The sequence below is a fragment of the Doryrhamphus excisus genome, chromosome 19 (genome assembly GCF_030265055.1).
Source record: "Doryrhamphus excisus isolate RoL2022-K1 chromosome 19, RoL_Dexc_1.0, whole genome shotgun sequence".
Lineage (NCBI taxonomy): Eukaryota > Metazoa > Chordata > Actinopteri > Syngnathiformes > Syngnathidae > Doryrhamphus > Doryrhamphus excisus.
This window is the reverse complement of record NC_080484.1, coordinates 1,740,181-1,811,231: the sequence shown is the minus strand read 5'-3', so window position 1 is coordinate 1,811,231 and position 71,051 is coordinate 1,740,181. Positions and strand designations below refer to the sequence as shown.

The 71,051-nt window shown below is 40.7% G+C and overlaps 2 protein-coding genes across 4 annotated transcripts; both read left to right on the top strand.

Annotated features, from left to right (window-relative positions):
* The first annotated feature begins 15,270 nt into the window (after nt 1-15,270).
* On the top strand, nt 15,271-48,674 carry palm1b (paralemmin 1b). Its single transcript, XM_058056135.1, has 6 exons — nt 15,271-15,602; nt 33,339-33,381; nt 34,886-34,966; nt 44,171-44,286; nt 46,334-46,404; nt 46,566-48,674. Exons 2-6 carry the CDS (start codon nt 33,340-33,342, stop codon nt 46,931-46,933), a joined length of 678 nt encoding a protein of 225 aa, XP_057912118.1. The 5' UTR covers nt 15,271-15,602; nt 33,339; the 3' UTR covers nt 46,934-48,674.
* Nucleotides 48,675-54,829: 6,155 nt separating this feature from the next.
* Nucleotides 54,830-69,362, top strand: ptbp1a (polypyrimidine tract binding protein 1a). 3 transcript variants are annotated; one of them, XM_058056133.1, is made up of 16 exons: nt 54,830-55,225; nt 55,957-56,010; nt 56,197-56,227; nt 61,816-61,876; nt 62,065-62,237; nt 62,337-62,483; nt 62,577-62,747; nt 62,815-62,925; nt 63,058-63,238; nt 63,326-63,403; nt 63,479-63,636; nt 64,876-64,909; nt 66,534-66,626; nt 68,198-68,414; nt 68,490-68,567; nt 68,648-69,362. In XM_058056133.1, the coding sequence occupies exons 1-16, from the start codon at nt 55,059-55,061 to the stop codon at nt 68,778-68,780; spliced, it is 1,887 nt and encodes a 628-aa protein (XP_057912116.1). In that variant the 5' UTR covers nt 54,830-55,058; the 3' UTR covers nt 68,781-69,362. The 3 variants fall into 3 exon arrangements, with proteins under 3 accessions (XP_057912116.1, XP_057912115.1, XP_057912117.1); XM_058056132.1 differs by having other exon boundaries at nt 54,833-55,225; nt 63,323-63,403; XM_058056134.1 differs by lacking the exons at nt 63,326-63,403; nt 63,479-63,636; nt 64,876-64,909 and having other exon boundaries at nt 54,847-55,225.
* Nucleotides 69,363-71,051: the final 1,689 nt, after the last annotated feature.

The window sequence follows — 71,051 nt, the reverse complement described above, 5'->3', positions numbered from 1 at the left end:
GCCAGTCTTAGAGGGCCAGTCTTAGAGGGCCAGCTTTAGAGGGCCAGCCTTAAAGGGCCAGCCTTAGAGGGCCAGCCTTAGAGGGCCAGCCTTAGAGGGCAAGCCTTAAGGGGCCAGCTTAAAGGGCCAGCTTAAAGGGCCAGCCTTAGAGGGCCAGCCTTAGAGGGCCAGTCTTAGAGGGCCAGCATTAGAGGGCCAGCCTTAGATGGCCAGCCTTAGAGGGCCAGCGAGGGTCAGCCTTAAAGGGTTAGCTTAAAGTGCCAGCCTTTAAGGGCCAGCCTTAGAGGGCCAGTCTTAGAGGGCCAGCTTTAGAGGGCCAGCCTTAAAGGGCCAGCTTTAGTGGGCCAGCCTTAAAGGGCAAGCCTTAGAGGGCCAGTCTTAAAGGGCCAACCTTAGAGGGCCAGTCTTAAAGGGCCAGCCTTACAGGGCCAGCCTTAGAGGGCCAGCCTTAGAGGGCCAGTCTTAGAGGGCCAGCCTTAGAGGGCCAGCCTTAAAGGGCAAGCCTTAGAGGGCCAGCCTTAGAGGCCCAGCCTTAAAGGGCCAGCCTTAGATGGCCAGCCTTAGAGGCCCAGCCTTAAAGGGCCAGCCTTAAAGGGCCAGTCTTAGAAGGCCAGCCTTAAAGGGCCAGCCTTAGAGGGCCAGCCTTAAAGGGCCAGCCTTAGAGGGCCAGCCTTAGAAGGCCAGCCTTAAAGGGTCAGCTTAAAGGGCCAGCCTTAGAGGGCCAGCCTTAGAGGGCCAGTCTTATAGGGCCAGGTTTAGAGGGCCAGCCTTAAAGGGCCAGCTTTAGAGGGCCAGCTTTAGAGTGCCAGCCTTAAAGAGCCAGCCTTAGAGGGCCAGCCTTAGAAGGCCAGCTTTAGAGGGCCAGCCTTAAAGGGCAAGCCTTAGAGGGCCAGCCTTAGAGGGCCAGTCTTAAAGGGCCAGCCTTAGAGGGCCAGTCTTAGAGGGCCAGCCTTAGAGGGCCAGCCTTAGAGGGCCAGCCTTAAAGGGCCAGTCTTAGAGGGCCAGCCTTAAAGGGCCAGCCTTAGAGGGCCAGCCTTAAAGGGCTAGCCTTAATGGGCCAGCTTAAAGGGCCAGCCTTAGAGGGCCAGCCTTAGAGTGCCAGCCTGACAGGGCCAGCCTTAAAGGGTCAGCTTAAAGTGCCAGCCTTAGAGGGCCAGTCTTAGAGGGCCAGCGTTAGAGGGCCAGCTTTAGAGGGCCAGCCTTAGAGAGCCAGCCTTAGAAACCAGCCTTAAAGGGTCAGCTTAAAGGGCCAGCCTTAGAGGGCCAGCCTTAGAGGGCCAGCCTTAGAGGCCCAGCCTTAGAGGGCCAGCCTTAAAGGGCCAGCTTAAAGGGCCAGCCTTAGAGGGCCAGCCTGAGAGGGCCAGCCTTAAAGGGTCAGCTTAAAGGGCCAGCCTTAGAGGGCCAGCCTTAAAGGGCCAGCTTAAAGGGCCAGCCTTAGAGGGCCAGCCTTAGAGGGCCAGTCTTAGACGGCCAGCCTTAAAGGGCCAGCCTTAAAGGGCCAGCCTTAAAGGGCCAGCCTTAGAGGGCCAGTCTTAGAGGGCCAGCCTTAGAAGGCCAGCCTTAAAGGGCCAGCCTTAGAGGGCCAGCCTTAGAGGGCCAGCCTTAGAGGGCCAGCCTGAGAGGGCCAGCCTGAGAGGGCCAGCCTTAAAGGGTCGGCTTAAAGTGCGAGCCTTAGAGGGCCAGTCTTAGACAGCCAGTCTTAGAGGGCCAGTCTTAGAGGGCCAGCTTTAGAGGGCCAGCCTTAAAGGGCCAGCCTTAAAGGGCCAGCCTTAGAGGGCCAGTCTTAGAGGGCCAGCCTTAAAGGGCCAGCCTTAAAGGGCCAGCCTTAAAGGGCCAGCCTTAGAGGGCCAGCCTTAGAGGGCCAGCTTTAGAGGGCCAGCTTTAGAGGGCCAGCCTTAAAGGGCCAGCCTTAAAGAGCCAGCCTTAGAAAGCAGCCTTAAAGGGTCAGCTTAAAGGGCCAGCCTTAGAGGGCCAGCCTTAGAGGGCCAGCCTTAGAGGGCCAGTCTTATAGGGCCAGCTTTGGAGGGCCAGCCTTAAAGGGCCAGCCTTAGAGGGCCAGCTTTAGAGGGCCAGCCTTAAAGAGCCAGCCTTAGAAGGCCAGCTTTAGAGGGCCAGCCTTAAAGGGCAAGCCTTAGAGGGCCAGCCTTAAAGGGCCAGCCTTAGAGGGCCAGTCTTAAAGGGCCAGCCTTAGAGGGCCAGTCTTAGAGGGCCAGCCTTAGAGGGCCAGCCTTAAAGGGCCAGCCTTAGAGGGCCAACCTTAAAGGGCCAGCCTTAGAGGGCCAGTCTTAGAGGGCCAGTCTTAGAGGGCCAGCTTTAGAGGGCCAGCCTTAAAGGGCCAGCCTTAGAGGGCCAGCCTTAGAGGGCCAGCCTTAGAGGGCAAGCCTTAAGGGGCCAGCTTAAAGGGCCAGCTTAAAGGGCCAGCCTTAGAGGGCCAGCCTTAGAGGGCCAGTCTTAGAGGGCCAGCATTAGAGGGCCAGCCTTAGATGGCCAGCCTTAGAGGGCCAGCGAGGGTCAGCCTTAAAGGGTTAGCTTAAAGTGCCAGCCTTTAAGGGCCAACCTTAGAGGGCCAGCTTTAGAGGGCCAGCCTTAAAGGGCCAGCTTTAGTGGGCCAGCCTTAAAGGGCAAGCCTTAGAGAGCCAGTCTTAAAGGGCCAACCTTAGAGGGCCAGTCTTAAAGGGCCAGCCTTAGAGGGCCAGCCTTAGAGGGCCAGCCTTAGAGGGCCAGTCTTAGAGGGCCAGCCTTAGAGGGCCAGCCTTAAAGGGCCAGCCTTAGAGGGCAAGCCTTAGAGGGCCAGCCTTAGAAGGCCAGCCTTAAAGGGTCAGCTTAAAGGGCCAGCCTTAGAGGGCCAGCCTTAGAGGGCCAGTCTTATAGGGCCAGGTTTAGAGGGCCAGCCTTAAAGGGCCAGCTTTAGAGGGCCAGCTTTAGAGTGCCAGCCTTAAAGAGCCAGCCTTAGAGGGCCAGCCTTAGAAGGCCAGCTTTAGAGGGCCAGCCTTAAAGGGCAAGCCTTAGAGGGCCAGCCTTAGAGGGCCAGTCTTAAAGGGCCAGCCTTAGAGGGCCAGTCTTAGAGGGCCAGCCTTAGAGGGCCAGCCTTTGAGGGCCAGCCTTAAAGGGCCAGTCTTAGAGGGCCAGCCTTAAAGGGCCAGCCTTAGAGGGCCAGCCTTAAAGGGCTAGCCTTAATGGGCCAGCTTAAAGGGCCAGCCTTAGAGGGCCAGCCTTAGAGTGCCAGCCTGACAGGGCCAGCCTTAAAGGGTCAGCTTAAAGTGCCAGCCTTAGAGGGCCAGTCTTAGAGGGCCAGCGTTAGAGGGCCAGCTTTAGAGGGCCAGCCTTAGAGAGCCAGCCTTAGAAACCAGCCTTAAAGGGTCAGCTTAAAGGGCCAGCCTTAGAGGGCCAGCCTTAGAGGCCCAGCCTTAGAGGGCCAGCCTTAAAGGGCCAGCTTAAAGGGCCAGCCTTAGAGGGCCAGCCTGAGAGGGCCAGCCTTAAAGGGTCAGCTTAAAGTGCCAGCCTTAGAGGGCCAGTCTTAGAGGGACAGCTTTAGAGGGCCAGCCTTAAAGGGCCAGCCTTAGAGGGCCAGCCTTAGAGGGCCAGCCTTAGAAGGCCAGCCTTAGAGGGCCAGCCTTAGAGGGCCAGCCTTAAAGGGCCAGCCTTAGAGGGCCAGCCTTAGAAACCAGCCTTAAAGGGTCAGCTTAAAGGGCCAGCCTTAGAGGGCCAGCATTAGAGGGCCAGCCTTAGAGGGCCAGCCTTAGAGGGCCAGCCTTAGAGGGCCAGCCTTAAAGGGCCAGCCTTAGAGGGCCAGCCTTAGAGGGCCAGCCTTAAAGGGCCAGCCTTAGAGAGCCAGCCTTAGAGGGCCAGCCTTAAAGGGTCAGCTTAAAGGGCCAGCCTTAGAGGGCCAGCCTTAGAGGGCCAGTCTTAGAGGGCCAGCCTTAAAGGGCCAGCCTTAAAGGGCCAGCCTTAAAGGGCCAGCCTTAGAGGGCCAGTCATAGAGGGCCAGTCTTAAAGGGCCAGCCTTAAAGGGCCAGCCTTAAAGGGCCAGCCTTAGAGGGCCAGCTTTAGAGGGCCAGCCTGAAAGGGCCAGCCTTAGAGGGCCAGCCTTAGAGGGCCAGCCTTAGAGGGCCAGTCTTATAGGGCCAGCTTTGGAGGGCCAGCCTTAAAGGGCCAGTCTTATAGGGCCAGGTTTAGAGGGACAGCCTTAAAGGGCCAGCCTTAGAGGGCCAGCCTTAGAGGGCCAGCTTTAGAGGGCCAGCCTTAAAGAGCCAGCCTTAGAGGGCCAGCCTTAGAAGGCCAACTTTAGAGGGCCAGCCTTAAAGGGCAAGCCTTAGAGGGCCAGCCTTAAAGGGCCAGCCTTAGAGGGCCAGCCTTAGAAGGCCAGTCTTAGAGGGCCAGCCTTAGTGGGCCAGCCTTAAAGGGCCAGCCTTAAAGGGCCAGTCTTAGAGGGCCAGCCTTAAAGGGCCAGCCTTAAAGGGCCAGCCTTAGAGGGCCAGCCTTAAAGGGCCAGCCTTAAAGGGCCAGCTTAAAGGGCCAGCCTTAGAGGGCCAGCCTTAGAGGGCCAGCTTTAGAGGGCCAGCTTTAGAGGGCCAGCCTTAAAGGGCCAGCCTTAAAGAGCCAGCCTTAGAAAGCAGCCTTAAAGGGTCAGCTTAAAGGGCCAGCCTTAGAGGGCCAGCCTTAGAGGGCCAGCCTTAGAGGGCCAGCTTTGGAGGGCCAGCCTTAAAGGGCCAGCCTTAGAGGGCCAGCTTTAGAGGGCCAGCCTTAAAGAGCCAGCCTTAGAGGGCCAGCCTTAGAAGGCCAGCTTTAGAGGGCCAGCCTTAAAGGGCAAGCCTTAGAGGGCCAGCCTTAAAGGGCCAGCCTTAGAGGGCCAGTCTTAAAGGGCCAGCATTAGAGGGCCAGTCTTAGAGGGCCAGCCTTAGAGGGCCAACCTTAAAGGGCCAGCCTTAGAGGGCCAGTCTTAGAGGGCCAGTCTTAGAGGGCCAGCTTTAGAGGGCCAGCCTTAAAGGGCCAGCCTTAGAGGGCCAGCCTTAGAGGGCCAGCCTTAGAGGGCAAGCCTTAAGGGGCCAGCTTAAAGGGCCAGCTTAAAGGGCCAGCCTTAGAGGGCCAGCCTTAGAGGGCCAGCCTTAGATGGCCAGCCTTAGAGGGCCAGCTTTAGAGGGCCAGCCTTAAAGGGCCAGCCTTAAAGGGCCATCCTGAAAGGGCCATCCTGAAAGGGCCAGCCTTAGAGGGCCAGCCTTACATGGCCGACCTTAGAGGGCCAGCCTTAGAGGGCCAGCCTTAGAGGGCCAGCCTTAGAGGGCCAGCCTTAGAGGCCCAGCCTTAGAGGGCCAGCCTTAAAGGGCCAGCCTTAGAGGGCCAGCCTTAGAAGGCCAGCGAGGGTCAGCCTTAAAGGGTTAGCTTAAAGTGCCAGCCTTAAAGGGCCAGTCTTAGAGGGCCAGTCTTAGAGGGCAGCCTTAGAGGGCCAGCCTTAGAGGGCAAGCCTTAAAGGGCCAGCTTAAAGGGCCAGCTTAAAGGGCCAGCCTTAGAGGGCCAGCCTTAGAGGGCCAGTCTTAGAGGGCCAGCATTAGAGGGCCAGCATTAGAGGGCCAGCCTTAGAGGGCCAGCCTTAGAGGGCCAGCTTTAGAGGGCCAGCCTTAAAGGGCCAGCCTTAAAGGGCCATCCTGAAAGGGCCATCCTGAAAGGGCCATCCTGAAAGGGCCAGCCTTACATGCCGACCTTAGAGTGCCAGCCTTAAAGGGCCAGCCTTAAAGGGCCAGCCTTAAAGGGCCAGCCTTAGAGGGCCAGCCTTAGAGGGCCAGCTTTAGAGGGCCAGCTTTAGAGGGCCAGCCTTAAAGGGCCAGCCTTAAAGGGCCAGCCTTAAAGAGCCAGCCTTAGAAAGCAGCCTTAAACGGTCAGCTTAAAGGGCCAGCCTTAGAGGGCCAGCTTTAGAGGGCCAGCCTTAAAGGGCCAGCCTTAAAGGGCCAGCCTTAAAGAGCCAGCCTTAGAAAGCAGCCTTAAACGGTCAGCTTAAAGGGCCAGCCTTAGAGGGCCAGCCTTAGAGGGCCAGCCTTAGAGGGCCAGTCTTATAGGGCCAGCTTTGGAGGGCCAGCCTTAAAGGGCCAGCCTTAGAGGGCCAGCTTTAGAGGGCCAGCCTTAAAGAGCCAGCCTTAGAGGGCCAGCCTTAGAAGGCCAGCTTTAGAGGGCCAGCCTTAAAGGGCAAGCCTTAGAGGGCCAGCCTTAAAGGGCCAGCCTTAGAGGGCCAGCCTTAAAGGGCCAGCCTTAGAGGGCCAGTCTTAGAGGGCCAGCCTTAGAGGGCCAGTCTTAGAGGGCCAGTCTTAGAGGGCCAGCTTTAGAGTGCCAGCCTTAAAGGGCCAGCCTTAGAGGGCCAGCCTTAGAGGGCCAGCCTTAGAGGGCAAGCCTTAAGGGGCCAGCTTAAAGGGCCAGCTTAAAGGGCCAGCCTTAGAGGGCCAGTCTTAGAGGGCCAGCATTAGAGGGCCAGCCTTAGATGGCCAGCCTTAGAGGGCCAGCTTTAGAGGGCCAGCCTTAAAGGGCCAGCCTTAAAGGGCCATCCTGAAGGGGCCATCCTGAAAGGGCCAGCCTTAGAGGGCCAGCCTTACATGGCCGACCTTAGAGGGCCAGCCTTAGAGGGCCAGCCTTAGAGGGCCAGCCTTAGAGGCCCAGCCTTAGAGGGCCAGCCTTAAAGGGCCAGCCTTAGAGGGCCAGCCTTAGAAGGCCAGCGAAGGTCAGCCTTAAAGGGTTAGCTTAAAGTGCCAGCCTTAAAGGGCCAGTCTTAGAGGGCCAGCCTTAGAGGGCAGCCTTAAAGGGCCAGCTTTAGAGGGCCAGCCTTAAAGGGCCAGCCTTAAAGGGCCAGCCTTAAAGGGCCATCCTGAAAGGGCCATCCTGAAAGGGCCAGCCTTAAAGGGCCATCCTGAAAGGGCCATCCTGAAAGGGCCATCCTGAAAGGGCCAGCCTTACATGGCCGACCTTAGAGGGCCAGCCTTAGAGGGCCAGCCTTAGAGGGCCAGCCTTAAAGGGCCAGCCTTAGAGGGCCAGCCTTAGAAGGCCAGCCTTAGAAGGCCAGCGAGGGTCAGCCTTAAAGGGTTAGCTTAAAGTGCCAGCCTTAAAGGGCCAGTCTTAGAGGGCCAGCGAGGGTCAGCCTTAAAGGGTTAGCTTAAAGTGCCAGCCTTAAAGGGCCAGCCTTAAAAGGCCAGCCTTAAAGGGCCAGCCTTAATTGGCCAGTCTTAAAGGGCCAGCCTTAGAGGGCCAGCCTTAGAGGGCCAGCTTAAAGGGCCAGCCTTAGAGGGCCAGCCTTAGAGGGCCAGCCTTAAGGGGCCATCCTTAAAGGGCCAGCCTTAGAGGGCCAGCCTTAGAGGGCCAGCTTAAAGGGCCAGCTTAAAGGGCCAGCTTAAAGGGCCAGCCTTAAAGCTGTAGCCTTAAAGGGCCAGCCTTAGAGGGCCAGCCTTACAGGGCCCGCTTAAAGGGCCAGCCTTACAGGGCCCGCTTAAAGGGCCAGCTTAAAGGGCCAGCCTTAGAGGGCCAGCCTTAGAGGGCCAGCCTTAGAGGGCCAGCCTTAAAGGGCCAGCCTTAGAGGGCCAGCCTTAAAGGGCCAGCCTTAAAGGGCCATCCTGAAAGGGCCAGTTTTAAACGGCCAGCCTTAGAGGGCCAGCCTTAAAGTGCCAGCCTTAAAGGGCCAGCCTTAGAGGGCCAGCCTTAGAGGGCCAGCCTTAAAGGGCCATCCTTAAAGGGCCATCCTTAAAGGGCCATCCTTAAAGGGCCAGCCTTAGAGGGCAAGCCTTACAGGGACAGCCTAAAGGGCCAGCCTTACAGGGCCCGCTTAAAGGGCCAGTTTAAAGGGCCAGCCTTAGAGGGCCAGCCTTAGAGGGCCAGCCTTAGAGGGCCAGCCTTAGAGGGCCAGCCTTAAAGGGCCAGCCTTAAAGGGCCAGCCTTAGAGGGCCAGCCTTAAAGGGCCAGCCTTAGAGGGCCAGCCTTACAGGGCCAGCTTAAAGGGCCAGCTTAAAGGGCCAGCTTAAAGGGCCAGCCTTAAAGGGGCAGCCTTAAAGGGCCAGCCTTAGAGGGCCAGCCTTAAAGGGCCAGCTTAAAGGGCCAGCCTTAAAGCTGTACCTTTAGAAGGCCAGCCTTACAGGGCCAGCTTAAAGGGCCAGCTTAAAAGGCCCGCCTTAAAGGGCCAGCCTTAGAGGGCCAGCCTTAAAGGGCCAGCATTAGAGGGCCAGCTTTAGAGGGCCAGCCTTAAAGGGCCAGCCTTAAAGGGCCATCCTGAAAGGGCCAGTTTTAAACGGCCAGCCTTCGAGGGCCAGCCTTAAAGGGCCAGCCTTAGAGGGCCAGCCTTAGAGGGCCAGCCTTAAAGGGCCATCCTTAAAGGGCCATCCTTAAAGGGCCAGCCTTAGAGGGCAAGCCTTACAGGGACAGCTTAAAGGGCCGACCTTAAAGGGCCAGCCTTAGAGGGCCAGCCTTAGAGGGCCAGCCTTAGAGGGCCAGCCTTAGAGGGCCAGCCTTAAAGGGCCAGCCTTAGAGGGCCAGCCTTAGAAGGCCAGCCTTAGAAGGCCAGCTTAAAAGGCCAGCCTTAAAGGGCCAGCCTGAAAGGGCCATCCTGAAAGGGCCAGCCTTAAAGGGCCAGCCTTGAAGGGCCAGCCTTAGAGGGCCAGCCTTACAGGGCCAGCTTAAAGGGCCGACCTTAGAGGGCCAGCCTTAAAGGGCCAGCTTAAAGGGCCAGCTTAAAGGGCCAGCTTAAAGGGCCAGCCTTAGAGGGCCAGCCTTAGAGGGCCAGCCTTACAGGGCCCGCTTAAAGGGCCAGCCTTAAAGGGCCATCCTGAAAGGGCCAGCCTTAGAGGGCCAGCCTTAAAGGGCCAGCTTAAAGGGCCAGCCTCAGAGGGCCAGCCTTTGAGGGCCAGCCTTAGAGGGCAAGCCTTAGAGGGCAAGCCTTAAGGGGCCAGCTTAAAGGGCCAGCTTAAAGGGCCAGCCTTAGAGGGCCAGCCTTAGAGGGCCAGCATTAGAGGGCCAGCATTAGAGGGCCAGCCTTAGAGGGCCAGCCTTAGAGGGCCAGCCTTAGAGGGCCAGCCTTAGAGGCCCAGCCTTAGAGGGCCAGCCTTAAAGGGCCAGCCTTAGAGGGCCAGCCTTAGAAGGCCAGCCTTAGAAGGCCAGCGAGGGTCAGCCTTAAAGGGTTAGCTTAAAGTGCCAGCCTTAAAGGGCCAGTCTTAGAGGGCCAGCGAGGGTCAGCCTTAAAGGGTTAGCTTAAAGTGCCAGCCTTAAAAGGCCAGTCTTAGAGGGCCAGCCTTAAAGGGCCAGCTTAAAGGGCCAGCTTAAAAGGCCAGCCTTAGAGGGCCAGCCTTAGAGGGCCAGCCTTACAGGGCCCGCTTAAAGGGCCAGCCTTAAAGGGCCATCCTGAAAGGGCCAGCCTTAGAGGGCCAGCCTTAGAGGGCCAGCATTAGAGGGCCAGCATTAGAGGGCCAGCCTTAGAGGGCCAGCCTTAGAGGGCCAGCCTTAGAGGGCCAGCCTTAGAGGCCCAGCCTTAGAGGGCCAGCCTTAACGGGCCAGCCTTAGAGGGCCAGCCTTAACGGGCCAGCCTTAGAGGGCCAGCTTTAGAGGGCCAGCCTTAAAGGGCCAGCCTTAAAGGGCCATCCTGAAAGGGCCATCCTGAAAGGGCCAGCCTTAGAGGGCCAGCCTTACATGGCCGACCTTAGAGGGCCAGCCTTAGAGGGCCAGCCTTAGAGGGCCAGCCTTAGAGGGCCAGCCATAGAGGCCCAGCCTTAGAGGGCCAGCCTTAGAAGGCCAGCCTTAGAAGGCCAGCGAGGGTCAGCCTTAAAGGGTTAGCTTTAAGTGCCAGCCTTAAAGGGCCAGTCTTAGAGGGCCAGCGAGGGTCAGCCTTAAAGGGTTAGCTTAAAGTGCCAGCCTTAAAAGGCCAGTCTTAGAGGGCCAGCCTTAAAGGGCCAGTCTTAAAGGGCCAGCTTAAAGGGCCAGCTTAAAGGGCCAGCCTTAGAGGGCCAGCCTTAGAGGGCCAGCCTTACAGGGCCCGCTTAAAGGGCCAGCCTTAGAGGCCCAGCCTTAGAGGGCCAGCCTTAGAAGGCCAGCCTTAGAAGGCCAGCGAGGGTCAGCCTTAAAGGGTTAGCTTAAAGTGCCAGCCTTAAAGGGCCAGTCTTAGAGGGCCAGCGAGGGTCAGCCTTAAAGGGTTAGCTTAAAGTGCCAGCCTTAAAAGGCCAGTCTTAGAGGGCCAGCCTTAGAGGGCAGCCTTAAAGGGTCAGCTTAGAGGGCCAGCCTTGGAGGGCCAGCTTTAGAGGGCCGGCTTAAAAGGCCAGCCTTAATGCGCCAGCTTTAGAGGGCCAGTGTAACCCATGTCTTCCCACCAGCCTAATCATGAGCAGCCATATGACTTGGTCAGCTGACGGTAGGTCCCCTCCTGATTGGCTGTCTGTGCTGCAAGGAAGCAGTAAAAGGCCAGCAGGTGCAGGTCATCAGTGGCTCCTGCTGTGGTTGGTCAACAAGCTGCATGCTCACAACCCTCTTTGATATCCATACCTACAGAAAACAACTTTGCGGTAAGCCTTTCCATTTCACCGGCCATGTCTGTGGCCGCTACATCTGAATGGATATATTATGTATATATATTATATATTATTATCTGTGTGTATATATATATTTCAACTGCTAAACTCATTGCTCGACAGTAAAGTGGGATGAATGCCACAAGTGAACTTTTACTGTCATTATGAAGGATGGCCATCTTGAATTGGATGTATAAGTGTTGGATTATTTACCGGTACATTTTGTAAAGTGGACTGACATGTTAATACCTGTTTCTGGCATTAAAGGGCCAGCCTTGAAGGGCCGCCTTAAAGGGCCAGCCTTGAAGGGCCAGCTTAAAGGGCCGACCTTAGAGGGCCAGTCTTAGAGGGCCAGCCTTAAAGGGCCAGCCTTAAAGGGCAATCCTTAAAGGCCCATCCTTAAAGGACCATCCTTAAAGGGCCAGCCTTAGAGTGCCAGCTTAAAGGGCCGACCTTAGAGGGCCAGTCTTAGAGGGCCAGTCTTAGAGGGCCAGCCTTAAAGGGCCAGCCTTAAAGGGCCATCCTTAAAGGGCCATCCTTAAAGGACCATCCTTAGAGGGCCAGCTTAAAGGGCCGACCTTAGAGGGCCAGCCTTAGAGGGCCAGCTTAAAGGGCCAGCCTTACAGGGCCAGCCTTACAGGGCCAGCCTTAAAGCTCTAGCCTTAAAGGGCCAGCTTTAGAGGGCCAGCTTTAGAGGGCCAGCCTTAAAGGGCCAGCCTTAAAGGGCCAGCCTTAAAGGGCCAGCCTTAAAGGGCCAGCCTTAAAGGCCCATCCTTGAAGGGCCAGCCTTAAAGGGCCAGCCTTAAAGGGCCAGCGTTAAAGGGCCAGCGTTAAAGGGCCAGCCTTAAAGGGCCAGCCTTAAAGGGCCAGCCTTGAAGGGCCAGCCTTGAAGGGCCAGCCTTGAAGGGCCAGCGTTAAAGGGCCAGCGTTAAAGGGCCAGCGTTAAAGGGCCAGCGTTAAAGGGCCAGCCTTAAAGGGCCAGCCTTAAAGGGCCAGCCTTAAAGGGCCAGCCAGAGTTAGCCTTAGAGGGCCAGCGTTAGAGGGCCAGCCTTAGAGGGCCAGCCTTGGAGGGCCAGCCTTGGAGGGCCAGCCTTAGAGGGCCAGCCTCAGAGGGCCAGCCTCAGAGGGCCAGCCTCAGAGGGCCAGCCTCAGAGGGCCAGCCTCGGAGGGCCAGCCTTAGAGGGCCAGCCTTAGAGGGCCAGCCTTGGAGGGCCAGCCTTAGAGGGCCAGCCTTAAAGGGCCAGCCTTAAAGGGCCAGCCTTAAAGGGCCAGCCAGAGTTAGCCTTAGAGGGCCAGCCTCGGAGGGCCAGCCTTAGAGGGCCAGCCTTAGAGGGCCAGCCTTGGAGGGCCAGCCTTGGAGGGCCAGCGTTAGAGGGCCAGCCTTAAAGGGCCAGCCTTAAAGGGCCAGCCTTAGAGGGCCAGCCTTAAAGGGCCAGCCTTAAAGGGCCAGCCTTAGAGGGCCAGCCTTAAAGGGCCAGCGTTAAAGGGCCAGCCTTAAAGGGCCAGCCTTAAAGGGCCAGCCTTAAAGGGCCAGCGTTAAAGGGCCAGCCTTAAAGGGCCAGCCTTAAAGGGCCAGCCTTAAAGGGCCAGTGTTAAAAGGCCAGCCTTAAAGGGCCAGCCTAAAAAAGCCTATTAATATCAACTTCATTCATTTGTGTTGCTGTTTTTTTTAATTTTCCAAACATTTCAATCTTGTTAGCAAATAATCTTCATCAATGTTGTTTTTGTAATATTAGACAAAAATAAATAAAAACATAACTTTTTTCCAAAATCAGTATGCATGAACGAGTATGAGTTTGAATCCGAAATCAGGAAAAAGCCCAAACAAACAAACAAAAGGTTATTTATTCCCGAACCTAATATTCCAAAAATACAACTTTATAGTTTTGTTTCTCATATTATTATTATTATTATTGCTGTTTTTAATATTTCAACTCTCTGCTATGAAAATTGTACTCAAATTTTTTTGACTGAATTCTCATCAAATCTGTTTTATTCCATTTGTAGCGGTTGCTTTCATTTTAATTTTCCAACTATTTCAACTTTCTTCTCGTAATTATGACTTTATTGCCATCATATTTTATCTTCATTCTTGTAACATTACAATTTTTTTCTTCAACCTAATTTTCCAGAAATTACAACTCTCTGTTTTTTAGTCGGCAACTGAGATTTCCCTGGAATGTTTACATGTTTATATAACCATTAGGGCGGGGCTCTTAACCTCATACCCCGATATACCGTATATGGGGATAGACTCCAGCTCATCCGTGACCCCCCCCCCCCCCCCCCCCAAAAAAAAGAGATCAAGTTGTATAGAAAAGAATGGCTGAATATCCAATAAACGGCTTGGCTTCCAGTCACATAAATATATTGCGTATTAGCACCCTCTGCTGGATGTTTTATGCAGGTACATCACATTTTTTCTACAGTAGAAGAAATACCAAACTTTTTTTTTTACCAAACCTTTTCCAGTAAGGGCCATATAGTGAAAAATGAAGCGATGCAACTTTGATATTACATGTAGATATGCTAGTTAGATGTATTTCAAGAAAAAAATTGGTAATTATTATTGAAAGACTTTGAGCTTTTTACTGTATTCTCATAAAATTATAGCCTGTAAATGTTCTTCTATTAATTCTGATTTTATTGCCATAATATTTTCACATTATTCCCATAATAATATTATGGGAATAATGTGAAAATATTACACAATTTTTAGGTTGTAAATAATAATATTAAATAATAATATTATTTAATAATAATATTAAATAATAATATTATGGGAATAATGTGAAAATATTACACAATTTTTAGGTTGTAAATAATAATATTAAATAATAATATTATTTAATAATAATATTAAATAATAATATTATGGGAATAATGTGAAAATATTACACAATTATTAGGTTGTAAATAATAATATTAAATAATAATATTATTTAATAATAATATTAAATAATAATATTATTTATAATAATATTAAATAATAATATTATTTATAATAATATTAAATAATAATATTATGGGAATAATGTGAAAATATTACACAATTTTTAGGTTGTAAATAATAATATTAAATAATAATATTATTTAATAATAATATTAAATAATAATACTATGGGAATAATGTGAAAATATTACACAATTTTTAGGTTGTAAATAATAATATTAAATAATAATATTATTTAATAATAATATTAAATAATAATATTATGGGAATAATGTGAAAATATTACACAATTTTTAGGTTGTAAATAATAATATTAAATAATAATATTATTTAATAATAATATTAAATAATAATATTATTTATAATAATATTAAATAATAATATTATTTATAATAATATTAAATAATAATATTATGGGAATAATGTGAAAATATTACACAATTTTTAGGTTGTAAATAATAATATTAAATAATAATATTATTTAATAATAATATTAAATAATAATACTATGGGAATAATGTGAAAATATTACAAAAATTTTAGGTTGTAAATAATAATATTAAATAATAATATTATTTAATAATAATATTAAATAATAATATTATGGGAATAATGTGAAAATATTACACAATTTTTAGGTTGTAAATAATAATATTAAATTATATTATTTAATAATAATATTAAATAATAATATTATTTAATAATAATATTAAATAATAATATTATTTAATAATAATATTAAATAATAATATTATGGGAATAATGTGAAAATATTACACAATTTTTAGGTTGTAAATAATAATATTAAATCATAATATTATTTAATAATAATATTAAATAATAATATTATGGGAATAATGTGAAAATATTACACAATTTTTAGGTTGTAAATAATAATATTAAATCATAATATTATTTAATAATAATATTAAATAATAATATTATGGGAATAATGTGAAAATATTACACAATTTTTAGGTTGTAAATAATAATATTAAATTATAATATTATTTAATAATAATATTAAATAATAATATTATTTAATAATAATATTAAATAATAATATTATGGGAATAATGTGAAAATATTACACAATTTTTAGGTTGGAGAAAGTATAGTAAAGTAAATATTATGATAAAAGTTATCATATTATGATAACTATTACACTTTTGTTTTTTTTCTTTAATAGTTCAACGTTTGGCCTCTAAAATGACATTATTTTTCTTTTTCTCACCGGAATCGAACTTTTTCTCTTAATATTTGGAATTAATTCTTGTAACGTTAAAGCTAGTTTTCAACAATTTCAACTTCCTTCTTGCAATAAACTGTGCAATAAACCGTGCAACAAACCTGTGGCTTGATCCACATGCACACAGCTGTAAGTAGTGTTTTGTAATATTACGACTTGAAAAAAATAGCAAATTTATGCAAGTGAAACTATGTTGAATTGTACTTTTTCCTCATTAGATAACATTTAATTTGTATATTTTTGGACTTTATTCTTGTGAAATGACTTGAAAATTAAATAATAATTTGTAAATGATATTATTAAATGACATAAATAATGTAAATATGATAATATGATAGTTTAAATGTCATTTCTTCCAGGGCAAATTGGCTACAGTGGAGAGTGTTTGTGTTTGGGTTCATTCTAATGAAAAGATGTGCTTCACGCTTTTGGCCACCAGAGGGCGGAAAAGAGTAATAAAACGGAACGGTGGTTATTTTTGTTTGTTTCTTCGACGTCACAGAACAACACAAGCGAAGCAGGGGCGTATCTTATTTTCATTCCAACACCCCCACCACCACCCCCCACCAGACCCCCACCCCCCCCGCGTCTTCTCCATTTCACTCTCGCTCCCTCCCCAGTAACGACATTACAACCTGCCCGCGAATCGGACCGGACGCCGCCCCGCCGCCCATGAGAGCTCCGCCGCGCCGACGCAGAGCACATCAGCGTCGAGGAAGGCGCCAAGCCGCGGGGGTTGTCAGCGCCAGGGCACCAGCGCTCCAGCATCACCTCGGTGCAGAAGAGAAGCAAGGAAAAGGGGGGAGTCGGCGAGGAGCGGAGGGAGACGGAAGCCGCAAATAAGCACCCTTTTTCGGGGGGGGGAGCAGGAAGACGTCGTCGGGTAAGTCATTCATTCATGTTGCCGGACAGGTGGAACAGGACGACATGTTGGCTCCATGTTGGCTCCATGTTGGCTCCATCATGTCATATCGATCTGTTGTTGCTGCCTTGAGCGTATCTCAGCATCAGCATCATCTGTTAGCATAGCCACATTGTGTCCTACATCAGCTTGAGATGCGGGGATGCTGAGGAGTGATGCTGCGACGGTGTCCACATCCTCCATGCTGTTATGATGTGACAGTCTGCTCTTCCAATATGGCGCGCCTGAGCTGCCATAATACTGTCTGGAATTCTGTCCCATTGCTCCCGGTACCTCCCGGGAGTCGGATCCTTTCTTTTCCCCGGCGTCTATATGGATGTGTTGTTCGGAGCGTTATATAGCTAGCCTGTTTCGGTTTCCCTACGAAGCCGTTGTTTCTTTTGTTGACGGTAAACTTCACACCCCACGCCACAAAACTGTACCCCCCCACCCCCAGCCCCCAATTGGTGGCCCCACTTAAGTGGATCGTGTTGTATATCGGATGTGTGCTAGCTTCCATGCTGGATTTCGACCGTTACCGGGAAACATCTGTGTGTGTGTATACATATACAACGATGTTAGCCACGCTAGCATTGCTAAGTGATGCTAACAGCGCTAACGTAACGGTTCGTATTTGAACAACAACATCATGCTAGCTCAGCAGTTTGGCTAAAGAAAAAAAATAAATCATCAACATCTGTAGCAGAGCTCTGATTTATATTTTAAGACGTGTAGCGAAGCCTGGCTGTTTTTTTAAAAAAAAAAAACAGATTACAACTTAATTGACATGATTTGTTATCATATTACTGGTATTCTATTATTTTTGCAAAATGTTTATTGGAATATTTGGACTTTATTCGTGTAAAATCACTGCTGACTTTTCCATGTGCCCCGCCCCGCCCCGCTTTTAGCCTTGTTTTTAGCTCAGAATGAATGTATGGATATTGTATTTTAATGCATCCTTTACTGTTTTTACTCAACTCTATTTTTTTATTCCTTTTTCTTCACTGTAAAGCATCTTTGAGTACTCTGAAAGCGCTATACAAATAAAATATTTTAATTTTAATTTTAATTTTAATTTTAATTTTAATTTTAATTTTAATTTTAATTTTAATTTTAATTTTAATTTTAATTTTAATTTTAATTTTAATTTTAATTTTAATTTTAATTTTAATTTTAATTTTAATTTTAATTTTAATTAATTTTATGTTTATGTTTATGTTTATGTTTATGTTTTTATTTTTATTTTTATTTTTATTTTTATTTTTATTTTTATTTTTATTTTTATTTTTATTTTTATTTTTATTTTTATTTTTATTTTATTTTTATTTTATTTTTATTTTATTTATTTTTTAATTATTTTTATTTTTATATTATTAATTTATTAATTTATTAATTTATTAATTTATTAATTTATTAATTTATTAATTTATTAATTTTAATTTAAATTTACCTAAGTGAGTGGTAATTTTTTTTAAAAAAATTTTAATTTAAATTTAAAAATGTTTTTTAATTTTAATTTTAATTTTAATTTTAATTTTAATTTTAATTTTAATTTTAATTTTAATTTTAATTTTAATTTTAATTTTAATTTTAATTTTTTATTTTTTATTTTTTAATTGTAATTTTTTAATTTTAATGTTTATGTTTTTATTTTTTATTTATGTTTTAATTGTTTTAATTTTTATATTTATTTTAATTTTTAATTTTTTGCTGCTGTTGTTTATGGTAAATGTCCCTACAATGCGTAACCTTGTGCACGCTCACTTCCTCCATGAGAGGTTTTCAATGTTTTCAATGTCCCTGGGGGGGGGGGGGGGGGGGGCATGTCAGAAAGTAAAGTTAGCACCAAGCTAACAAGGTCCTAACATAGTGTCTCCATACAGTGTACATAGTATGGTGTACATAGTGTATACAGTATACAGTGTATGGCACAAAGTAGCCACAGCGTTTCCCATGTCCTGGTATTTTCCATTTCCTGTTCTATGGTTACCATCACATGTCTCTTGTTTGCCATTACTAGTACTCTTCATTTACCAAAAGCCCAATGCTGCTGATGTCACATATATGATTCTTGGAAGTACAAAGTTAACTCCAAACTGTACCACTTCCTGACTTCCTGGCGCCCTACGTATGTTTAGGCGGTCCCATATCATGGAACGTACTGGTACGTGTCACAAAAGCGCCAGAAAAGGCCTGCTACTCTCTGCTTTGCGTTTGCTCAGCAAAGCGGATCCGACAGCGCTCGTTTCGTCCACAATAAGCTGGCTCGTGGGACTCGAACACGGATCCGCTTTCCTTCCGATTGTAGGACTGTGGCTGAAAAAGGAGGTGATGTGTGAACGAGGAGCTGTGATTACTTTTAACGGGCACAGTCGGCCTCCTCGTCAAGCTTGGGGAAGCTTCTGGATGTTTTGTGGCCAGTTAGCATGCGCATGCTAACTGGCCACTTCCTGGTTTGACAGAGGATGATGTAAGACGGGGGCGGGGCCTCTAACACAAATAAGAACACCATATTTGTATCCGCCCATTTTTTTATTTACTTGATTCACGTCTGGTTGATGGAGAATGACCTGAGGCAGGGGGTGTCCAATGTGAAGTCCGGGGGCCATTTACGGCCAGAGGCTGTTTTTTCTTTTTTGCTGAATTTTTTTTTTTTGTTGCACGAATAAAGATGAAATATTAAGAGCGTAAGTCGATAATATTAAGTGAAAAAATATATATAATAAAATGTAACAAATAAAATGAAAAAGTGATTAAAATAAGAAACAAACAAGAAAAAAGACAATAATAATTTTAATATTATGGTACTAAAAAATTTTTTTGCTGAACTTTTTTTTGCACAAATAAAGATGAAATATTAAGAGCGTAAAGTCATAATATTATGAGAAAAAAATATATAAAAAATGTAACAAATAAAATGAAAAAGTGATCAAAAAAAGAAGCAAACAAGAAAAAAGACAATATATTTTTTAATATTATGGTACTAAAAAAAATTTTTGCTGAAATTTCTTTTGCACGAATAAAGATAAAATATTAAGAGCGTAAAGTCATAATATTAAGAGAAAAATCTATATATAATAAAATGTAACAAATAAAATGAAACAGTGATAAAAAAAAAGAAACAAACAAGAAAGAATTTTTTTTTAATATTATGGTACTAAAAAATTTTTTTGCAGAAATTATTTTTGCACGAATAAAGATGAAATATTTAGAGTGTAAAGTCATAATATTATGAGAAAAAATATATAAAAAATGTAACAAATAAAATGAAAAAGTGATTAAAATAAGAAACAAACAAGAAAAAAGACAATAATTTTTTTAATATTATGGTAATAAAAAATGTTTTGCTGAATTTTTTTTTGCACAAATAAAAATGAAATATTAAGAGCGTAAAGTCATAATATTAAGAGAAAAAAATAATAAAATGTAACAAATAAAATGAAAAAGTGATAAAAAAAAAGAAACAAAGAAAAAAGACAATAATTTTTTTCAATATTATGGTAATAAAAATATATAAAAAGTATATAACAAGAAAGCGTCCTTTGATTTTTCAGTATATGTATTCCCTTGCTGGACTTGAGGCAGAGGGTGGCAGGGGTAGGGGGTGTCCAATGTGAAGCCCGGGGGCCATTTACGGCCGGCGGCTGTTTTTTTTTTTTTGCTGAAAATGTTTTGCCTCCCAATTGGTCATCGTGGATCCGGTTGGTATCTCGGATTTGGATTCAGGCTTGGATATCTTGGATTCAGATATTTTTAGCCTAGCTTCTTAACAAGAAGCTGTCATTCTGATGTGTGATCAAAAAAAACGAGTATTTTTACGTGTCCCAGAACGGGATCGTGAGACGAGGTGTGGAAGGACGTGAGCATATGGAATGTGGAGAAGGAACATCTGGAAGCGTAGCGTAGTCGAGATGATGCAATGCAAGCTTACAAACGTTGCCCCGTTCCTACGTCAGACGTTTCTACTCATCTCCGCCTCCTCTTTTTCTCCTGGAGAAGTCACGCTCTCCACTCCCTCGTCAGGAAAGATCTGCTTTGGATCTCGCAGGAAAAAATGCGTGCTGTTCCTCACACGCAGTACACTCATATGATGATCATCATGTCGCTATCAAAAGCCTCATTGATACCACGCCGAGAGGGATTTGAACTACGCGTAACCCGAGCTTAAACACAAACATTTGCTTGTGCTTCCCGACACTCCGGGTAGTAAACCATTCCCGAGCCACTCGAGAGAACTTAAGTGGGGATTTTTGCCAAAGGAAGGCACCTAATGCTTCCTGTGTTAGCATCTTCTTTGTTAATGTACGTACGTAGCACCGGCTCAGCATGGAGGCTCCTGATTGGCTAAAAACTAAAAACACCCGCCTGGATAACATTTATTATGTAACAGTCGCCGGGGGTGTGGTCTACAAAAGCAAATAACCGCCAGGGTGTTATGTCAGGTCAAAAACATTCAGCATTCACGACTGTGGCTGTAGGCGACCTCCTGTGTCATGCAGAATTTTTAGGTTCATTGGTTCCAGGCCCAAACAAAGTAGTATTCCTGATTCATAAATAGAATATTATTGTACTTCAAGCATAGAAAGCTGTTTACTACCTTCTAGTTATGGGTTTGAACATGATTAGAGCCCTCTAGACATGAAATAACACCCCTATAGTTACCTTTACACTCCTATTACCCAACATAGGAGACACAATAAATAATATTTACAGGTTTTAACATGATTAGAGCCCTCTAGACATGAAATAACACCCCTATAGTTACTTTTACACTCCTGTTACCCAACATAGGAGACACAATAATAATATAATTATGGGTTTTAACGTGATTAGAGCCCTCTAGACATGAAATAACACCCCTATAGTTACCTTTACACTCCTGTTACCCAACATAGCAGACACATAAATAATATTTACAGGTTTTAACATGATTAGAGCCCTCTAAACGTGAAATAACACCCCCATAGTTACCTTTACACTCCTGTTACCCAACATAGGAGACACAGTAATAATATAATTATGGGTTTTAACATGATTAGAGCCCTCTAGACATGAAATAACAACCCTATAGTTACTTTTACACTCCTGTTACCCAACATAGGAGACACAATAATAATATAATTATGGGTTTTAACATTATTAGAGCCCTCCGGACATGAAATAACACCCCTATAGTTACTTTTACACTCCTGTTACCCAACATAGCAGACACATAAATAATATTTACAGGTTTTAACATGATTAGAGCCCTCTGGACATGAAATAACACCCCTATAGTTACCTTTACACTCCTGTTACCCAACATAGGAGACACAATAATAATATAATTATGGGTTTTAACATGATTAGAGCCCTCTAGACATGAAATAACACCCCTATAGTTACCTTTACACTCCTGTTACCCAACATAGGAGACACATAAATAATATTTACGTGTTTTAACATGATTAGAGTCCTCTAGACATGAAATAACACCCCTATAGTTACATTTACACTCCTGTTACCCAACATAGGAGACACAATAATAATATAATTATGGGTTTTAACATGATTAGAGCCCTCTAGACATGAAATAACACCCCTATAGTTACCTTTACACTCCTGTTACCCAACATAGGAGACATGTAAATAATATTTACAGGTTTTAACATGATTAGAGCCCTCTAGACATAAAATAACACCCCTATAGTTACTTTTACACTCCTGTTACTCAACATAGGAGACACATAAATAATATTTACGGGTTTTAACATGATTAGAGCCCTCTAGACGTGAAATAACACCCCTATAGTTACCTTTACACTTCTGTTACCCAACATAGGAGACACAGTAATAATATAATTATGGGTTTTAACACGATTAGAGCCCTCTAGACATGAAATAACACCCCTATAGTTACCTTTACACTCCTGTTACCCAACATAGGAGACACAATAATAATATAATTATGTGTTTTAACATGATTAGAGCCCTCTAGACATGAAATAACACCCCTATAGTTACCTTTACACTCCTGTTACCCAACATAGGAGTCACATAAATAATATTTACGGTTTTAAACATAATTAGAGCTCTCTAGACATGAAATAACACCCCTATAGTTACTGACTGATGAAATGTTTTATATTGTTTGTGATTGTGTTCTACATTGTTATTGTTTATTTGACTTAGCTTTTGACATTTGTTATGAAAATTGAAGTCGTGTTGCTGCTGGATGTTCATATTGTCCAGGTGATACTGTAAGAGTGTTTGTTTACATGACACTCACATTTTACCCGCGACATCATGCTAGCAACACTAGCATAGCCGAGTAATCCACGGCGCTAACGTCACAATCACGTTTTTACTAGCGACATCATGCTAGGTTAGCCTCATCCGTAGCTGACTGATGAATTGTTTTATATTGTTTTTTGATTGTGTTCTACATTGTTATTGTTTTTTTGACTTAGTCGTGTTGCTGCTGGATGTTCATATTGTCCAGGTGATACTGCAAATGTGTTTGTTTACTTGCCACTCACATTTTTTGACACTCACATTCTACCCGCGATATCATGCTAGCAACACTAGCATAGCCGAGTCATCCACGGCGCTAACATCACAATCACGTTTTACTAGCGACATCATGCTAGGTTAGCCTCAGCCGTAGCTGACTGATGAAATGTTTTATATTGTTTGTGATTGTGTTCTACATTGTTATTGTTTATTTGACTTAGATTTTCGTGTTGCTGCTGGATGTTCATATTGTCCAGATGATAGTATGAGTGTTTGTTTACATGCCACTCACATTTTTTGACACTCACATTCTACCCGCGACATCATGCTAGCAACACTAGCATAGCCGAGTCATCCACGGCGCTAACGTCACAATCACGTTTTTACTAGTGACATCATGCTAGGTTAGCCTCATCCGTAGCTGAAATGTTTTATATTGTTTGTGATTGTGTTCTACATTGTTATTGTTTATTTGACTTAGCTCTTGACATTTGCTATGAAAATTGAGGTCGTGTTGCTGCTGGATGTTCATATTGAGTGATACTGTAAAAGTGTTTGTTTACATGCCAGTTACATTTTTTGACACTCACATTTTACCCGCGATATCATGCTAGGTTAGTTTATTTTCTAGCTTAAGTTCTAGCTTAGTTTAAGACGTATAGTGAAGCCTGAGCACACCGTCAACAAGTGTAGTGTCGACTTGTTGATGAAAGCCTCCGAGGGAGGGGACAAAGTCGCGTCCTTTCACCCCTTGGAAATGCTAACATGCAACCTCAGCGGACTTCCCTGTGTTGTCATTGGCGGGATGGTGTTTATCCTCGGAACGTCGGATGTGGCGACCTGCATACAAACATGTACTGTGTGAGACCGGCTATTGTTGTCTTTGTGCTTCTTTGGCTCTAAAAAAGGAAGGAAGGAAGGAAGGAAGGAAGGACGTGGAAGTAGCTTCCTCTTCCAGACTCTTTGGTCTAATGCGGCGTTGAGGGTCGTTAAGGGTCGTTAAGCTCAAGAGTCATTTCACAGTCATCAGTTGGTGTGCCAGACACTTCTGCTAGACACTTGTGGGACTTGTGTATGTTAGCCTATTGAGCCTCCCTTGTATGCTATTTATGCTAATATGTAGTGGAATAACTTATCGTTCATTAATATTTGCTTAAATATGCCGCATTTTTATTCATTCAAAGTGAGCCCTGAAAGAAATTTGGCATGGCTCAAAAACGCTCGGTTTCAGAAGGCGTGGTTAAAACTGTTCATTTGTGATGTCACAGAGGGCAGAACTTCCTTATATGGGTCATAGTTAGGGAGCACTTTGGTTTCACTAAAATATAAAAATGTTTTTTTATTTAATTTAATTATAAAAATGTTAAGTATTAGTACTAGTTAAGTTTTAAGTATTAGTATTTGTTCACTTCCTGCTTTCCTAATATAATTTAAGTTTTTTATAATTGTATTTAATTTAATTATAAAAATGTTAAGTATTAGTACTAGTTAAGTTTTAAGTATTAGTATTTGTTCACTTCCTGCTTTCCTAATATAATTTAAGTTTTTTAAAATTTAATTTAATTTAATTATAAAAATGTTAAGTATTAATACTAGTTAAGTTTTAAGTATTAGTATTTGTTCACTTCCTGCTTTCCTAATATAATTTAAGTTTTTTAAAATTTTATTTAATTTAATTATAAAAATGTTAAGTATTAGTATTAGTTAAGTTTTAAGTATTACTATTTGTTCACTTCCTGCTTTCCTAATATAATTTACGTTTTTTAAAATTGTATTTAATTTAATTATAAAAATGTTAAGTATTAGTTAAGTTTTAAGTATTAGTATTTGTTCACTTCCTGCTTTCCTAATATAATTTAAGTTTTTTAAAATTGTATTTAATTTAATTATAAAAATGTTAAGTATTAGTACTAGTTAAGTTTTAAGTATTAGTATTTGTTCACTTCCTGCTTTCCTAATATAATTTAAGTTTTTTAAAATTGTATTTAATTTAATTATAAAAATGTTAAGTATTAGTATTAGTTAAGTTTTAAGTATTAGTATTTGTTCACTTCCTGCTTTCCTAATATAATTTAAGTTTTTTAAAATTGTATTTAATTTAATTATAAAAATGTTAAGTATTAGTACTAGTTAAGTTTGAAGTATTAGTATTTGTTCACTTCCTGCTTTCCTAATATAATTTACGTTTTTTAAAATTGTATTTAATTTAATTATAAAAATGTTAAGTATTAGTTAAGTTTTAAGTATTAGTATTTGTTCACTTCCTGCTTTCCTAATATAATTTAAGTTTTTTAAAATTTAATTTAATTTAATTATAAAAATGTTAAGTATTAGTATTTAAGTTTTAAGTATTGGTATTTGTTCACTTCCTGCTTTCCTAATATAATTTAAGTTTTTTAAAATTGTATTTAATTTAATTATAAAAATGTTAAGTATTAGTACTAGTTAAGTTTTAAGTATTAGTATTTGTTCACTTCCTGCTTTCCTAATATAATTTAAGTTTTTTAAAATTGTATTTAATTTAATTATAAAAATGTTAAGTATTAGTATTAGTTAAGTTTTAAGTATTAGTATTTGTTCACTTCCTGCTTTCCTAATATAATTTAAGTTTTTTAAAATTTAATTTAATTTAATTATAAAAATGTTAAGTATTAGTATTTAAGTTTTAAGTATTGGTATTTGTTCACTTCCTGCTTTCCTAATATAATTTAAGTTTTTTAAAATTTAATTTAATTTAATTATAAAAATGTTAAGTATTAGTATTTAAGTTTTAAGTATTGGTATTTGTTCACTTCCTGCTTTCCTAATATAATTTAAGTTTTTTAAAATTGTATTTAATTTAATTATAAAAATGTTAAGTATTAGTATTAGTTAAGTTTTAAGTATTAGTATTTGTTCACTTCCTGCTTTCCTAATATAATTTAAGTTTTTTAAAATTTAATTTAATTTAATTATAAAAATGTTAAGTATTAGTATTTAAGTTTTAAGTATTGGTATTTGTTCACTTCCTGCTTTCCTAATATAATTTAAGTTTTTTAAAATTTAATTTAATTTAATTATAAAAATGTTAAGTATTAGTATTTAAGTTTTAAGTATTGGTATTTGTTCACTTCCTGCTTTCCTAATATAATTTAAGTTTTTTAAAATTGTATTTAATTTAATTATAAAAATGTTAAGTATTAGTATTAGTTAAGTTTTAAGTATTAGTATTTGTTCACCTCCTGCTTTCCTAATATAATTTAAGTTTTTTTAAATTTAATTTAATTTAATTATAAAAATGTTAAGTATTAGTATTTAAGTTTTAAGTATTAGTATTTGTTCACTTCCTGCTTTCCTAATATAATTTAAGTTTTTTAAAATTTAATTTAATTTAATTATAAAAATGTTAAGTATTAGTACTAGTTAAGTTTTAAGTATTAGTATTTGTTCACTTCCTGCTCTCCTAATATAATTTAAGTTTTTTTAAATTTTATTTAATTTAATTATAAAAATGTTAAGTATTAGTACTAGTTAAGTTTTAAGTATTAGTATTTGTTCACTTCCTGCTTTCCTAATATAATTTAAGTTTTTTAAAAATTTATTTAATTTAATTATAAAAATGTTAAGTATTAGTACTAGTTAAGTTTTAAGTATTAGTATTTGTTCACTTCCTGCTTTCCTAATATAATTTAAGTTTTTTAAAATTGTATTTAATTTAATTATAAAAATGTTAAGTATCAGTATTAGTTAAGTTTTAAGTATTAGTATTTGTTCACTTCCTGCTTTCCTAAGTGTACAAGTACATCAAAAGAAGTACACAATGAGGTACAACGCCAAATTAGCCACAAATTAGCCAACGAGCGGACGTTTGTATGCTATTTGTTTTGATCCCACTTCATCGGGAGCCAAATGAACCTCTCTAGCGTGTCCTCGAATAGCTCGGCGTGATCACACAAGCGCCACTCCACACCGAGAGACGCTACGTCGCTAACGAGCCAACGAGTCAAGTACAGCGTTTCTCGTTAGCCGCGTAAACATTCTGAAAATAATTGTTCCACTCGGCTGCTTTTAATAGCGTAGTGTTTTTGTTTGGCTAATGGTGATGTTTTGCCTTAATGGGTAACGCCGTGAAGTGTTTACTAGGCACGCTAGCGCAAATGCTATCAAAACAAATGAGTGCAAGTGTGAGCGTGGGAGGCGCCGAGTCTGTTTGTTTGTTTGTTTGGCAACATGTGCAATTTTTTTTTCTCGCGGGCAAAAGATAGCCTGAGCTAAATTGTGATGACCGCGACCGCAACGCCGGCGGGCGTCACTTTTGTCGTCTCGTCTTCTCTGACCTTTTCTTCCACGTCTGGACTGCGGAGCATAAATAATTAGCACAGGCTAACTAAATTTAGGCTAACTAAATTTTTTTTAAACCTTTACAATCAGTAACTGTTACATTTGTTCACTTCCTGCTTTCCTAATATCATTTTTTTTAACTTTTACAGTCAGTAACTGTTACATTTGTTCACTTCCTGCTTTCCTAATATATTTTTAAAAAAACTTTTACAATCAGTTACTGTTACATTTGTTCACTTCCTGCTTTCCTCATATCATTTTTTTTTACTATTTTTTTTAAACTTTTACAGTCAGTAACTGTTTAATTTTAATTTTAAAATTGTAATTTAATGTTTAGTTTTTGACATTTAGTTTGCTAGTTGTGGCAAACGCCACAAAATTTTAATTTTAATTTTAATTTTAATTTTAATTTTAATTTTAATTTTAATTTTAATTTTAATTTTAATTTTAATTTTAATTTTAATTTTAATTTTAATTTTAATTTTAATTTTAATTTTAATTTTAATTTTAATTTTAATTTTAAAAATTTAATTTTAAAAATTTAATTTTAAAATTTTAATTTAACGTTTAGTTTTCGACGTTTTGTGGCGGCAAACGCCACAAAATTTTAATTTTAATTTTAATTTTAATTTTAATTTTAATTTTAATTTTAATTTTAATTTTAAAAATTTAATTTTAAAAATTTAATTTTAAAATTTTAATTTAACGTTTAGTTTTCGACGTTTGGTTTGCTAGTTGTGGCAAATGCTACAAAATTTTAATTTTAATTTTAATTTTAATTTTAATTTTAATTTTAATTTTAATTTTAATTTTAATTTTAATTTTAATTTTAATTTTAATTTTAATTTTAATTTTAATTTTAATTTTAATTTTTAGTTTTTGACGTTTAGTTTGCTAGTTGTGGCAAACGCTACAACATTTTAATTTTAATTTTAATTTTAATTTTAATTTTAATTTTAATTTTAATTTTAATTTTAATTTTAATTTTAATTTTAATTTTAATTTTAATTTTAATTTTAATTTTAATTTTAATTTTAATTTTAATTTTAAAAATTTAAATAAAAAAATTGTAATTTAACATTTAGTTTTTGCCGTTTAGTTTGCTAGTTGTGGCAAACGCTACAAAATTTTTATTTTAATTTAAAAAAATTAAACATTTAAAAAATTTTATTACAAAAATTTAATTTAAAAATTTTAATTTGTCAAAATTTTAATTTAAATAATTGTTCCCTAAACACTCAAGCTCCAAATTGTCAAGTATACAAAATATGTACTTAAAATGTGTACTTCTGAGTCAGATTTAGCTTTATATGTGGTGATGCGGAGAAAAAAAAACACTGAGCCCACAAAAAAAAATGCATCAGCCATCTGAAATGCCGACTTGGCTACGACGCCTTTTATTTTTTAAAATTTAAAAAAATGGCGGCACACCATCTGCTCGGAGCATGTGTCTGAATACAGTACACCTTGCTAGGCCACAGCAGATGGCTCCCTCCTTCCTTATACTCTGGAAGTACTAGTAACAGATTAGTTTAAGACAACTCTGCAGTATTACTTCCATTCTTCAGTTTTTCCTTTTTAACGACATATGCATGGAAATTGGTCTCAGCATTCCCAGTTCAGCTAATAATATCAAGCGGATTATTGCCGCTTGGGCTCCATGTTGAATGATGGCTGTGTAAAGTTGACTACTGCCGAGGGGGAGGAGCTAAACTACTCGATGCATCGCTCTCTCAGGACCTTAATGTGTTCCCGGAAACGCTACAAGAGCGCTGCACTCATCAGGGGAATAGACCCAGCGTCATTAGTCAGCCCTCCTGCCTTGCACCTGCCTTGACTTATTGACTAAATACGTCCTGTTGCTTTAATGTGCTGTTTGTAGGACCACTTCCTGTTTCTCTTTTTACGAGCAAGTTGGCGCTCCGGATTTATCATGGCTTCCCTTGACATGTTGCTGCCTATGGCGAGATTTACACTCGCAAAAGCTCGATTCATTTATTATTATTATTATTAACCATGGAGTCACAGCTGTGGCTGTAGGCAACCCCCTGGTGTTTATACTTTTTATCAATGCCACAAGATTGCTGCATCTGAGGTGGTTTTGGTGGGCTGCCTCTTGCTTTCCTAATATAATTTTTTTAACTTGAATTTTTTTTAAAAACTTTTACAATCAGTAACTGTTACATTTGTTCACTTCCTGCTTTCCTAATATAATTTTTTTAAACTTAAAATATTTTTTCAAATTTTTACAATCAGTAACTGTTACATTTGTTCACTTCCTGCTTTCCTAATATATATATTTTTTAACTTAAAATATATTTTTAATTTTTTTACAATCAATAACTGTTACATTTGTTCACTTCCTGCTTTCCTAATATAATTTTTTTAACTTATTTTTTTTACTTTTACAATCAGTAACTGTTACATTTGTTCACTTCCTGCTTTCCTAATATTTTTTCTAAACTTAATTTTTTTTTAACTTTTACAATCAATAACTGTTACATTTGTTCACATCCTGCTTTCCTAATATAATTTTTTTTAAACTTAAAATGTATTTTTTTTATTTTTACAATCAGTAACTGTTACATTTGTTCACTTCCTGCTTTCCTAATATAATTTTTTTAAACTTAAAATATTTAAACAAAATTTTTTACAATCAGTAACTGTTACATTTGTTCACTTCCTGCTTTCCTGATATAATTTTTTTAAACTTAAAATATATATATTTTTATTTTTACAATCAGTAACTGTTACATTAGTTCACTTCCTGCTTTCTTAATATATATTTTTTTAAACTTAAATTTTTTTAAAACTTTCACAATCAGTAACTGTTACATTTGTTCACTTCCTGCTTTCCTAATATAATTTTTTTTAACTTATTTTAAAAACTTTTACAATCAGTAACTGTTACATTTGTTCACTTCCTGCTTTCCTAATATAATTTTTTTAACTTATTTTAAAAACTTTTACAATCAGTAACAGTTACTTTTGTTCACTTCCTGCTTTCCTAATATAATTTTTTTTTACTTATTTTAAAAACTTTTACAATCAGTAACTGTTACATTTGTTCACTTCCTGCTTTCCTAATATAATTTTTTAACTTATTTTAAAAACTTTTACAATCAGTAACTGTTACATTTGTTCACTTCCTGCTTTCCTAATATATATTTTTTTTTACTTTTAGAATGAGTAACTGTTACATTTGCTCACTTCCTGCTTTCCATAATAAAAGGGGGGAGGCTCAAACTGTTTGCTGGCGCGACAGCGATTGTTCTAGGAACCATCCACCCAGCGGTGAGCCCAACGTTTGTTTTTAAACAATGATACCCTCCAATTGTGCAGCCTCGTGAGTACCGTCAAAAGCCCATCAAGCTAACTGCCAATTTAGCATCACTACAGGCACAGTCGGCGCGACCCGTTTAATGCTCGTATTTTTAAAACGGTCTTATCATCGGAGTTTATATTACAGCCGATCGTGTTGCAGAAATACATAAAGATAAAATAACCTTTTGTTTGTTGGGTCTTTACATTTTATGGCGCTTTTATGGTACTTTTTTAAAATCGGCTCTAGTGGCAATGTAGTTTTGAACTAGGTTTGTCGCAACACGGAGTTGAATGAAATTGTTGCACAGCGAGATGAAATTGAAATGTTGATAATTATATCTCAGCGTTTATTGATGGATATTGATACTTAAAGTGCACTTAGGAGCTGAAAGGTGAATTTACGAGCTTACTCTGCCGCTAAGAAGGCACCACGCAGATCGCCATCAGATGCGTTTTTGCTAGCAGAAGAACTGGCATTTTAAGGTGATCAAATTCAAATGAAAAAAAGGCAATTAATATTTTATAAATAAAAAAATTAAATAAAAATTAAAATATATATATATATATATATATTTAATTGAAATTTTATTTTTATATTCATAAAAAAATTAATAAAAATTAAAAAATATATATATATATTTAATTTAATTTTTATTTTTTTTATTTATAAAATAAAATAAACAAAATAAACAAAATATTTTTTGTGTCGAACCGTGAAAATTGCGTATCGTTGCACCCCTACTAAATCTGGTGTATCTGGTGTTTATGCTCTTGTTACATTTTGTAACCACATTACCGTTACCAGTATCCAATTCCGTATCCAAAATGTGCCACATGGGAGCAAAAAGATGGGAATTGTGTTGCATTTTGTTTCCCTTGCCGTCGGATGGATTGCTGTGCCATATCTTTCCCGACTCTAATGAAATAACCTGATTTGATCCATCCGTCCTGACTCTTCCCTGCTGATGCAGCCAGAGACCCGGGTCAGGTCAGGACAGTCGCTTCATAAAAAAAAGTACCCTGCAAGGGCTCCCAGACCTCTTTCATAACCCTGATGAGCTCATCCAGATACAGCCGTGCAAGCATAAGGCGATATGATATTGTATGATATAGTATGTATAAAGTATACAATATAAATATCAGCAAGCATTTTCATTGTAATATAGCTTAAGGGACAATATTACAGAAACTTTGTCAAATTTGTACATTAGTAGGCTTATTTAGTTATAGAAATGTCCCTATTATTACAGTGACAGCAACATTTGACATGAAAGAAGAAAATAAATAATAATAATAATAATAATAATAACCCTAACTTCATCAATTTTGAGGAACAGGAAGTACTTGAGTGCTAAAGTCCCAGGTGCTATAGTGTCTTTATTACACATTTTCTGTTACAGCCTGAATTGCAGATGGCAGTGGGTAGTGCACGAGTGCTGCCATAATTTTTGGAGCTGCGGTTCACTCAGGGGAAAGATGAATTTCAACGTGCAGGATGGTCATTTTATGTCAACACACAGCAGTTAGTGTCTAAATATCTGGCAGCACAAGTGAACATACAGTTAAGCATGGTGCACGAGTGCTGCCACAATTTGGGGGGAGCTGCGGTTCACTCAGGGGAAAGATTAATTTCAACGTGCAGGATGATCATTTTGATTACAGTACATCTTCTCACAGGACAATATGACCTAAACAAGCTTAGATATACTTTAGAGTAGCCTGTGTACAGCTTGGATAGAATCTTCATGGTCTGGCGATGCATGAGTGCTGCCGCAATTTGGGGAGCTGCGCTTGTACAGCTTGTACAGCAGTATAGATCCACTGAAGATATGTCAACACATAGCAGTTAGTGTCTAAATATCTGGCAGCACAAGTGAACATACAGTTAAGCATAGTGCACGAGTGCTGCCATAATTTGGGGAGCTGCGGTTGTACAGCTTGTACAACAGTATAGAGTGTCTAAATATCTGGCAGCACAAGTGAACATACAGTTAAGCATAGTGCACGAGTGCTGCCGGCACTTGGGGAGCTGTGGTTCACTCGGGAAAGATTAATTTCAACATGCAGGATGATCATTTTTATTACAGTACATCTTCTCACAGGACAATATGACATAAACAAGCTTAGATATACTTTAGAGTAGCCCGTGTACAGCTTGGATAGAATCGTCATGGTCTGGCGATGCATGAGTGCTGCCGCAATTTGGGAAGCTGCGGTTGTACAGCTTGTACAACAGTATAGAGTGTCTAAATATCTGGCGGCACAGGTGAACATACAGTTAAGCATAGTGCACGAGTGCTGCCGGCACTTGGGGAGCTGCGGTTCACTCAGGAGAAAAATGAATTTCAGCGTGCAGGATGATCATTTTTATTACAGTACATCTTCTCAAAGGACAATATGACATAAACAAGCTTGGATAGAATCGTCATGGTCTGGCGATGCATGAGTGCTGCCGCAATTTGGGGAGCTGCGGTTGTACAGCTTGTACAACAGTGTAGAGTGTCTAAATATCTGGCAGCACAAGTGAACATACAGTCAAGCATAGTGCACGAGTGCTGCCATAATTTTTGGAGCTGCGGTTGTACAGCTTGTACAACAGTATAGAGTGTCTAAATATCTGGCAGCACAAGTGACCATACAGTTAAGAATAGTGCACGAGTGCTGCCATAATTTTTGGAGCTGCGGTTGTACAGCTTGTACAACAGTATAGAGTGTCTAAATATCTGGCAGCACAAGTGACCATACAGTTAAGAATAGTGCACGAGTGCTGCCATAATTTTTGGAGCTGCGGTTGTACAGCTTGTACAACAGTATAGAGTGTCGAAATATCTGGCAGCACAAGCGAACATACAGTCAAGCATAGTGCACGAGTGCTGCCGGCACGTGGGGAGCTGCGGTTCACCGATGGGAAAGATGAATTCCAACGTGTACTCTGTCACATCTTCCGAAAGTACAATGTATTACATAAACAAACTAGGATATACTTGAAAGTAGTCCGTGTATGGTGTCAGGATGCACGACTGCATCCGGGAGCCGCGGTTCACCGAGGAGAAAAAACAATTCCAGCATGTACTGTGACTTGGCGAAAGAGAACCTGATTCACACAAATGAGCCTACAGTCAAGCATCGTCGTGGTATCATCAACCGGGGCTGCACGAGTGCTCCCGACACTTGGGGGAGCTTTGGTTCATTGAGGGAAAAAACATGAATTCCAACATGTATCTCTGAGATTTTGGATTTTAGTATTGTCCCTGGAGAAGATCCTGTCTTACTGCAACCGCAGCACTTTCCCTGTCCCGCCTTTTCCGTGCTGGTTGCGCAATATTCCTTCTTCAGGTCTTCCTTATCCATCCCGGAGCTGTGGTCTGGAACATATTAGAGCAGGAATCTCGGAGGGGTGGCGGCCTGCAGGCATATTTAGCATGCCTCCGCAGGTTCTCTCCACTTCCAAAATGTACTGCAAAGCAAGGAATATTTCACTTAGGTCACCGGGAAGCTGGGAAAAGGAGTGAATGCTTAGCTTTGGGAATGTCGCTGTTTGCTTCTAACGCTCCTTCTCCTTCTTTTCCCCCCCGTCAGGATGGCTGAGGTGTCGCAAGAGGAGAGACTCCAGGTCATTGCTGTAAGTTCAACTCTTCTTCCTCAAACATGATGCTGGCTGGTTGGAGTTTCATAATGAAGGTCCTAAACCTGTCACTTAATTTTGACTGTTACATTTGTTCACTTCCTGCTTTCCTAGTATAATTTTTTTTAACTTAAATTTTTTTAACTTTTACAATCAATAACAGTTACATTTGTTCACTTCCTGCTTTCTTAATATAATTTTTTTTAACTTTTTTTTAACTTTTACAATCAGTAACTGTTGCATTTGTTCACTTCCTGCTTTCCTAATATAATTTTTTTTAAACTTAAATTCTTTTTTTTTTACTTTTACAATCAGTAACTGTTACATTTGTTCACTTCCTGCTTTCCTAATATAATTTTTTTTAACTGAATTTTTTTTAAACTTTTACAATCAGTAACTGTTACATTTGTTCACTTCCTGCTTTCCTAATATTTTTTTAACTTAATTGTTTTTAACTTTTACAATCAGTAACTGTTACATTTGTTCACTTCCTGCTTTCCTAATATAATTTTTTTTAACTGATTTTTTTTTAAACTTTTACAATCAGTGACTGTTACATTTGTTCACTTCCTGCTTTCCTAATATATATTTTTTTAACTTAAATTTTTTTAACTTTTACAATCAATAACAGTTACATTTGTTCACTTCCTGCTTTCCTAATATAATTTTTTTTAAACTTAAATTCTTTTTTTTAACTTTTACAATCAGTAACTGTTGCATTTGTTCACTTCCTGCTTTCCTAATATAATTTTTTTAAACTTAATTTTTTTTTAAACTTTTACAATCAGTAACTGTTACATTTGTTCACTTCCTGCTTTCCTAATATATATATATTTTTTAAACTTAAATGTTTTTTAAAAAAAAACTTTTACAATCAGTAACTGTTACATTTGTTCACTTCCTGCTTTCCTAATATAATTTTCTTTTAAACTTAATTTTTTTTTAACTTTTACAATCAGGAACTGTTACATTTGTTCACTTCCTGCTTTCCTAATATATATATATTTTTTAAACTTAAATGTTTTAAAAAACTTTTACAATCAGTAACTGTTACATTTGTTCACTTCCTGCTTTCCTAATATAATTTTTTTTAACTTAATTTTTTTAAACTTTTACAATCAGAAACTGTTACATTTGTTCACTTCCTGCTTTCCTAATATAATTTTCTTTTAAACTTAATTTTTTTTTAACTTTTACAATCAGGAACTGTTACATTTGTTCACTTCCTGCTTTCTTAATATAATTTTTTTAAAAAACAAAACAACAAAAAGATTTAGAAAATGAGGTGGTGGAAAACTTTTTTATTATTATTATTTATGGCAACAAAGTAAGTCATGCTAACGAAAAGAAAATGTACAAGAAGAAAGTTTAAATTGTGGGAAAATATTTTTTATTTGTTTTTTTAATTAAAAAAATAGCTTAAAAAATCCAACACAAATGGAAAAAACAGCTGTCATATGGTGAAAATATATTACAGTATGTGTGCTCTTGGTGCTTGCAGGAGAAAAGGAAGAAGCAAACAGAGATTGAAAACAAGCGGAGGCAGCTGGATGATGACCGACGGCAACTCCAGCATCTCAAGGTATTTTATGCGTACTCACGTACTGTATATACACGTACATGTACAGGTTACTTCTATGTGGGAGATAATTCATTCATTTTCCCATAGCAATCAATGTGGAGTAAATCATTATGTAATTGTGTCAATTTTTTTGAATTTTTCATAATTTGTAATTTGTCCTATCTGCAGTGATTTCCACTTCCCCTTCAAACAGTTTGAATCTTTTTAAAAAGTCAATTTTTAACTCAAATCTAGCTTAACATTATTTTAATGATGGATTGGGTGACTTAAAAAAAAAAATACACTGCAGTACCTGTATGCCACCATCGGCGGCACTATTGAGTCAACCGCAATTATCTTGTCATTTAAAAGTAGAGCAAAATGTGTATTTTTCACTATGTTAAAAATATTCCCCACTTTCATTACATTAAATGTTTAATTTCATTAGAATTGTATTATTTTTTTATGTGTTTCATACACCAATCACCTGATGGCGGCTATGTTTCTCAGCCGATCAGACTGCAGTGCTTGGCTGCTACCATTAGAGGCGCTGTTGAGTACACTTCAATTATCTTTGTTTTAGACCGTTTGATACACGTGTACATATAAAGTACACGGGTTGTGATACTAATCTAAAAGGCTATATTTTAAATACATATATATTTTAAATACCGTGAACAAACGATAGGAATATTGTGTTATGTTTGTTGATAAATATGTAAATTATAAATTCATCTTACTTTATTTATAAAAAAAGAAGGCAATTCTACAAGATGCAATGATAAATAAAATACACTGAAAAAATATTTTTTATAATAATAATTATAATAATATAAAATATAATTAAAAAAAGAATATTTTTTAAAGTTTTATGTAAATTTATCTATTTTGGAAATATTATTTTTTAATTAAAAAAATATATATAATTACCAATTCCACATTTATTGCATGTTTATGTTGTTTTTTTTGCGAGCAGCGACCTGTCCCATTTTATTTTACGTCCCTTGAACGCACCATCCCGCACTGCATCTCCTATTTTCTTTCACGTCATATTTGCTCCGAAATGCCGAAACTAACGTCAACGTAAGATTTGATGACGTGTCGAAAGTCATTCCTGGTGACTAGCTAGCGCGGCGCTAATGCTATTTAGCTTCATTATTTTTAATGTATACATTTTATGCTAATTTTGTTCATTTTTCCCACACTCATTACATGAGTGTTTAATAATGACAGTACATTTCATTAGTTTTATGCGTGTTGTTTACACCAATGACTGATAACATTGTGGCCGATGGCGGCCATCTTGCATGTTCATGGTTCTCCTAGGCTATGCGTGCAATGTGGCTTTTGCAGTAAAACTAATAAACGTAACCCGAGCTACCGCGCTTTAACCTTTTAAAACACTAAATCCACCTTGAGAAATAAATGCTTACTCAGCGATGCTCGAAAAACTCCCACCCGGCAAAACAATAAACTTAGCCATTCTTTAAACCCCCCCTACTTCACCCCCCCCACTGTCACGGAATGTTCCGAACGAACAGCAGAAGATAACACCAGGAGCTCAACCCACACTTGTGGTATCAAGGTTTCTGTCAGTGTGTGTGTGTGTGTGTGTGTGTGTGTCTGTGTGTGTGTGTGTCAGCGCTATCGGGTATTTCAGGACCAGAACCGTTTGGGAGGTCAGATACCAGTAGAGGTGGCGGCGAGTCCACGGCCTGCCATGTGACGTTAGCATCGCCCCATTGTCTATTTTCAGAGCCAAACTTTAGTCCGAGCATCTCTACCACTTGTGTGTGTGTGTGTGTGTGTGTGTGTGTTCATGTCACGTGTCATGTGACGGGACACACAGACCTCGGACAATGCAGGCAGCTTCGACACAGGAAACACAGCTTTGTCCGACTCCCAATGACAGGAAGTGTCGTGCATGAGTGCTGCCGACACGGGGGGGGGGGGGGGCTGTGGTTCATTAAGTGGAAAAGTGTCAAAGTATCTTGCAACACAAGTGAATGGCGAGATAAATCTGTCTTACCTACAGTCAAGCAAGGTGCATGAGTGCTGCAGACACTGGGAAGGAGCTGTGGTTCATTAGTGAAGTGAATTCCGGTTCTAAAGCCATTGTTGTCAAAGTATCTTGTAACACAAGTGAATGGCGAGATAAATCTTTCTTACCTACAGTCAAGCAAGGTGCATGAGTGCTGCAGACACTGGGAAGGAGCTGTGGTTCATTAGTGAAGTGAATTCCAGTTCTAAAGCCATTGTTGTCAAAGTATCTTGTAACACAAGTGAATGGCGAGATAAATCTTTCTTACCTACAGTCAAGCAGGGTGCATGAGTGCTGCCGACACTGGGAGGGAGCTGTGGTTCATTAGGGGGTGAAGTGAATTCCAGTTCTAAAGCCATTGTTGTCAAAGTATCTTGTAACACAAGTGAATGGCGAGATAAATCTTACCTACAGTCAAGCAAGGTGCATGAGTGCTGCAGACACTGGGAAGGAGCTGTGGTTCATTAGTGAAGTGAATTCCAGTTCTAAAGCCATTGTTGTCAAAGTATCTTGTAACACAAGTGAATGGCGAGATAAATCTGTCTTACCTACAGTCAAGCAAGGTGCATGAGTGCTGCAGACACTGGGAAGGAGCTGTGGTTCATTAGTGACGTGAATTCCAGTTCTAAAGCCATTGTTGTCAAAGTATCTTGTAACACAAGTGAATGGCGAGATAAATCTGTCTTACCTACAGTCAAGCAAGGTGCATGAGTGCTGCAGACACTGGGAAGGAGCTGTGGTTCATTAGTGAAGTGAATTCCAGTTCTAAAGCCATTGTTGTCAAAGTATCTTGTAACACAAGTGAATGGCGAGATAAATCTGTCTTACCTACAGTCAAGCAGGGTGCATGAGTGCTGCAGACACTGGGAAGGAGCTGTGGTTCATTAGTGACGTGAATTCCAGTTCTAAAGCCATTGTTGTCAAAGTATCTTGTAACACAAGTGAATCGCGAGATAAATCTGTCTTACCTACAGTCAAGCAAGGTGCATGAGTGCTGCAGACACTGGGAAGGAGCTGTGGTTCATTAGTGAAGTGAATTCCAGTTCTAAAGCCATTGTTGTCAAAGTATCTTGTAACACAAGTGAATGGCGAGATAAATCTTTCTTACCTACAGTCAAGCAGGGTGCATGAGTGCTGCCGACACTGGGAGGGAGCTGTGGTTCATTAGGGGGTGAAGTGAATTCCAGTTCTAAAGCCATTGTTGTCAAGGTACCTGCTAACACAAGTGAATGGCGAGATAAATCTGTCTTACCTACAGTCAAGCAAGGTGCATGAGTGCTGCCGACACTGGGGGGAGCTGTGGTTCATTAGGGGGTGAAGTGAATTCCAGTTCTAAAGCCATTGTTGTCAAGGTACCTGGTAACTCAAGTGAATGGCGAGATAAATCTGTCTTACCTACAGTCAAGCAGGGTGCATGAGTGCTGCCGACACTGGGAGGGAGCTGTGGTTCATTAGTGAAGTGAATTCCAGTTCTAAAGCCATTGTTGTCAAAGTATCTTGTAACACAAGTGAATGGCGAGATAAATCTTTCTTACCTACAGTCAAGCAGGGTGCATGAGTGCTGCCGACACTGGGAGGGAGCTGTGGTTCATTAGGGGGTGAAGTGAATTCCAGTTCTAAAGCCATTGTTGTCAAGGTACCTGGTAACACAAGTGAATGGCGAGATAAATCTGTCTTACCTACAGTCAAGCAAGGTGCATGAGTGCTGCAGACACTGGGAAGGAGCTGTGGTTCATTAGTGAAGTGAATTCCAGTTCTAAAGCCATTGTTGTCAAAGTATCTTGTAACACAAGTGAATGGCGAGATAAATCTGTCTTACCTACAGTCAAGCCAGGTGCATGAGTGCTGCAGACACTGGGAAGGAGCTGTGGTTCATTAGTGAAGTGAATTCCAGTTCTAAAGCCATTGTTGTCAAAGTATCTTGTAACACAAGTGAATGGCGAGATAAATCTGTCTTACCTACAGTCAAGCAAGGTGCATGAATGCTGCCGACACGGGGGGGGAAGCTGCGGTTCATTAGGGGGTGAAGTGAATTCCAGTTCTAAAGCCATTGTTGTCAAGGTACCTGGTAACACAAGTGAATAGCGAGATATATGTCTTACCTACAGTCAAGGAAGGTGCATGAGTGCTGCCGACACTGGGAGGGAGCTGTGGTTCATTAGGGGGTGAAGTGAATTCCAGTTCTAAAGCCATTGTTGTCAAGGTACCTGGTAACACAAGTGAATGGCGAGATAAATCTGTCTTACCTACAGTCAAGAAGGGTGCATGAGTGCTGCCGACACGGGGGGGGGGGGGGAGCTGCGGTTCATTAGGGGGTGAATTGAATTCCAGTTCCAAAGCCATTGTTGTCAAGGTACCTGGTAACACAAGTGAATGGCGAGATAAATCTGTCTTAGCTACAGTCAAGCAAGGTGCATGAGTGCTGCCGACACTGAGAGGGAGCTATCGGGTATTTCAGGACCAGAACCGTTTGGGAGGTCAGATACCAGCTGAGGTGGCGGCGAGTCCACGGCCTGCCATGTGACGTTAGCGTCGCCCCATTGTCTATTTTCAGAGCCAAACTTTAGTCCGAGCATCTCTACCACTTGTGTGTGTGTGTGTGTGTGTGTGTGTTCATGTCAGTGACGGGACACACAGACCTCGGACAATGCAGGCAGCTTCGACACAGGAAACACAGCTTTGTCCGACTCCCAATGACAGGAAGTGCACCCCACTCACATCACTCACACACACACAATACTATGCACTACCTTCAAAGGACATCATCTGTTATACTTGTACTGCAAGCATTTATACTGTATTGTATCTTGGCAAGGTACTATACTATAAAGTGTAACTGTGGATACACTTACATTAGACTATATGTAGTGCATGAGTGCTGCAGGGACAAGGGGGGAGCTGTGGTTCATTAGGGGGTGAAGTGAATTCCAGTTCCAAAGCCATTGTTGTCAAAGTGTCTTGTAACAGTGAATGGCGAGATAAATCTGTCTTACCTACAGTCAAGCAAGGTGCATGAGTGCTGCAGACACTGGGGGGGGGGGGTGTGGTTCATTAAGGGGAAAAGTAACAAACAGTGATAACAGTGTCAAAGTATCTTGTACCACAAGTGAATGGCAAAATAAATCTGTCTTACCAGAGTCAAGCAGGGTGCATGAGTGCTGCAGACACTGGGAAGGAGCTGTGGTTCATTATGGGTGAAGTGAATTCCAGTTCTAAAGCCATTGTTGTCAAAGTATCTTGTAACACAAGTGAATGGCGAGATAAATCTGTCTTACCTACAGTCAAGCAAGGTGCATGAGTGCTGCCGACACTGAGAGGGAGCTGTGGTTCATTAGGGGGTGAAGTGAATTCCAGTTCTAAAGCCATTGTTGTCAAGGTACCTGGTAACGGTAACACAAGTGAATGGCGAGATAAATCTGTCTTACCAGAGTCAAGCAGGGTGCATGAGTGCTGCCGACACGGGGGGGGGGGGGGGGGGGGCGCTGCGGTTCATTAGGGGGTGAATTGAATTCCAGTTCCAAAGCCATTGTTGTCAAGGTACCTGGGAACACAAGTGAATCGTGAGATAAATCTGTCTTAGCTACAGTCAAGCAAGGTGCATGAGTGCTGCCGACACTGAGAGGGTGCTGTGCTTCATTAGGGGGTGAAGTGAATTCCAGTTCTAAAGCCATTGTTGTCAAGGTACCTGGTAACACAAGTGAATGGCCAGATAAATCTGTCTTAGCTACAGTCAAGCAGTATGCATGAGTGCTGCCGACACTGGGAGGGAGCTGTGGTTCATTAGGGGGTGAAGTGAATTCCAGTTCTAAAGCCATTGTTGTCAAGGTACCTGGTAACACAAGTGAATCGCGAGATAAATCTGTCTTACCTACAGTCAAGCAAGGTGCATGAGTGCTGCCGACACGGTGGGGGGGGGGGCTGTGGTTCATTAAGGGGAAAAGTGTCAAAGTATCTTGTAACACAAGTGAATGGCAAAATAAATCTGTCTTACCAGAGTCAAGCAGAGTGCATGAGTGCTGCCGACACTGGGAGGGAGCTGTGGTTCATTAGGGGGTGAAGTGAATTCCAGTTCTAAAGCCATTGTTGTCAAGGTACCTGGTAACACAAGTGGATCGCGAGATAAATCTGTCTTACCTACAGTCAAGCAAGGTGCATGAGTGCTGCCGACACTGAGAGGGAGCTGTGGTTCATTAGGGGGTGAAGTGAATTCCAGTTCTAAAGCCATTGTTGTCAAAGTACCTGGTAACACAAGTGAATGGCAAAATAAATCTGTCTTACCAGAGTCAAGCAGGGTGCATGAGTGCTGCCGACACTGGGGGGGGGGGGGAGCTGTGGTTCATTAGGGGGTGAAGTGAATTCCAGTTCTAAAGCCATTGTTGTCAAAGTACCTGGTAACACAAGTGAATGGCAAAATAAATCCGTCTTACCAGAGTCAAGCAGAGTGCATGAGTGCTGCCGACACTGGGGGGGGGGGGGGGGGGGAGCTGCGGTTCATTAGGGGGTGAAATGAATTCCAGTTCTAAAGCCATTGTTGTCAAAGTATCTTTTAACACAAGTGAATGGCGAGATAAATCTGTCTTACCTACAGTCAAGCAAGGTGCATGAGTGCTGCAGACACTGGGAAGGAGCTGTGGTTCATTAGTGAAGTGAATTCCAGTTCTAAAGCCATTGTTGTCAAAGTATCTTTTAACACAAGTGAATGGCGAGATAAATCTGTCTTACCAGAGTCAAGCAGGGTGCATGAGTGCTGCTGACACTGGGGGTTGGGGGGGGGGTCTGTGGTGGTTAATTAAGGGGAAAAGTGAATTCCTGTTCTAAAGCCATTGTTGTCAAAGTGTCTTGTAACACAAGTGAATGGCGAGATAAATCTGTCTTCTTACCTACAGTCAAGCAGGGTGCATGAGTGCTGATATTGTCAATATAGACCTTGGTCAATAAGAGGTGTACCTGCCAGGTATTACACAACAATGGCCGCGTGTAAAACTATACGGCTGTACAAGCGCTTCACTAAAGTAGTGACTTGTGCTCCAAGGCGCTCGAATGCCTCGTTTGTGGTGACCCTCCCTCCTGAAATACAGTCAGGCTACATCATGCCCCCCCCCGAGACGTTTGTGTGTTTTAGTCGCGGCCTTTGTGTGCTACGTTTGAGGCCTTTTAGCCCCCCAGAACAATGAAGATGCTAGCATAAGTCGAGCTCCAGCTTTACAAACACTCGTGCAGACCAGAGTACACGAGTGATGTCATGGCGGGGGCAGGGTGTGGCGGGAGAGGGATTGAGACGGGAAGCAGGAGAGAGGGTGCGGGTGTGGAGTGTGAGGGGTGTTGAATTACGATGTGTGTGTGTGTGTGGGGGGGGGGGGGGGGCACTTCCACAGATGAAAAAGCTCCCGATAAGAAACGCATGCCGACATTTACAGCTTGACTTAATGCACGCCACCAGGCAGCTAGCTCATAATGGAACGGGGGGCGGGGGGCCCGGGGGGGTTGTGCTGCAATCCTTATTGCATCACAGCTAAAGAATTCACAGTGAGAGGAGGTCCAGATTTTGGGTCCGCTTCCCCCGTCTGGGGGTCCCGTCTTGGGGGAACAGCTTGTTTTTACCTTAGGAGATATAGTATTTATCTCTCGCACCTTAGGAGACATCATGAAGGGGAAAAGTTAACTCATAAGAAAGTGACATCTCTTAACTTTTTTCACTTTCCTTTTCCTTGATGCACAACCATCTGAAGAGTCCGCCTTGCACCTGGGAGACATAATGAAGGGGGAAAGTTCACACAAAAAAAGTGAAATTGACTGATATTGTTTCACTTTACTTTTCACTTTCCTTTTCCTTGATGCACAACCATCTGAAGAGTCCACCTTGCACCTGGGAGACATAATGAAGGGGAAAAGTTCACCAAAAACAAAAATGAAATTGACTTATGTCGTTTCACTTTTCTTTTCACTTTCCTTTTCCTTGATGCACAACCATCTGAAGAGTCCGCTTTGCACCTGGGAGACATAATGAAGGGGGAAAGTTCACCAAAAAAAATGAAATTGACATATCTTTTCACTTTCCTTTTCCTTGATGCACAACCATTTGAAGAGTCCGCCTTGCACCTGCGAGACATAATGAAGGGGAAATGTTCACCAAAAACAAAAATGAAATTGACTTATGTTGTTTCACTTTTCTTTTCACTTTCCTTTTCCTTGATGCGCAACCATCTGAAACGTCCGCCTTGCACCTGGGAGACATAATGAAGGGGAAAAGTTAACTCATAAGAAAGTGACGTCTCTTAACTTTTTCACTTTCCTTTTCCTTGGTGCACAACCATCTGAAGAGTCCGCCTTGCACCTGGGAGACATAATGAAGGGGAAAAGTTCACTAAAAAGAATGAAAGTGACTTATGTTGTTTCACTTTGCTTTTCGCTTTCCTTTTCCTTGGTGCACAACCATCTGAAGAGTCCACCTTGCACCTGGCAGACATAATGAAGGGGAAAAGTTCACACAAAAAAAGTGAAATTGACTTATATTGTTTCACTTTTCTTTTCACTTTCCTTTTCCTTGGTGCACAACCATCTGAAGAGTCCGCCTTGCACCTGGGAGACATAATGAAGGGGAAAAGTTTACTAAAAAAGAATGAAAGTGACTTATGTTGGTTCACTTTGCTTTTCGCTTTCCTTTTCCTTGATGCACAACCATCTAAAGAGTCTGCCTTGCACCTGGGAGACATAATGAAGGGGAAAAGTTCACAAAAAAAATGAAATTGACTTATATCATTTCACTTTTCTTTTCACTTTCCTTTTCCTTGGTGCACAACCATCTGAAGAGTCCACCTTGCACCTGGGAGACATAAAGAAGGGGAAAAGTTCACACACAAAAAAATGAAATTGACTTGTATCGTTTCACTTTTCTTTTCACTTTCCTTTTCCTTGGTGCACAACCATCTGAAGAGTCCGCCTTGCACCTGGGAGACATAATGAAGGGGAAAAGTTCACTAAAAAAGAATGAAAGTGACTGTGTTGTTTCACTTTGCTTTTCACTTTCCTTTTCCTTGGTGCACAACCATCTGAATAGTCTGGCTTGCACCTGGGAGACATAATGAAGGGGAAAAGTTCACACACAAAAAATGAAATTGACTTATATCCTTGGTGCACAACCATCTGAATAGTCTGCCTAAACGCTTTTTTTTTTAACCCCCCAGTCCAAGGCGCTGAGGGAGCGCTGGTTGCTAGACGGAGCTCCGGCCGAGGAGGAGACTCAGAAGCGTCTGCAGGAGGACGAGGTGAAGACCAAAATCCTGGAGCAGGTCATCCTGAGGTCAGCACCCAAAAAGCCTTCTTCCAGTTTCAGGCCACGTAGTTGTCGGGAATGTTCTCGTCTTTTATATGTTTGTATATTTGGATATTTCATATGATTTTCATTTGGTGTATTATCATTTTTTAATTACATTAAATTAAATTAATACATAATACAAAGTATTAAACAAAATAAAAGACTGTAAAAAGTCGTTTTGCATTTCATTTAGTGGATTATCATTAAGCTTAAAAATTAAAATAAAATAAAATAAAATTATTGAAATTAAATTAAAATTACATTAAAATAAAATACATTAAATTACATTAAATTAAAATAAAATAATTTAAATTAAATTAATATATAATAAAACAAAATAAAAGACTACAAAGTCATTAAGAGATATTTGCATTTCATTTAGTGGATTATCATTAAGCTTAAAAATTAAAATAAAATAAAATTACATTAAATTAAAATTACATTAAAGTAAAATAAAATACATTAAATTACATTAAATTAAAATAAAATACATTAAATTACATTAAATTAATACATAATAAAAAAAAATAAATGACTGTAAAAAGTTGTTAAGAGATATTTGCATTTCATTTAGTGGATTATCATTAAGCTTAAAAAATACATTTACATTTACATTTTTACATTTACATTAAAATAAAATTATTGAAATTAAATTAAAATTACATTAAAATAAAATAAAATTGATTAAATTACATTAAATTAAAATAAAATAATTTAAATTAAATTAAATTAATACATAATAAAACAAAATAAAAGACTGTAAAAAGTTGTTAAAGATATTTGCATTTCATTTAGTGGATTATCATTAAGCTTAAAATTAAAATAAAATAAAATGAAATTATTGAAATTAATTTTAAATTACATTACAATAAAATAAAATAAAATACATTAAATTAAAATAAAATAGTTTAAATTAAATTAAATTAATACATAATAAAACAAAATAAAAGACTGTAAAAAGTCGTTGAGAGACATTTGCATTTCATTTAGTGGATTATCATTAAGCTTAAAAATTAAATTAAAATAAAATTATTGAAATTAAATTAAAATTACATTAAAATAAAATACATTAAATTACATTAAAATAAAATAATTTAAATTAAATTAAATTAATACATAATAAAACAAAATAAAAGACTGTAAAAAGTCATTGAGAGACATTTGCATTTCATTTAGTGGATTATCATTAAGCTTAAAGATTAAAATAAAATAAAATTACATTAAATTAAAATAAAATTATTGAAATTAAATTAAAATAAATTAAAATACATTAAATTACATTAAAATAAAATAATTTAAATTAAATTAAATGAATACATAATAAAACAAAATAAAAGACTGTAAAAAGTCATTGAGAGACATTTGCATTTCATTTAGTAGATTATCATTAAGCTTAAAGATTAAAATAAAATAAAATAAAATTACATTAAATTAAAATAAAATTATTGAAATTAAATAAAAATAAAATACATTAAATTAAATTAAATTAAATTAAATTAATAAAACAAAATAAAAGACTGTAAAAAGTCGTTAAGAGATATTTGCATTTCATTTAGTGGATTATCATTAAGCTTAAAAATTAAAATAAAATAAATAAAATAAAATTACATTAAATTAAAATAAAATGATTGAAATTAAATTAAAATTACATTAAATAAAAATAAAATAAAATAAAATACATTAAAATCAAATAAAATAAAATAATTTAAATTAAATTAAATTCATAATAATAATAATAATGATAATATCATCTACAAAATGTGTTAAGCAATGTGAAATATTATTTGATTTTTTTCTGGATTTAATTGACATTGTGTGTCCTTCTGTTACAAGATTATAAAGGTTCTGTACTGTTGGTCCATATCTTTATGGGGGGTCAAATATTTGTTTCCCCACTGTACATACAGTGTATATAGTGTATATACATTGTGTATAAAGTGTATATTTTTATTTTTGACAACCACTGATTTGATATTATAGTACTTGTTTGCGTGTTTGCGTGTTTGCGTGTTTGCGTGTTTGCGTGACTTAGGCTGGAGCAAGAGATTGAAGAACTGGAGACCGGCGTGCCAGCCAACAAGGGCGTGGCCAAAGAAAATGGAGGTAAGTCCAGTTGCCACGGCGACCAGCAATTAGTAGAGGAAACCATAGCAACTTCCCCCTTGAGCGTGCCGTTCCCCAAGACGCCCGGAAAACCATTAAGGGTCTCCTCTCGTGAAAACAATATTCCTTGTCTTCCTCGTTGTCTCTGCCGCCCCCCGAAGGCGAGAACGGCGTAGCGCAGACCCCTAAGAGGGAGGTGGCCGGCATGGAAGCGAAGTTGCTGGGCCCCAGCCCGGACCAGGCCAGCGCCGAGAACCCGGTCACGTTGGTTTTCATGGGCTACAAGACGGTGGAGGAGGAGCAGGAGAGCCGCACGGCGCCGGGCGTGGATGCGGCGGACGGCAACGTGAAGGCCGAGTTTGTGGTGATCGAGGACGGGGAGGCCAAGGCGGCCGGGGCGGCCGACACCCAGGACCGGGCCCCGCCCAACGGGAGCATGGCGGAGAAGGAAAAGGCCAACGGTGGCGGGGAGGAAGGCGATAAAGACCAGGAGAAGAAACAGACCTGCAAGTGCTGCGTTGTCATGTGATCTGTGTGTGTGTGTGTGTGTGTGTGTGTGTGTGGGTGTGTGTGTGTGTGTGTGTGTGTGTGTGAGGACCGTACAATTGACCAATGAGAGCCAACAACAAAAAGCAAGTACACTTTAGTCTGCGTATGTATTCCATTTTTCATTTCTATTGATATTTTTCTATTTTTATTGTCTTGACATTTCTATTGTATTCGCTATCTTTATTATGATTATGATTATGATTATGGGACTGTGTACTGTAGCTTTGTTGTTATCGTTGGGAGGGAGACGATATGAAAAAAAAAAAAAGTACTGCTGCCCGCTTAAAAAAAAAAAAAAAAAAAAAGGGGGGGGGGGACCCGGAAAAACTAAAAAGTCATTCCCACAAAAAAAAACATATGCTTCAAAATATAAATATAAATATATATATAAAAATATGATATCTCTGTGTAGGCCTAGCAGCTATTTATCAGCCGATTTCATATTGCAATATTGTCCGAGATATTATTTGAAATAGTATTTTAATATATTGATATGAAATTATGTTTTATACAGTGTATTTATTGTTTTTTTTTTGTTTTTTTTTGCGGTTCCATGTGTGTGTGTGTGTGTGTGTACACCATCCCCCGCACCATCAGCTTGCATGTGAGCTCACCCATCGCCCGACGCTTAATTTCACTAACCGCCGCTTCCCCGCTGAGGATGCGTTCGTACTCGTTGGTTACGCGGTCTGGTCTGCGCACAACAACGTTAAAAAAAAAATTAAAAATTAAAAAAAAAAACAAAAAAAAAACACCTGATGTTTTTTGTCATGTGACGACAGAACACATGCGTTAAAATGTTAAAAAATTTCCACAAAAGCTTCTAAAATATACTTTTCAAGCACTTTTGTGACATAGCTAAAATATTCCCAACCAAAACCCCATCTTCAGGGTTTTCTAGATTTTGCTCCTTTTAGCATCTCCAATTTCACCAAAAGTATCTAAAATATACTTTTAAAGCACTAAAATATTCCCAACCAAAAGCTTCTAAAATATACTTTTAAAGCACTTTTGTGACATAACTAAAATATTCCCAACCAAAACCCCATCATTAGGGTTTTCTAGATTTTGCTCCTTTTACCATCTTCAATTTCACCAAAAGTTTCTAAAATATACTTTTAAAGCACTAAAATATTCCCAACCAAAACCCCAATCTACAGGGTTAAATACAGTAGTATTTTCTAGATTCTGCTCCTTTTATCATCTTCAATTTCACCAAAAGCTTCTAAAATATACTTTCCAGTATACTTTCCAGAGAACCGCACTCGAGTCCCCATCCCTCGATCCATTTATTTGGTGCGCAAGCTGCGTTCCTCGGAACCGAACCGGAACGCGACCAGTGTGAACGCACCCTCAGAATCCCAGCACCATGACGACACGTTTTGGATTATTAATGCTATTGTTGAAGGTTTGACTATTATGGGCTATATATGTGATATATGTACATTGAACATCGCCGCTTTTCCCATCATCCCTTGCGGGAACGGGCGTGGCTTCGGTAATTTTTTTTTGGACTCCATGTGACTCTTTGATGAGGTAGCACTGCATGAAGCATTGTAACTGTTTGGACTGTCTTGTCACTGTTAAGTCTATTCAATATGCGCTATCACCTTTCACATGAATGTAAATCCAAGGGGTTTGGATCCAGATTCCGGCTTGCGCGGCTCATAAACGGTTTTTGTGTGTCTTTATGAAGCAAATAAAATCTGTTGCGACTGTAATTTGACTTTGTTGATTGGCTGATCAACTCCGGAACAAGGCGCTCCGACGGCTTGGAACCGCGACTGAACCTTTTTTCCAAACTGGTTCCAATCCGGAACCAGTCGTTTAATTTGACTTCTGTGTCAAAATGTCCGACAACCTGGTAGCTTCCGTGTGAAGGAGTTGGACCTCCGGGTTCACACTGATCCTGATCCAATCCGGTTTGCCGCAAAGTACCGCTGACACTGACGCCGAAACCCACGGACCAGGAACGCTCTGATGTCTAGTTAGTTAGTTAATTAATTAATTAATTAATTAGTTAGTTAGACCAAAAACCGATTCTTTCCGAGACAGGGATTTCAATATTCTGGAATGCTTCCGACGGACGCAACTGAGCCGCGACCGATTCAGTGGGATTCAGGGGTTACACCGGTCCTGGTACGACTTGGTCCCCCTTTTTCGGTATTTGTACCAGATGTACAAATGCTCCATGGCTAGCGCTCGAAAACCCGGTAGAGTTACGTTAGTGCCATGACCCAAATGAGACTCAAGTTTTGGGGGGTGAGTGCAAAGGGTGCCAGCCACCTCACTCCTTGACACCTTAAGAGTAACGCTAGCCATTGAGTTGACACTCTGAGCCTTTAGCTCGATGGCTAGCGCTCTGGACTCTCATTTTGTTGATCCTGGTTAGAACCCGGGAGAGTTTTGTTGGTGCCATGACCCAAATGAGACTCAGGTGTCTAGCTATTGAGTGTCTAGCTATCGAGTTAACACTTGGGGATTTTAGCTCAATGGCTAGCGCTCTGGACTCTCGTTTTGTTGATCCTGGTTAGAACCCGCGAGAGTTTCGTTGGTGCCATGACCCAAATGAGATGAGACTCAGGTGTCTATCTATCGAGTTAACACTTGGGGATTTTAGCTCAATGGCTAGCGCTTTGGACTCTCATTTTGTTGATCCTGGTTAGAACCCGGGAGAGTTTCATTCGTTCCATGACCCAAATGAGATGAGACTCAGGTGTCTAGCTATCGAGTGTCTAGCTCTCGAGTTAACACTCGGGGATTTTAGCTCAATGGCTAGCGCTTTGGACTCTCATTTTGTTGATCCTGGTTTGAACCCGGGAGAGTTACATTAGTACCATGACCCAAATGAGATGAGACTCAGGTGTCTAGCTATCGAGTTAACACTCTGGGATTTTAGCTCAATGGCTAGCGCTCTGGACTCTCATTTTGTTGATCCTGGTTTGAACCCGGGAGACTTACATTAGTACCATGACCCAAATGAGATGAGACTCAGGTGTCTAGCTATCGAGTTAAAACTTTGGGATTTTAGCTCAATGGCTAGCGCTCTTGACTCTCATTTTGTTGATCCTGGTTAGAACCCGCAAGAGTTTCGTTGGTGCCATGACCCAAATGAGATGAGACTCAGGTGTCTAGCTATCGAGTTAAGACTCGGGCATTTTAGCTTTTAGCTCAATGGCTAGCGCTCTGGACTCTCATTTTGTTGATCCTGGTTAGAACCCGCGAGAGTTTTGTTAGTGCCATGACCCAAATGAGACTCAGGTGTCTAGCTATCGAGTGTCTAGCTATCGAGTTAACACTTGGGGATTTTAGCTCAATGGCTAGCGCTTTGGACTCTCATTTTGTTGATCCTGGTTAGAACCCGGGAGAGTTTCGTTAGCGCCATGACCCAAATGAGATGAGACTCGGGTGTCTAGCTATCGAGTTAACATTTGGGGATTTTAGCTCAATGGCTAGCGCTTTGGACTCTCATTTTGTTGATCCCGGTTAGAACCCGGGAGAGTTTCATTCGTGCCAAGACCCAAATGAGATGAGACTCGGGTGTCTAGCTATCGAGTTAACACTCTGGGATTTTAGCTCAATGGCTAGCGCTTTGGACTCTCATTTTGTTGATCCTGGTTAGAACCCGGGAGAGTTTCATTCGTTCCATGACCCAAATGAGATGAGACTCAGGTATCTAGCTATCGAGTTAAGACTCGGGCATTTTAGCTTTTAGCTCAATGGCTAGCGCTTTGGACTCTCATTTTGTTGATCCTGGTTAGAACCCGGGAGAGTTTTGTTGGTGCCATGACCCAAATGAGATGAGACTCTAGCTATCGAGTTAACACTCGGGGGTTTTAGCTCAATGGCTAGCGCTTTGGACTCTCATTTTGTTGATCCTGGTTTGAACCCGGGAGAGTTTTGTTCGTACCACGACCCAAATGAGACTCAGGTGTCTAGCTATCAGGTGTCTAGCTATCGAGTGTCTAGCTATCGAGTTAACACTTGGGGATTTTAGCTCAATGGCTAGCGCTCTGGACTCTCATTTTGTTGATCCCGGTTAGAACCCGGGAGAGTTTCGTTAGTGCCATGACCCAAATGAGACTCGGGTGTCTAGCTATCGAGTTACCACTCGGGGATTTTAGCTCAATGGCTAGCGCTCTGGACTCTCATTCTGTGGACCCCGGTTCGAGCCCCAGGCGAAACGTGCCCGTTTGTACGGAATAGCGACTTTGAAAACCGGTGCGTAGTTGCTAGCTCGCTAACAGGCGGTGCTTAACCCCAGGGGGTGGGCGGGGCAAATGCGATCCTGACGCAGAGAACGTACACCCCAAGTCTCCGCGATTGATTTGATTGACAGCCGGTGATTGTTGACGGCCATCCATCACCCGCACGCCTCACCGTCACCTCATTGTCACGTCACGCCATCTTCAAGGTAGCTCCGTCTCGGAAATCTGGTGCTAATCTCCCCGTTTGCCGTCCGCCGACCGTTCGTTGCCTCGGGTCCTGCGGGAGAAACGTTGTTGTAACATTCCAAGGGAATATCGGGGAATATCGGGGAATATCGCTCATGCTTTTTTTCCATTTGTACTAAAATGGCCGCATCTGTGTTGTCCGTGCCTTCCTTTGTCCGTTTGGTTCTTCTCTTCTCTTTTACTCAGCACAACCTACGTCTGTCATACTGTAATTGTATGCAGTACATGCAGTACATGCAGTACATGCAGTACATGCAGTACACACACGTGTGTGCGTGTAGGAGTACAGGCTTCGTGCAGCAGCGGCATCGAACCAATGCATCTATTCCGTCGTCTAAATGTTAAATCCTGAATAAAAAAAAAAATCTTTAACTCAAACCGGGTGTGTGGAATCATTCCAAAGTGTGGCCTGGGGGCCGTTTGTGGCCTGTGGTGGTTTTATTATTATTGGCCCGCAACACATTTTAAAACGAAACAATAAACAGCGGAGAAAAAAAAGTGAAAAATCAGCAATTATTTTGCAAAAATAAAGTCAGAAAAAGTTGGAATTTTGCAAGAATAATGTCAATATTATGAGGGAAAAATAGTCATAGCATAAAGTTGAAATATTAAAGAAAAAAAAATTGTAAAAAAAAAAAATTGGGGGGAAAAGAGCAAAGTTGATACTAATTGACTTTTTCACTTATTGAAATATTCAATAAAAAATATCTTGTTTTTAAAAAATGCCCAATATGAGGAAAACACTGTAGCTAGAATAAAGTAAAAATATTATGGAAATAAATTCATGACTAATAAATAAATAAAAAAAAATTTAATCTGTAAAAAATAGAGGAAAATAAAGCAAAGTTGATACTAATTGGCTTATTCACTTATTAAAATATTCAATAAAAAATATATATTGTTTTTTTAAATGCCCAATATGAGAAAAATACAGTTACTAGAATAAAGTCAAAATATTATGGAAATAAATTCATGACTAATACATTTTAAAATAAAACATTATTCTTGAAATAAGTTCAAGAATAATGTCGATGAGGAAAAATAATGTCATAGTAGCATAAAGTTGAAATATTAAAGATTTTTTTTAATTATTTTTAATAAATGGAGGGAAAATAGAGCAAAGTTGATACTAATTGGCTTTTTCACTTATTGAAATATTCAATAAAAAATATGTTGTTTTTTTAAAAAATGCCCAATATGAGAAAAATACAGTTACTAGAATAAAGTCAAAATATTATGGAAATAAATTCATGACTAATACATTTTAAAATAAAACATTATTCTTGAAATGAATTCAAGAATAATGTCGATGAGGAAAAATAATGTCATAGTAGCATAAAGTTGAAATATTAAAGATTTTTTTTAATTATTTTTAATAAATGGAGGGAAAATAGAGCAAAGTTGATACTAATTGGCTTATTCACTTATTAAAATATTCAATAAAAAAATATATATTGTTTTTTTAAATGCCCAATATGAGAAAAATACAGTTACTAGAATAAAGTCAAAATATTATGGAAATAAATTCATAACTAATACATTTTAAAATAAAACATTATTCTTGAAATAAATTCAAGAATAATATCGATGAGGAAAAATAATGTCATAGTAGCATAAAGTTGAAATATTAAAGAAAAAAATGTTTTTTAATTTTTTTTTTAAAATGGGGGGGAAAATAGAGCAAAGTTGATACTAATTGGCTTTTTCACTTATTGAAATATTTAATAAAAATATATTGTTTTATTAAAAAATGCCCAATATGAGAAAAATACAGTTACTAGAATAAAGTCAAAATATTATGGAAATAAATTCATAACTAATACATTTTTAAATAAAACATTATTCTTGAAATAAATTCAAGAATAATATCGACGAGGAAAAATAATGTCATAGTAGCATAAAGTTGAAATATTAAAGATTTTTTTTATTATTTTTAATAAATGGAGAGAAAATAGAGCAAAGTTGATACTAATTTGGCTTTTTCACTTATTAAAATATTCAATAAAAAAAATATATATATTTTTTAAAAATGCCCAATATGAGAAAAATACAGTTACTAGAATAAAGTCAAAATATTATGGAAATAAATTCATGACTAATACATTTTAAAATAAAACATTATTCTTGAAATAAATTCAAGAATAATATCGACGAGGAAAAATAATGTCATAGTAGCATAAAGTTGAAATATTAAAGATTTTTTTTATTATTTTTAATAAATGGAGAGAAAATAGAGCAAAGTTGATACTAATTGGCTTATTCACTTATTAAAATATTCAATAAAAAATATATATATTTTTTTTAAAAATGCCCAATATGAGAAAAATACAGTTACTAGAATAAAGTCAAAATATTATGGAAATAAATTCATGACTAATACATTTTAAAATAAAACATTATTCTTGAAATAAATTCAAGAATAATGTCATAGTAGCATAAAGTTGAAATATTAAAGAAAAAAATGTTTTTTAATTTGTAAAAAATGGGGGGAAAATAGAGCAAAGTTGATACTAATTGGCTTTTTCCACGTATTGAAATATTTAATAAAAATATATTGTTTATTAAAAATGCCCACTATGAGAAAAATACTGTTACTAGAATAAAGTCAAAATATTATGGGAATAAATTCATGACTACACAAAGAAAATTTACAATAAAATAAAATTAGAAAATTAAAAAAAAAACAATAAGAGCAAAAATGGAAAATAACAGCTGTAATTTTATGACGATTATGTCAAAATATTAATACAAAAGAGTAATATTGTCACAAGAAAAAAGTCACAATTTTAGCGAATAAAGTAGTAATATTATGAGGAAAAATAATTTATTTCAGTAGCACAACAATAAAATATTAAATTAAAAATATGTCATTTGTAGTATTCATTCATTCATTTTCTACAGTCCAGTCAGGGATGAAGTCGGGATGCAGTTACACCCATATACCACTAGAGGGCGAACGTAAGCCACTTTCAACATGCAGTTTTGCCCCAAATGTAAACATCCCCAGCGCCTTATTTACATGTTTTCTACTTTGTAGACTTTTTATCAGGAAGCGACAGCTGTCCTCTCTCTGTAGTGGTAGGTGTGTCTCTTATGAATTATTAATTATGGAGGCAGAATATATTACAAGTATTCCAGTCGGATGCAGTGCAATTCCACACCACGTATCATTTCAGTAGCAATGCATTGAATGGGAAAAACAGCACCATCTAGTGGAGTAAAGCAGTAGTGTAAATGTTTGTTGACATAAATTCGGGATGGAAATGTCAATTTTATATGACATATTTTTGTTGCCGACTTTAAGGGTTAAAATGTTTTCAAAACCGATTGGAACAAAATGTATTTTACTTTGATGTCGCTTTTTCAAGCTATAATTCATTCTGGTTTTATATTTTTCGATATTTTATTTAACTCTGACGTTGCTGTTGGAGTGGTTTATAAATAAATATGTACGGTAATGTCTGGTGTTTTACATTATTTTTAATTTTCTGATAGTGTCCATCAAAACATAGTTTCATAATTATTTATGCAAACGCTGCTATTGTCCACAGATTATCCAGGTGTGCCTAATGTTTTGACTGGCGAGTTGGCCCTGTTATGTATTTTTAATTGAATCCCTCCCCCCTCTAAAAATGACGTACGTCTTGACCAATGGTGTTCCAGTTATCTGACAAGTCCCGCCTACTCGGAGTTCTCGGCGGTGACTGGACGAATCAGGGCTCGCCTCCGCGAGTTCAGCCATTTTGTAAGAAAATCAAGCAAGTCTGCCGCCCTACCTTCGCCTCAGACCTGCAGTTTTTTTCTTGTGCAATGGACGGGTAAGTCGGAAAAGAAGCACTCTTCGAACTCGATTTCACACACAAAGCCGGGATAGGAGTCACTTTTATGTTTAGAACCCGTGGCCTTGTCGCCTTTTGCGTTGAGCTCGCTTGTTTTACTGCGAAAGTTGGACTTAAATTACTTTTTTTTGTTGTTGTTGGGCGCGCGTGAGTGTCGGTCAGCCAAACATGCAACAGTTAGCAACGGCTAGCTAGCTTCTTAGCATCTGTCGTTAAGTTCCGCCAATGGACGAGTTTACCTGGAACGTTTTTTTTAAATAAAAAAAAAGACTCAACAAAGTGAGCGAACGTCGGCGGTAAAAGATATGAGATGCGGTGACGGGGAAAGAAGTGTTCCCGGGGAGGGAGTAGTAAGTGGAGCTAAAGCAACGTGTCTCATTTCCGCATTCATGTTTGTCATGGAGGGCCATGTTATACGACTCGTCTTCACTTCCAACATGTCGCCTTGATTTAATCATTTTTTTTAACATTACTCGCAGAGGATATCTAAGCACAGTAAGGCGACTTTATGGCGTGGCGTTTTCGTCGAAGCCTTCTTCAAATATGTTGTTTTTTTTGTGTTTTTCCTCTTTCTCTCCGTCCCTTGGGCGACAATGTAAACGCTTTCCGTTGCTGGTTTCACACTGAATAATTTCCTTCTTAATGTGAAGTTTTTGAGATCCTAAAGTTGCTTTTTTTGTTGTTTTTGTTTTAATCCTCAAACCCCACAGCCGCCTAGACGCTGACCTGTACCCTCTGGGATCCGGCTACGTCCCTGAAATCGAGTAAGGACTTTAATTCATTGGGAAATGTCATATAATAATAATAAAGTTGAGTCTTTTAAGTATGCACCTTTTGGAATGAGGAAGTCGGCGCCTTTGAATGCACCATATTGTGTCCCGCCAAGAAGTTGCAATGACTGTGAATTTGCAGTTGAACTGACAACCCTTTGTTTTTTTTTTTTTCCACAGCAGTGTCCATGACATATCAGTTGGCACGAAGGTAAGCATCACCCTTTCAAGTGGCTTTTCTCCTGGATTTGGATTCTCTAACGGTCCAACCATGGGGACCCGGTCCAATCAAACTGTAGCTCTTGGTCCTCTACCCGCTCGGGGTGGAAAGGTTGCATGATCTTGCCCAGTACTGTACTTTCCAGATCAGGGGTCTCAAACTCAATTTACTTGGGGGGGGGGCACTGGAGCTCGGGTCTGGGCGAGACTGGGCCGCATCAGGTTTTCCAAAAAAAAAAAACGCATTCATTAAAAATAAAAAAACTTTCTCAAATATCGTATTTTTCTACACAAAATAAGATGAAAAATAAACAAATCAAGAATAAAGAAAATCAATCAAAGTAATAAATAAATAAATTAGATTAAAATGAACAAAGCATCATTAGAGCCCTGTAGACATGACAAAACACGACTATAGTCACATTTATACTCTTTTTATTTACAACATATTGCGCAACTGCAGGGTCTTGAGACACATGCTAACTCGCAAACTAGAGAGCTAGCCACCCAAACGGTAGCCTTCAAGTTATTTCCTTTCAACTTGACTAGCCAAAAACTTACCACTTCCACACGGATAGGGAGGATAACTATATAATAACTATATAATAACTAACAGTTATTTAACCTTTAACGTGAACATTAATCAGACGTAATATTTTTTTCTGGATACATGATACCATACAGCATCCATATTAAACTTTCATGTCAAGGCGGGGGCCTCAAACTAGTATCCTGCGGGCCACATTTGGCCCGCGGGCCGCGTGTTTGAGACCCCTGATTTACAACATATTGCGCAACTGCAGAGTCTCGCAAACTAGAGAGCTAGTGACCTAAACGGTAGCCTTCAAGTTATTTCCTTTCAACTTGACTAGCCAAAAACTTACCACTTCCACACGGATAGGGAGGAAAACTATTAACAGTTATTTAACCTTTAACATGAACATGAATCAAACGTAATAATTTTTTCTGGGTACATGATACCATACAGCATCCATATCAAACATTAAACTTTCATATCAAGGCGGGGGCCTCAAACTAGTGTCCTGCGGGCCACATTTGGCCCGCGGGCCGCGTGTTTGAGACCCCTGATTTACAACATATTGCGCAACTGCAGAGTCTCGCAAACTAGAGAGCTAGCGACCTAAACGGTAGCCTTCAAGTTATTTCCTTTCAACTTGAATAGACAAAAACTTACCACTTCCACACGGCTAGGGAGGATAACTATTAACAGTTATTTAACCTTTAACATGAACATTAATCAGACGTAATAATTTTTTCTGGGTACATGATACCATACAGAATCCATATCAAACTTGCGCGGGCCGCACTAACATTAAACTTTCATATCAAGGCAGGGGCCTCAAACTAGTATCCTGCGGGCCACATTTGGCCCGCGGGCCACATGTTTGATACGTGAAAAACAAGAGAATACAACCTTTCCTTTTGATATTTTGTAAAATTATGCTAAGTAGTGATGTGTATTTCGAGAAAAGTTGCAATATTATTTGTATCTTTTCTGGTTTTCAACTTTATTCCCATAATTTCTTTATTTTTGTGGAATTATGCCCCCCCCCCCATTCCACCCAACTAATTTCCCAAAAAGTACAACTTTATTACTGGTGTTTTTGGATTGTTTCTCATAGTATTAAGACTTGTAAAATATTGATTTTCTATGCCGCTAAAATGATTTTAATCCCTCGTCATTTTACAAATTTCTTCTCATAAAATTGCAAAAATGTTTCCGCTACACTTTGACTTTTGTCATAAAATATAATTTCCATTTTTTTCAGCTATTTCACCTTTACATGTAAATTTTCCTCTTGTAATTTACTTTTATTCCCACAATATTTTGTCACATTTCTGCATTCAAAATTTTCCAAAGTTACTGTTTTGTTTCTCGTAATATTTAAACAGTATGTGTCAAAAAATTTTGAGTTTTCTTTAATTACTGCATGTTACTTTAGAATTTGTGCAGTTTTTCAGTTTTCCTGTTAAAATTATATTTCTTAAATGTACTGCAAATGTCCCCCGCGCTGCACTTTGGACACCCCTGATACATTACGATAGAGCGACCTAGCATCTTGTAGTTTTATATAATAAGCAGGTTTGGTAGCTGGAGAGTCTTCCCCTGTAATTACAGAACTGCTGTTGCAAGCCTTTATTTCCCATCGGTTGCCATTATTATTATTTTTTTGGCCAACATTTTAAATATATAGGAACATGTTTTAAAGTGGACCTATAACGCTTTTTCCGTTTTTCTGACTGAAAATGTTGTTAACGACGTTTACACATTTGGAACCGGGCCCTTAACGACTTTACGGTTGGCTTTTTTTTTTTCCTAACAACGACTCGTTGTGACATCACAACGAGCCTTATGAGAAGTCAGCAGCTCGTGCCTTTCTTATATGGGCGTGCCCGAGTGCGAGCTGTTGTAATCTAACAAAATGTCTTTTTTTAATAGAATGTCAATGGGAAATATAACATGGTACAGTAAACCTCGGATATATCGGAAATTCGCTCACAACGGACAGATAAAAAAACCGATTTTTCTGTAATGCATTTCCAATAAAAATTCATTGCATATATCGGATTTTTTATAACGGATTTCGCCTATTTCGGACAAAATCTCCAGTCCCGTTCCAATGCATTTCCATGAAATTTCCCTCGCATATATCGGATGGCCGCATCGTGGCGCTCCCGATTCGCCGAATCGTGACAGGCCGCCATACGACGTCGTTTGCAGCGTTGCCTGGTACATTGGAAACATAGTCAAGGAAGTGCCTTTCCGATTTACGTATATACCGGATATAAATCCGATATATGCGTAAAACGGACATTTTTCCGGTATACGCATATAACGGATTTCGCTTATATCGGACAAAACCAGTGGGAACAATTGAATCCGATATATCCGAGGTTTACTGTAGTATCATTTTAAAACTTGTATGTGTTCTTGCCTTGGGGGGGGGGGGGGGGGGGCGGTTTGAAGCCCGGGACCATTGTTCTGCCGCCATCCTTTGGCCAAAGGTCTGTTTAAACAGGCACAGGTACACACAGGGCACGTGCCACGCCCTCTTCCCTTTCAGCCGAACCTGTTTCTCAACATGGACCGCGGCACCCCAAGCCAATGGCGCGTCTTCATAAATGGACGCACAATGCGATATTAGTACAAGTATCGGTCCCGGATCGGCGGCGTGTACCCGAGTTTAAATCGCTCAGTTCCAGCTCTCTGCTTTGCTGGAATCTTGTAATTATTCGTCTGGCATTCCGCGGTCACATTCCAATCTCCCCCTCCGCAACCCCGGTGAGACACCCTGCCCCCCCCGTTCCACATTGACTGCCATGGAAGATCATGGGGGAGAAAAAAAACATGTCTGTACCTGTGACTCCACCCCCTCCCCCCTCCCACAACCCTTGTTTTATTGTTACCTATTGAGATTCAGATGTTGTCTAACAAAAGCCAGGTGTGACGTTTATGACGCGGTACTCCATTTTGAGCCTAAGCTCCTTTTTTTACTGCCCGCACAACATGTTCAGGAAGTGAGCCGATCATGCATCATGATTTGCTCGGGGGGGGTGGTTATTATGCTGTCAGCGCCCGTGAGCTACAAGAACAATGTCCACGCTCACGGTTTCCCGTGTTAGCGCGCTGTGAAATCTTCCCCTGCTTTTGTGGGTTGAAAGTGTGCAAGTTTTGACACATGCATTATCTTCTCAGCTCTGTGCCTATTATTGGAATGAGGAAGTGGGGGGAGTGGGGGGAGGAAACTAACCATGAAGCAGTAATCACCAAGTCCCAAGGAGGGAGTTAGCAGAACCCAGGAAGCAGGCCCGGTCTTGTCGTCTTCCTGTCTTTTTTTCTCTTCCTTTTTGGAGCTGCCCGACCAGAATGGCACGACCTCGGTTACGGACTGGAGGCCAACGCCTTTTTGTTAACGTCACCTTCTGTCTTGTTTTGAAATGTTCCAATAAGCCGTGCTAGGCCACACCCATGCCAGTTTCTGTTTCTTTATCCGCTCTTTTAGTGTGCATTTGTGTTGGCTTCAGATTTTCAGTAACCACGCCTAGCTACATCGCTCTTGACTTTTTAAAACGTATAAATGATCTATGTTCTATGGTTGTCTATAGCCTAGTTTCCAAAAAAGTGTATATTTACCCAAATCCTACTTAATTGCTGCAATTAACTAAAATACAAATAGTCGTTTATAGCGATTGATTGGTTCCAGACCTGAATATCCACACCATATAATTCAGTTTCAGTTAATGGGATATGCAGTAGCATGGAAAACCTGAAAGTACAGTTAACAAAATTAGAGCCTCGTACTCGCAACAATATCCCCTTTAGTCGCCTCTTACATGCCTGTTGATTGTTTACAGCAGATACTCGAGACTAGCTAACAAGCTCACTTTTACCCTCAAATTTAACTGAAGCAAAAAAAAAAAAAACCTCACCACTTCCACACGGAATGTGAGGCATGCCACTACTGACATCATGCAGTGGAGTTAAGCCGTTATTTAAATACGTTTTGACTAATGGACCACGGTCTATCGCAAAACAGTGGTCAATTGTATATATTAAAATTCATAAATATTGCGAGTAACATTGATCCCTGTTTTGTGGTTGACTATAGCCTATTAATCGAAAAAGTTATAAGCAATTTGCGCACAGTTTTTGACATGACGCATGTTCAAGCATAAAATGGTGATGTGATGAATGTTGTTAAAACCTGTATTTATTTAATAGATCATAAACATGTTACACGTTTTCATCGATTTTCCATTTAAAAATGGGGATTCCGACATGTCACCACCATAAACTAGGCATTAAACGTAGTCCTATGGATGGAAATCTCCCTTCTGGCCTGCAGGTTGGATTCCAATTTTCCTGAAGAATGCTCTCAAACCTGTACTGCCGGTTCTTTTTTTTTTTTTCGTTTCTTGTGCGACTCTTCAAATCCCCGAGAGTCCTAAGGGGTTCCATATGTTTGCACTCTGCCATGAAACAATGGCCCTAGTTTCATCGGAACAAGACCTCCATTGTGGTTCCCCCACCCCGCTGTAGAGCTTAGTCCATTGAGCCACTTCTTGTGACTGCTGTACTTCATTATGGCTCCGCCATGTGGATGCTATTGTATGGTGGGGGGGGGGGGTTACAGGGTCATCTCCACTATCCTTCCAGTCCAGATGGTGTCATCTACCTGAGTTTGACTGAGGTGTAGCTGACCGGTACGGTAGATACGCAACGTGGGTAAATATTTTCCGCACAAACGGCATTCTTGGCTTTCATTTGGCGTTCCCTCGTCCGGTGCGGTTGTTGTCGCCCCCCCCTGTGAGAACGCGCCACATGAACATATGAACTACGGTAACCCCGTATCTGATGACAAGCCCCGAGTCTTCTCATTGTTAACGCCCGGGCGGGGGTTGTGTTTCCTTCTGAAGCAAGTTTTCAAGAGTCGCGTTACGTCCCGGTTTCACCTCCACAAAAGGTTTCTGTAACGCGAGAGCCGCGCTCCCCACCTGCCCTTGTGTGCGCTCGTCGCTAATGTTTAAAGTGAGCCCTTTTGTTTTCGTTCTCTGCAGAGGGGATCTGACGAGCTCTTTTCTTCCTGCATATCCAACGGGCCCTATATCATGAACTCAGGTAGGGGGTTGCCATGAAAGGATGGTTCCTTTCGCCCACCGCCGCCTCATTTAAGTGTCTTGTCTGTGTTGTGTTGTGTGTGTGTTGCCATGGCAATCAATCCATTATTCAGGAAACGGGCAAGCAACGCCTTTTCACTCCCCCCCCCCGCCCCCCTGATAGTATCTGCTTCTTGTTTGCCCTCGCAGCCAATGGCAACGACAGCAAAAAATTCAAGGGTGACGTCCGCAGTCCCGGTGTTCCGTCACGTGTGGTGCACGTACGCAAGCTGCCCAGCGACATAAACGAGGCTGAGGTTATCGGGCTGGGCTTGCCCTTTGGGAAAGTCACCAATCTGCTGATGCTGAAAGGGAAAAACCAGGTACGGAGTCATGGAGAAATCCCTTATCCGGTCTGGGACAGAACTGTGGTAGAGTTTATTCCCAGGCTGGATCACGTTTGTTCCTGTCGCACCCTGCAGGCTTTCCTGGAGCTGAACAGCGAGGAGTGCGCTCAGACCATGGTGAGCTACTACTCGTCTGTCACCCCCGTCATCCGAAACCATCCCATTTACATGCAGTACTCCACCCACAAAGAGCTCAAGACGGACAACTCCCCCAACCAAGTGGTGAGTGAGGCCTTTTTTTTTGTTTGTTTTTCATGTTTTTTGCATTTCAAATATTCAACACCGCTAAGATGTTTTGTCTTCTCCCTTCCTCAGCGCGCCCAGGCAGCTCTGCAGGCGGTCAACGCTCTGCACGGCGGCGGCATCGGCGGCATGGCCATTTCTGCAGACACGGGCGGCCTCGCCGGCGCCACGGCTCAGAGCTCCGTTCTCCGAGTCATTGTGGAGAACCTTTTTTACCCGGTCACCCTGGATGTGTTGCACCAGGTACTATCTGAATCAAATATGCACGTTTGTATCAGACTGACCCGCGTCTTGCTTTCCATCTCCTCAGATCTTTTCCAAGATTGGCACGGTGCTGAAGATCATCACTTTCACCAAGAACAACCAATTTCAGGCTCTCATCCAGTACGCCGACGCCATGACGGCCTATCACGCTAAAATGGTAAGACTGCTACAACTGCGTAGGAACTCTTCCGTTCCACGTGTTTACAATCGTCGCTTTTATTGCAAATGTTGATGTGAAAACTGAGTGGGATTTAGTACTCTAACGCGTCTCCCCCCCTTTTCTGTCAAGTCTCTGGATGGGCAGAACATCTACAACGCCTGCTGCACCCTGAGGATCAGCTACTCCAAGCTCACCAGCCTCAATGTGAAGTACAACAACGACAAGAGCCGGGACTACACGCGCCCCGACCTCCCCAACGCGGATTCCCAGCCAACCCTTGACCACCAGACCATGGCGGCCGCTGCATTTGGTAACATTGCGGGTGCCCCCCCAACCCCTCCGTCTAATCACAAGTCACCACTTGCAAGTACACGCTTATTTCCTTTCACAACAGCAGCACCGGGTATAATATCGGCATCTCCGTACGGTGGCGCTCATGCTTTCCCCCCAGCCTTTGCCATCCAGCAGGCGGCAGGTCGGTGCATTTCATTTCGGGGCATTGATTCGAGTTTTCTATGAAATAACGCAAGTATTACATAAATCCTTGTAGGTCTTGCGGTGCCTGGTATTCCCAGCGCCTTGGCGTCTCTGAGTGTCGGGCACGGCGGCATGGCGGCGGCAGCCGCCGCCGCCAGTCGCCTCAGCCTGGCCGGCCTCGCTGCTGCGGGGGGACACAACGTCCTGTTGGTCAGCAATCTGAACCCCGAGGTCAGTAACAGTAACCGGCTAGGCTCTCTCTCAAAAGATGCAGCGCACAGCGCCCGCCATTAAGTGTGCCGCCGCGGGGCTGCAGTCGGGGTCCGGTGTCGCCCCCGCGTGGATGCGACGGGGACTAGCCAAAGAACCGCCATCGCTTTTGTTTGTTTTTTGTTGTGCCATCCAGTCAAAAAAGCACTTCTCTTTCAGGACCTCTGTTTGACCAAACCCGCTGCATTTTCTGACCTGCCACTTTGCTCACTGTGAATTTTTACGTTTATTCAGTACACTAACTTCTTTTTTTGTAAACTTACCATTCCATATCTTCATTTTTTTTTGTCCATAAGTTTGAAATCATTCTTGAGTTGTTTGGAGAGACAATATTACTTTTCCCTTTTCCTTTTGTTTATACTTAAAATACATACTCGGGTATTACTTGTAGCATGAACTAGTCAGTCGTATATATATGGCTCATGTTTAGTGGGTACATTAAGAGGGTTGGGACGTGACTGTTTACATAGTGATATATATATATAAATGTCTTTTAAAGGTAGCATGTCATTGAAAAGTACATATTGTCTCTGCCTTTTTTCTGTATTTCATTGTTAATCTTTATTTTTTCTCTTCTGTTTCTCCTAGTGTTCCCATAGTGACAGTGCATTTTAATTTAGCCAGTTCTACTGTCTGAAGCACTACATTTCTTTGTGTATACTGACCTTGTTTTTTTTTACTTCCTTTTTCTCTCTCTCTCTCTCCCTCCTTCCCCCACTCCTTTTTTTTATTTTTTTTAAACCCCCACCCCGCCCCACCTGTACTCTTGCCAACTGACCGCACGCCCCATGACCAATTGTTCCCTCTGTCCTCCCCCATTTCTGCTACAACCACCCGCCCGGCTGTCTCTCCTCGCCATCGCCCCCCCCCAATTTGGACTACACCCACAAAATGGAAACAAAAACCAATTGGCGCCCCCGACTTGACTTTTGCCCCCAAATGTCCACAATTCATAACTCCCATCACCACCACCACCTCATCATCGACTCCCCTACTCCTTGTCCTCTCTCCATTATTCTCTCCGTCCCTCATGCCTCTCCTTCCACCATGGTACTGTGGCCTTCCTGTGGACCTCGCTGCCTGTGGCCTGCGGACATGTCCCGACTCCACTCCACTGTCCTCCACTCCGCCTCTTTTCCCCTGTCCCTGTTCCCTCCCCCCTTTTTTTGGCCCCGCTGCTCCCCCCTGCTGTCTCTAAAGAGCGTTACGCCACACTGCCTCTTTATTCTTTTCGGTACGTTATCATCCTTTCATCTCCTTTTTTTATTACTACTGTTACCTGCAAAGGTGGGCATGTCTTGTCTCATGTTGGCTTTGTTTTGACTTATTTGAACCACTGATGGCTTAGCATCAGGCTAGGTGGGCATAAAACAGGGTTGGGTTGTTGTTTTGTTGGGGGGTGGAGATGTGTGTGTGTGAGGAAATGGAGGCTGAGAGCGCCACACAGAGCAGCAGCATTTCATTCAAATGTTCATTTGCTTTAAAAAAAAACATTTTAGTAGTTTTATCTTCAAAAGAGCAGTCCCCCTCAGTGGGGGTCTCTAAATTCTAAAAACATCACGCTCTGGTAGACAAGCTGATGCATTTATGGAAATATTGGCTTTTCCCCACGTTTTGATTTAGAATTTTTTTTTTTTTGTGTGTGGAATTTCCCCAAAGTGGCATAGCAACAACACGGACTAAAATGCTGCAGCTTTCTTTTTTTTTTTTTTTTTTTTTTTGTGCAGTGACCTTCCTGGTGTGATGCCTTCCCCTTTTTAGACTTGGTTTATGCATGTGTAGTTTCCTGTTCCTGCATGGTTTTACCACATTGACGCAAAGTGACTTTATGCTAGCAAAGCGATTCAACTACCCTTACTTCCCTTTTAATCCGACGTTTTTCAAAGCAAAACTTTCATATTTTTACAACTGTCCTTTCTTAGTTAGAGTTAGAGCAGGGGTCGGGAACCTTTTTGGCTAAGAGAGCCATGAAGGCCAGATATTTTAAAATGTGTATCTGTGAGAGCCATATACATTTTGAATGCAATAAAATGTGTGCATTTTTATGTAAGACCAACAGTTTTAGATATAATGGGCTCTAATTACGTAGACCAGGCACACTACCCCACACCAATGGGGTGTGGCCAGCACACTTTCGTGAGCAGCGCAGTGTCTAATAATAAATCAAATACTTATACTGCCATTAATGCAACTTCTGCTGCTGCATAGTTTTGAACCGTATTCAGTATATTTCATTCTTTTGGCCATCTTCGTCAAAAGGCTTGGTTCTGCAGCTTTAGCTATTTGACTAAAGGAGGAAAGTTTACATTTACATGTTTTTTTGACATCTTAATGACCGAGGTAGACTACCGCATTACCCAGTAATAATCAAGTTTTGGTGTTTGACCTGGAAAATATCATCAGGAAAGATGGATATGGTTGGCCGTATTGCAGCAGAATATAGATGGACGAATTAAAATGCATAAGAAAGTTGTTGATTTTGAATATTATTTTTAACAGTGATTTCTGTGATGGTTTACTTTAAAATGTTAGCAAAAATGCATTTTTATTGTGGTAAGAAATGCTTGAGAGCCAGATACAGTCATCAAAAGAGCCCTACCTGGCTCCCGAGCCATAGGTTCCCTACCTCTGAGTTAGAGTATTCCACATCAGTTCCAATCAAGCCGGGGTTCGGTCTGTAGCAGATTTGATAGCAAGATCCCGAGATATCTTCCAAATTGTGTTTGCTGCTGTGATTGGCTGTGTGTGTGTGTGAGAGAGTGACTATTTGTTAAACTAAACCCTGCCCCCCCACCCCCCCCCCCCCCCCCCCCCCCGCCCCACCTCATGCGTCTGACCTGTGCTCCTCTCCTTCGCAGGCGTCTACGGCGACGTCATGAGAGTAAAGATCCTGTTCAATAAAAAGGAGAACGCTCTGATCCAGATGTCGGATGGCACCCAGGCTCAGCTAGGTTAGCCCACGGCGCTTGTTTGCGTTCCTTCATCTGCCATGCATGTATTGATCACCCCCCGGGGAACATTCTGGTGTTTTGTTGCGGCAATAACAAATAGTACATTCTGTATTAACGGTATTTTGTGTAGTTTGTCCAGAATGTCGCCGTGTCACGAGACGCACAGAGATGAGATTTTAACATGAATTTTAAGAAAAGTATCATGAAAAAAATATAACTGGAGAAACATTTCTTATTATTCTTGAAATATTTGTCAAATTGATCGTAAAAGAACATTTGAGAGCGAACATAATAGTAATCTATCATAATAATAATAATATTTTCTTTAATGGCATCTTCCCTCGGGTTATGGAATTGGCATTTGACTTATTTTTAGTATGCATAATGCCAAACATATTCAGCATTTCTTTGGCGGTTAGTTTTTGCACCGTTATGTTTGTACAGTAAACCTCGGATATATCGGAAATTCGCTCACAACGGACAGATAAAAAAAAAAAAAAGAACCGATTTTTCTGTAATGCATTTCCAATGAAAATTCATTACATATATCGGATTTTTTATAACGGATTTCGGACAAAAAATATTTCCAGTCCCGTTCCAATGCATTTCCATGAAATTTCCCTCGCATATATCGGATGGCCGCATCATGGCGCTCCCGATTCGCCGCTATACGACGTCGTTTGCAGCGTTGCCTGCGCGTCCAAGTACATTGGAAACATAGTCAAGGAAGTGCCTTTTTATAACGGATAAAATCCCATATTTACGCATATACCGGATATAAATCCGATATATGCGTAAAACGGACATTTTCCGGTATACGCATATAACGGATTTCGCTTATATCGGACAAAACCAGTGGGAACAATTGAATCCGATATATCCGATATAACGTCTCGGTGAGCGTTGACTGTCAGAACTAAGGCTCCGCATCTTGATTTTTTTTTTTTTCTTTTATTTATTTTTTTTTTCCCCCGGATGGAAAAGTGGGTCGGGTGGATATGTTTGAGGCGGGCAAGTTTTATCTTGTTGCCTTAATGTTGCAACCACTTTGGGATAAACTTGGCGTACTGGCTCGTGTTGATGGGCGGCTCACATGATCTTAATTACAAAGCTCCACTTTTTTTTTTTTTGCTTTGAGGGAAAATGTGCTACAGCTACGAGTACGCCTCTAATTGCTTTTTAATGTGTGAAGCTAATTTTAAAATGTGTTAGAAACCGAGGCATTTTGTTTGGCTTTGGAATATCAAAGGCATTTTGGGGGCTTTTTATTAGGGGTGTCTGATTTATCTAACCCTAACGACGTCACCCCATGCTTAACATGTTGGGACACGGCCGGGGTGGAGTCTTGAGTGGACCGCTTGTATCATATGGCCGATATAATTTATGCATTTACTGTTTACCTCCAATTTAATAGGTTGAACTGAGACTTGATTTCATGAAACTGCAATTCACCAACTTCCCACTGAGGGGTGCTGTTTCGCTTGTCATGCACTTGTGGTCTTGCTATGCAAATTGTTCATTTGTGTGCAAGTATGAAATCTATCATGCCGGCGTTCCTTGTTTTTCCTTAGCCATCAGTCACCTGAACGGCCAGCGGCTTCACGGCAGGGCCATCCGCGTGACGCTGTCCAAACACACCACGGTCCAGCTGCCGCGGGAGGGCCAGGAGGACCAGGGCCTGACAAAGGACTTCAGCAACTCGCCACTGCATCGCTTCAAGAAGCCCGGTTCCAAAAATTACTCCAATATCTTCCCGCCCTCGGCCACGCTCCATCTCTCCAACATACCGTGAGTTTTGTTATTATTATTATTTTTTTTTTAAATGAATAAATAGTGTACATAATGACTTAAATGACCTGATAGGCCTTCTGTGGTGGAGGAAGACCTCAAGAGGCTTTTTGCCAGCTCAGGAGCCACAGTCAAAGCCTTCAAGTTCTTTCAGTAAGTTATTTTTATTTTTTTTTTCTTCAATGAGCTTCTGTATTAAGCATCAAACCTTTTCTCTCTCTCCTTCAACGCAGAAACGATCGCAAGATGGCCTTGATCCAGATGGCCTCGGTGGAGGAAGCCATCGAGTGCCTGATCGAGTTCCACAACCACGACTTAGGAGAGAACCACCACCTTCGAGTGTCCTTCTCAAAGTCCACCATCTGAGTGCCTCTTTTTTTTTTTTTTTCTTTTTTGTATATGCGTCTCTCCCTCCCTGAGGCCATTTACTGCCTGATTGCGACCATTCTCCCAATTACAGGAAGTTGCTCCGTTAGACTTCCAAACTTTTTCCGTCTCCACTAGATTTAGGTTTATCAAACTCTTGTGATTTTTTTTTTTTTTTTTTTTTTATTTGGAAGTCATCTTTTTTTTTTTTATATATATGTGAAAACAAAACAAACCCAGATATTTCTTTTGGTGTTCAAGTCAGGTAAAACGGTGCTTGGGTGTTAAAGCGACGGGCAGACGAGCAGCTTAGCTTAGCCATTCAGGGACGAGCTTCTTTACACGAAATGTTTTTATCCGCTTTTATGTTTAGAAATTGTCCTGTAAGCACAACCATCAGCGCATAAAGCATAAAAGACCCGATCCGAACCCGTACCCGGACCAGCTCTCTGGCACCCGACACGAGGCAGCTACGAACTGTCGCTTAAAAAAAAAAAAAAAATCGCTTAAAAGACACATTCCTTTCAAACCGCCGCGACATGCTGTGCCTTTTTGGAGGCACTTTTTTTTTTTTTTTTTTAACTCCAAAGACAACAATTATTTTTACATTATTCCCATGAAGTGCTCGCCGAGTTGCTATCTTTGTACGTACTCCAGTCTCGTGCCTTACTTCCCTCGCCGCCGAGCCCACCTGCCTTACGCAAATCGCTCAAAAACAACAACAACGTCATATTGTTCGGGTTCACACCGAGTGCCGAAAGCGGTTCAAACGGAAGGTAAAAAAAAAAACACAAGTTGTAAAGCTTTGTGTGCATATAATCCCTAAATATGTATGTAGAAACTATGAATGTAGACGCGCGACGTAGCGCCCGTATGTTCGCGTATACGCGGACACCCTGTATTCTATTCATTTAGCCTTTTTTATGTTAGCATTTATCTTTACCGGTAGCAGCGGTCTGGTTGGACGCTTATAACGCAGTGCCTTCACCCGATGAGGCTTTTTCATGTTCCTGTTCCCCACCATCCCACCCCCAAGCTCAGGTAAACGGTACCTGTGAGTTGGGAGGCAACTGACAGTTCAATTTTTTTTTTTTTTTTTTTTTTTTTTTTAAGTGCACTTTGCCCACCGTAACCCGCCCTCACTTTTTATTTTTTTCTCGTCACATCAAGTCTTAAACGCGGTCACATTCCTCACAGTGCCTCCCGCAGCGCTTCTGTATAATAGATACAGATGTGTATTTTTCTATTATTAAAAAAAAAAAAAAAAAATATGCATGGTTTAACAAAAAAAAAGCTTCATGTAGCTTCAGACGGTTATCGTTATTGTTGTTGTTGTTGTTGAGGACCAAAGTACCCTCTGCGGTTTTGTAGTGTTGTGATTTCCCCGCCCCTTCCGACTTCCCCCCACGCACATTCCAACACCTGACCCAAGCCGATACTGTATCATTCCCGTTCCCTATCCCGTGTAGACCACATTATGTTTCTCCTTTTTATATATATATATATACACAGGGGAGAGGGCTGCTGGTTGTATATATTCATGTTTTTGTATACCACACAATCATTTGGATTATAAAGACTTTACGTTCAAAACATGTATATTTTGATAACACAATACAATATTAAAAAAAAAAAGCTCCCCCCAGAGCTGTGAAAATGACTTTTTTTTTTTTTTTTTTGTAGCGCAAATATCATAAAACCCGGTATGAATACAGAATTCTTATCTGTACATGGCTCTGTCACGCCGCCCCCGCCCTCCCCACTCGCCCGCCATCTTGTTCTTGTCTCTCTACTTCTTGTGCTGCCTTCAATAAATCTTTACTTTGTTCCTTCTTTCATCTGGACTAGTTTGGTTTCTCTGTCCCTCCTTTTCCTGTGGATCTGACGCTGGTTACCATCTTAACATTCCCATCCCGTTTACTACTTTTTGAGTTTTTCTGTATTTCCAACTTATTCTTCTTTAGAACTTGGATTGACCATTGGCATTATTTCCCACGGTTGGCCACCAGGGGGAGGTGTTGCTCTCTGGTGATGGTCTACTAAACCCCATAGAGGTGACTTTACCTGCCAACTCCTACGATGTCAATAGTCCCGACACTTTAATCTCAGGTGGCTCCCCGGGCTTTGTGGCATTAGGCCTTTACCTTCCCTTTTGTCCAACTCCCTTCCACAGCGGCAGAGAGGATTAACCTCGGATCTGGGCTGTCTTTGGAGATGAGGACCAATGTGAAATGGAGAATGAGACGGTGCAGATTGTTTCTCAAGTGTGGT

What these genes read in the sequence shown, in the direction of transcription:
- palm1b (XM_058056135.1), top strand. Translation starts at nt 33,340, where the DNA reads ATGGCTGAGGTGTCGCAAGAGGAGAGACTCCAGGTCATTGCT. An exon ending in CTGGAGCAGGTCATCCTGAG is followed by an intron (nt 44,287 to 46,333) that starts GTCAGCACCCAA and finishes TGCGTGACTTAG; the next exon opens with GCTGGAGCAAGAGATTGAAG. An exon ending in CGTGGCCAAAGAAAATGGAG is followed by an intron (nt 46,405 to 46,565) that starts GTAAGTCCAGTT and finishes CGCCCCCCGAAG; the next exon opens with GCGAGAACGGCGTAGCGCAG.
- ptbp1a (XM_058056132.1), top strand. Translation starts at nt 55,059, where the DNA reads ATGGTGTTCCAGTTATCTGACAAGTCCCGCCTACTCGGAGTTCTCGGC. An exon ending in ACATATCAGTTGGCACGAAG is followed by an intron (nt 56,228 to 61,815) that starts GTAAGCATCACC and finishes CGTTCTCTGCAG; the next exon opens with AGGGGATCTGACGAGCTCTT. An exon ending in GCCCTATATCATGAACTCAG is followed by an intron (nt 61,877 to 62,064) that starts GTAGGGGGTTGC and finishes TTGCCCTCGCAG; the next exon opens with CCAATGGCAACGACAGCAAA.